This window comes from Lonchura striata, chromosome 16 (assembly GCF_046129695.1).
Source record: "Lonchura striata isolate bLonStr1 chromosome 16, bLonStr1.mat, whole genome shotgun sequence".
Taxonomy (NCBI): Eukaryota; Metazoa; Chordata; class Aves; order Passeriformes; family Estrildidae; genus Lonchura; species Lonchura striata.
The window spans coordinates 2,665,204-2,732,421 of NC_134618.1; the positions used below are offsets into that span (position 1 = coordinate 2,665,204).

Sequence of the window (67,218 nt, forward strand, 5' to 3'; positions counted from 1 at the left end):
CTGTGTTTCACATCACCAACCTGTGTTTCACATCAGGGCTGCAGTGGGAAGGAAGTCACCTTCAGCTGGGGCTACTGGTGACATTTAAAACAAACACTGTGTCACTGTGTGGGAGCACTTTGCTCCTGCTGAACGCCTGGTGGCTCACGTGAGGGACGGAGAAATGCACAGTAGGTTTTAACTTCCTTGCCAAACCTCACTCACAAACACTCACACTCTTTTAATGAAACTCTCAATGAGTCAGTGCTCTTTTATAATACTTTACTCAAAACCAGAAAACACTGTGAGGAGGATTGATTACAAGAACTGTCACGTTCTCACGAACTTCCCCAGTTCCAGATGTTAAATAACAGTGGATGGCAGAGGAGCTGCAGTCTGTCCCTGCCCTGAGCTGGGTCTGGGTTCTGCAGCTTCCCCCAAACACCTCCACTGCTCCCAGCCCCACTACCTGCCTGGGAATGCAGGGGCATCAGTGTAGGAACATTCCTCATATTAACTTGCTGAGATGGTAAAGGGGGACTCTGAGCATTCCTGGTTTGAGGCCCAGGCGTGGATAAGGGCTGGAGCCAAAGGCGACAGACTCTTGCAGCAACTCCCAATGCAAAATGGTGAGCCAGAGGCAAAGGTGGTGAGCACTCTGTTCTCATCCAGAAGGCAGATCAGCTGCTCACATGGGGCTTGGGTTGCTCTGAACAAGTTTATCCTGCACCCAAAACTCCCAATCCAGCTGGGAAGCCCTGTGGCCTCCTGTCATGTGGAAGATCAGCTGAGATCCAGACCTGTCCCCTGTGTATGCACAGCACACTCACCCTGCAGAGCCCCAGGGTTCCACACTCTAGGCTGTTCCAAACACTGCCAGGTTTGGGGTTCTGCTGCTCAAGCTCCCAGAGCTCCCACTGTGAGCTCAGCACAGACAGCAATGTGACTGGAGAGAAAGGGCTCTCTGCTACCAAGTCCAGAAAAGGACCAAGGAGCAGATAAGGGATCCGAGTCAATGCACAGGCACCCCCCTAAGCAAGGCTTTAGCCCCCAAAAGGCAAAGGGGCTGCTGAGCAGTGCCTGAAGAGGAGGAACAGGAGCAGAGATGACATGGACTGCTAATGTTCACATTCACTGAGGCAATCTGAGTTAGGGCGTTGCTGAGCTCTGCACAACACAAGGACAAGAGACATGAACTGAAACACATCAAACCCTGCCTGAGAGCAGGGAACACCTTTTTACTGTGGGAGTGATCAACCACTGGTACAGGTTGTCCAGGGAGGGGTTGGAGTTGCCATCCTTGGAGATATCCCAAAGCCATCTGGACACAGTCCTGGGCAACCAGCCTTGGGTGACCCTGCAGGAGCAGGAGCTGGACCAGACGATCACAACCTCCACCAGTTTCCTGTGATGGTGTCACCAGCAGGTCTAAGCATAAAGGGTAAATCACTGAGGGCTAGAGTTAAGGAAGAAGATGGTGTTGGAGCAGCAGGAAGAGGCAGCATGGGCCAGAAGGAAAGCAGCTCGTTCTCTGCAGGGTGAAATGCAGATTTCCCTGCCTTTCACTACTGTACATTTCGGCAAGAGTCTTTGTGTGAGCCTGAACAGGGCACAGGTCAGCTGCAGCATCAGGGAAAACTCCCAAACCCATAACCAATGCCTTCAGTGCAGTGTAAGTACTGAGGTTTCCTTTCAGCATTGTCACATGTTGTCCTGCTTAGGGGAAGAAAGTATTTCTCCAAGGCAGAATTTCTCTCTAGCATAGAGTTTTTCACACAGTGAATCACATTTTCCTTCACAAACCCCCTGCCCAAATAAAGAGGGGGTTTGTGGCAGCACTGGGAACCAAAAGGTGGGTGGAAATAATAATAAGGAAATGCAGTATTTAAAAGAGTCTGTAAGACTAAAGTCTTTGACTGATGGCTGGCAAAGCCTGTGTGCTGCCTGCTATAAGGGGTGTGTGGTAGGAATGGGTGATCTGGAATTTTTAACTACTTCTCATCCAAGGGCTGCTCTGGATAATATGGATCTGAGGTTAAATCAGAGCCAGAGCCTTACTAGCAGCCTCTTCCCTGAGGAAATGCCAGCACTGGGCCAGTCTGTGCTGCTGTGGAAGATGAGGCTGATCCTAACTTCTAATTAGAGAGATGACATAAGGTCAAGTGCTCTTGAGCAGGATGTCTGCTACACTGTTGTAATGTCTCTGCACAGAGTCGGAAAAGGGTGGGGGAAGACTCTTTCACAGCAGGGACTGGAAAGGAAGAGGAGAGACATGGCAAACATCCAGCAGAAGCAACTCAGATGCTCAGATACCATTGCAGGCCAGGAGAACACCCAGTGCAAGGAGCAGAGAGGCAGCTCAGGCACCAGCTCTGGGTGACACAGGAGAACTGCAACCACAAGGAGCTGACACTGCCCAGCTGGGCTGCTCAAGGTTCTCTGTTGCAGAAGACTCACGATCTCAGGTTTGAGGAGGAGCTTTTTCTCGGTTTGGTATTTCCCCACCCCAGAGTCAGTATCAGCCCTTAGTAAACAAACCCAACACTGGAACATCTGATAAATCTGGCAGGTTCCCAATAGGTCAGAGCTGCTGGTTTTCATGGCTCTGTGCTGTCGCTGGGGCTCTCATGGCATTTGAACCCAAAGTACCACGATTAGGACCGTCATGAACTGTCTGGTCCCACAGAAAGATTTTAAACGCCAGGATATTAGAATCATTACTTTCACAAGACCAAAAACAACAAAGTTTCTCACAGCAGTCAGCAAACTGAACTGTGCAGGTGTGGGAGGAACCAGGGGATATCATTTAGGAGCTCCACGGGAAAGATGAGAGGGAGGTAAAGTATAAACCTGCTCTGCTCAGTGCCAGGTGAGGATGGGGCTTATGACTCTGACTTCAGCTGAAGTGAAAATGTTATTTAGACCATTCATCCACTAAATGCATCACAGCCTGCAGTTATTCCCACCTGGAGTGCAGAGATTTCCTCAGGTAGTGATTGTTCCAAGACAAGAAAATGCTGCACAGGAGTTTTAAGCATGGATCATCAATGAACAAGCTCTCTGCAGTTTCTGCAGGCAGGGATGTCCCAGCCAGATGGGCTGGGTGAGGGGAGATGGTGAGGGGAGCTTTGCCACACTGGCTTTCCCCAGTGATTTGCCCTGGCTCAAGGTGACAGGGCATAATGTAGTGCCCAGTTAGTCCTGCTTCCCTCACATGTCCCTAAGAAATTCAAAGACCTTAGAGCTTTGCCTGCTAAGGAATGTCTGGACTATGCACCTGCCTGCAGAGCTTCTTCTTCTCCTGCTCAGGCTATGTCTGTAGGGGCAGTGACTGCACAATGAGGGGCTTTTAGCAGCTCCAGACCACCCAAATACATCTGGCCAGGGATGTCCTAAAGCAGCGGGGGCTTAATCCTTCTCTCCTGTGACAGCTGCCAGCACATGGATGAGACACAGGGTTGAGGTAGGAAACCCTGACCCTCTTGCTGGGAGTGCTGACTGAAGGCTCCTAAAGCCCCAGAGCACCTTGCCCTGCCAATGCCCACTGGAATACAGAGGCAGCCATTCAGAGAAGGGCTGGGCATTGCAGCCACTGCACCTTCTCCTCTTCCTCCTCCATCCTTGGTTCCTTGGCCAGCCAGGGGAAAAGGGAATGGATCCACCACAGCCCTCACCTGCCAGTACAAAAAGCAGGATACAATGACACTGACTCCTTGATTGAGCTGGGGCAGAGGAATGAGCAGAGCTGGAAGAAGTGTACTTTGGGTAAGGCCTGTATTTAAATTTGACACAACCACTGCACGCCTAGTGGGACATCCTCCAGTGCACAGGCACCCGTTCCAAAAGAGAGAATAGGAGACACATCAAAATGAGACCAGGACATGGAAAGCCAAGCACTCATGCACTTTGGAAATGTATACAAAGCAAACGACTCTCCTAAGAGAAATCACAGAATCGTGATAAAACAGTCTGTGCTTCTGTGCCTCCAGCCTTGCTCCTACAACACCTCCTCTGGTGCTGCAGTGAGGGTAAGTGCAAGCTCTTCTCAAAAGAAATTAGACAGCCCATGAACTCAGACACCCAGCTGTTCAGTTTTCGGTGTAGGACTCCACGAGCTGATTCTCCACATGGTTTTGATCAGCTGGCTTGAAGGATGAAGCATAAAAGGTCCAAAACATGCTCTGGCTGAAGGCACCACAGCACTGTGGCTCTGAACCACCTGAGGGGCTGATTTGCTATGGCTCTGTGAGCTGGGAGGAGAAATTCATCACCATTCATCCTTCCTGTGACACGGAAGGAGAAATTAATCACCAACCCATTTGGGAGATGCTCCCTCCACGACACTGAGCGCTGGTTTCATGAGGCACTGACTTGGTTTAACTTCTTGCTTCCAAAATAATCATTAGCATAATATACAAATACAGTGTAGGGGAAGAGAAAGTTGAAAAAATAATGTTTAAAAATACTTGCCTTTAAAAATTCAGCCCTTCCTATGTTACCAAAATCTATTTAAAGGGATGGAGCGGTTGCTGGCTCTGAGCAGCCTTTGGTCCCAAAGCATTAGGAGCCAGTATGTTTTTCAGGTCCAGTTCCTAGATTCTTTCACTGTCTTTAGTTCTGCTTGTCTCCTTTGTGTTTCCAAGGGTAGATGAGCTCTCCAAGGAACAGTTTCTTGCAGAGAGATGCCCAGGAGTCCCTGGGATAGCAGCTGTAGGTGGGCAGTCTGTACGTCTGAACCACAGCTCCGTAGGAGAGGGGGTTGATCTGTGTGGAGAAAGAGGGACAGCAGCAAGGAAAGCATCAGTCCTGCTCCTCACACAGCATCAGAATCCCCCCTGGCTTGCTAAGGCTGCTAATCCTTCTTCAACATCCCCCAACGTGAACAAATTAAGCTTGGCAAGGGGTGCTATTAGAATCATTCCCAAGCAGAGGGGCAGACAAGAACCAGCAGGAGAGCTGGGGGAATGAGAGGGGAGTGTGTTACACACCAGAGTGGAGGACACAGCAGCTGAAGACACCAGACAGCAGCAGAATCACAGAGTCATGGAATTTTTTAGTTTGGAGAAGACCTTTAAGATCATTGAGTCCAACCCTTGACCCAGCACTGCCAAAGCCACCACTAACCCATGCCCCAAATTCCACATCCACACTGCTTGTGAACATCTCCAGGGATGGTGATTCCACCACCGCTCGGGGCAGCAGTGCCAGCATCTCATCACCCTTCCTGTGAAGAAATGTTTCCTAATACCCAATTTAAATCTACATCTAGTGCTGCACTGGGAATCTACTGGGACTCCAGGAACTCCTCTGGAATAGACCAGTTTAGCTGTACCTGCTACGAGCCCTCAGCCCACAGCTGTGTGTTAAGTTAAACCTGAAACCACCCAGTGGAACCAAGTCCTAGCATGACAAGATCACACCACAGAGCTCCTCATTACCATTTTCAATTAAGTCTCCTTGGCTGAGTTAATAATTTTAATTTGATTTCAATCACTACCCCAAGTCTGTGCCTACAAAAGTTCTGCTCATGGTCCCCAGCTGCTGCATTGACCTTTTTAAGACAGGGATGTGAACAGACACATTTACTGTACAAGGGGTGACAGAAGCATGTCAGACCTTGGAAATGCTCATCCCAGTGAAGCATTCAGGGTAGGGAGACAGGTGAAGTCCACAAGATGGATCCAGTGTGGCCAAGACCTGATGCATGAAAAGGATGCACAGCCTCCAAAGGACCAAAAAAGATGGCACAGAAATGGTGGGGCTCAGAGCACAGACCATGAGGGATGCCAGGGGTGGGGACTTACAGAGGCAGGGAAAGGTTGGTCAGTGGAGAGAAATGGAAGGACATCCTTCTCTGTAAAAGGGTTCAGCTCTGCTGGAACCAACCAGGCAGCTCTGGGAAAGGAGACTGTAATTCACAGCACAGAATCCAGCCACAAAAGGAAAGAGAGACAGCAAACCTACGCACATAGTCACTTCTTGGTTAAAGCTGAATATTTTTTTTTGTCCACTAACTGCTTGGAGCTCATGGAGTGGTGAGGGATGAACCCCTAATGTCTACAGAAATTGAGCTCTTGGAAAGCAGGGTTGAGCTAAGAGTTCATTAGAACTAATCCTAGAGACCTTTGTCAAATTAGTTTCAAAGTACAAGATTGCTCAAACAGAAGGGGGAAATGCCTATACACAGAAGCATCCATAGGAAGTTCAGGAAAAAGGCCAAGGCAGCTGATTGCAGGGAAAATTATAAAATAGAATAAATGGGGTGGGGGAAGGCCAAAGAAACCTATCCCCAGCACTAACAACTGTAAAACCTGTGTAACTAATTTCTGCCCATTTCATCAGCTGTAGGCAAAGCAGAGTGTCTGAAGTGCAAACATGCTGGGGGAGGAGGACAGGAACTGCTGCTCTACAAGGGAGAGACACAGTGTGTGCTCCTTTGGCTACTAGCTGTGTGGGCTGGAAGGTCTGCACAAAACATTTCTTGTTGAGAAGCATCTCTGGGTAGAGTGGTGATACCCAGGGGCAGCACTGGCCACTGCAATAACCAGAGCTTCTTATATCCAGAGCAATTCACGTCCCTGCCTCTTCTGGTATAAATGGAAGCAAACAGGCAAAACTCATTATTAGGGAAGAGGCAATATTTGTTCCCCTTATGAAAGTTCTGTAGGTCAAAGATATAATAAACCCTGCTAGAATATCCATCCTAATGGAGCTGTTCCCTTTTCCCTTCCTCTGCTGTTTAACCCTTTCCAAAGCAATTGCTGCAGAAGATAAGACTTTCAGCAGAAGGTACATGAATGGATCAAACTCATTGTGACCTAGAATCCCAAAATCTCAGACTGTTTGGGTCAGAAGGAACCTTAAAGCCCATCTTGTTCCACCCCTGCCATGGGCAGGGACACCTCCCACTGTCCCAGGCTGCTCCAAGCCCTGTCCAGCCTGGCCTTGGGCACTGCCAGGGATCCAGGGGCTGCCACAGCTTCTCTGGGCACCCTGTGCCAGGGCCTCAGCACCCTCACAGGGAAGAATTTTTTCCTCATATCTACTCCAGACCTGCTGTCCTTCAGTTTAATGCCAGTTTTCTCCATGGGCTATCAGTTCTATTGAGCCACACTGCCAGAAAGATTTCTTCTTGTGCAGCTAAAGAAATTACTTTAAACACTAATGAAAATACTGACCTATGTAAGACTTCCTGAAGAATAATAAGTAGCATTTGAAATGGAAATATCATCCCCCACCTTCTTCCCCCCTCCAGGGTCTGGACTTTGCATTCCAGAGGCACTATCTTAAAAATCAAAAATAATCCCTTGGCTGAACCAGAAGCTGCTTGGGAATGCTCAAAGCCAGCATTATTGATTTATAATCCATTCCCAGTGCCTCAAAGGACAGCTCAGACTATCACCTACAGCTGCAATTGTGGCTTTTCCCCTTCTGTGTGGAAGCCCTCTTCCACAGAAGGGGAAAAGCCACTGCAGATTCTCAAGAAAGGCACATCACTGTGTACAATAAATAAGAATTTCACTTAAAAATAGTTTTTTTAGATTACCTTCTCCAAAAGCCTATCAGAAAGTGGGATATTCAGCAGGATTTCTGACACAAGCCCATTTTTCATTTCCACCAGCATAAAGAGAGCAAAAAAGTGCCTTTTCTGACTGTCTGCTCATTATTATTGGAACAGAAGGCTGGGACAGACATCTACAGCAGCACTTCCAACTCTTGAGGTGATGACTTGTGCTATATTCCAGATAGAAAATGGATCTTCCTGCAGTGGTCCAAGGAAAATTCATCACAGTCATATGACTCACTGCCTTTGCTCTTTAAGTCATGGTCTTTTTTCTCTGAAGACTCCATCCACCTCACCTCTCACACATACTGATGCCAAAGGCTCTGCTCAGCAGCTCCTATGCCTCATCTCTGGTGTCTGGTTTCCTTTTTCTGGAATCTCCTGGTCACGGAGGATGGCAGACTTTGGTTCTTACACCACTATCCTACTGAAAGGCAGGAGCTGGGAAGACAGCTTGCTTAGAGAATGCTACTTTTGCCCTAGAAGACATCTGTAGAAGGGATTCCCTCTAGAATTGCTACGAGCTGGTTTGCTGGTTCCCTGCTAGCCTGACCTTTGCTGAAATAGAGTGGGACTGGTGGTGAAAAAAGCAAAAGGACTGGGAAGCTGCAGTTAAATCCTTCCCACACACTCCCCCAGTATCCAAGTGCTTTCATAAGTATTATACACTACTGACAGCCTCTCCTCTTTAGGCTGCAGAGTGCAAGAAAAGCCTCCCTGGGACCTGGCTGTGTTTCTGCTGGGTCAGGAGATGGAAATTTCACTCCTGAAAGTGTAAGGAGAACTTCCCTGCTGCCAACACTTCATTTCTTTTCAGAAGATAATTTCCTTTAGTATCTTTGATGCCAGAGCGTGGGAATGGGGGGTTACAAAAGCACTTTACCTATACCCCTCACCAGGGCAATCCTGGAGAAAAGCAGGAGGCTCTTTCCTCTCTCATCTTGCCCAGGCTCTTGTCCTTGGCCTCATGGAGCAGCCAAGGCTTTCCAGCACCACTGGAGGGGAAGAGTTTTTCCTGCTGCTTCATTCTGGATGGTTTAAATGCCTTCTTTTGCTTCTCCTAGTGTTCAGCAATTATCACATGAAGCTGCACAGAGCCAGGAGGTGATAATGGCATGAGGTCTTAATCCCAGAAGTAACACAGCTCTGTGTTTTTCCTACTCCACTTCTACATTTCTCTTCACACCATCCAGGGCACTGCACTTCCTCCAAACACAGGACACAAGCAGGGCACCAAAAAGCACAGATAGCAGCAGCCAGCCACAGCAACACGAGATTATTTCCCTTGTTTCAGCATTTTACAGCTATTAATGTTGAAGTGGAGCCTTTCAGCAGGAGCAGCACAGATGGACTGGGGTCACTCTGGGGGAAGGCACGGGGGCCTTACCTGCATAAGGAGACGCAAAGGTTTTCCATCCTGCTGCTCAAGGACTCTGAACTTTACCCCAGCTGCAAAGACACAAAACAAGGAAAGCAAACACATGGTGGGATTGTTGGGGTGTCCTGTGCAGGGCCAGGAGTTGGACTCGATGATCCTTGTGGTCCTTTCCCACTCAGGAGGTTCCATGGTTCAATGCCTGGAGCACAGACCATGAATTTGCTGCCCAGTGCTGTTAGCTGAGCACTGATTCCCTAGAAACTCTCTTCAACCTTTCTGGATTTGAGAACATTCCTCGTTTTCAACAGGAAGTATGTATTGTCTCTAAAATGCTTTAAGCCTAATGACACAGCTCCATTAAAAGTAATCACTCCCACCTTCAGCTTGTAAACTCAGTTCTAGAGCAAGTACAAAGCCTAGAAATCAGCCAGCCAGACCTGAAGATGATAGAGGGACTGGAAAAACCTTCCAAATTTCCCAAATTTCTATCAGAATGGGAACTCCATGTTAGCAGTAGACAGAGAGCCTGTCTTTAATTTGTGCTCGTGTGGACAGAGCACATGTGCAAATCTGTCCCTCTTTCAGGCTGAGGGAGGGAAGTGGCTGACCTGAAAGCATTAAAACATTTCAAAGCAATCCCTGACCATTAATTCCAGCATCCACATGTTTTTAAGAGGCTAACCCCATCAAACCTACCACTTTCCTATTTCCTCTTGGATTTGCCTCATTGCCAATACTGTAAAGATAAATAGGAAAGATTTTGGATGCCAAGGGTGACACAGTGCACACACAGATTTAATACAATGTTTCAAAGGTAACAGCTTGGACCAGAGAGGCATTTTTCTTGCAAAGATGTTAAATTACTTCACAGAAATAAAATCACCAATCCAGCTCTGCAAACCTGTTCCAGCCAAGCATGGCCTGCTATTCTTTCCTGCAGGTAAGAAGATGAGAGAAGACTAAGGCACAGATCAAACACTGACAGAAGCACAAACAGAATAAAACTCCTCACCATTGTAAGTGCCATTGCTGCAGTATCTCTATGACTCTTGAACACTGAAAAACAAAAATGTTTTCTCTTTTTCCTCAAGCTTTGAATTAATTAAAATCATACAGTTCACTCCTGGGACAAAATGCTCTTCTCTAGCACACAGCTCTGCTTTAAACTCTCTCCCCAAATCATAAAACTTTTTCTGTCCAGGACAGGAGGGATTTATCTGCATTTTGCTGGATTATATTGATAGAGGGACTTTCCCAGTGGCTTGAAATAGATGTTTGAGTACCCTGGGCCTCAACAATCAAATATGCTGGATGACCAAAGTGCTCAATGTGATTCACAGAGCTTTGGCTATGAGGAAGTGTCTAAGCCATTCCAGGAACTACTTTTCTGGCAGACTTTGTCAGAGAGAGACAGAAACAAGCAGGCACTGAGGGTTCAGATATGTGGCTGGGCACTCTGGAGTCTTACCCCAGGAACAAATGCTGCTTCTGTAGGTCCTGGCCACACACCTCCCTTCTAAAGCTGCAAGCTAACACTTTCTTAGTTTGATTATTTAATTGCTCAAGAGCCTTAAACTCCTAAGAAAATATGAGCACAAAAAGGCTATAAATTCATTTTAGAATGTCCTGCAGATGACTGCAGTGCTCAGGACTCTGAGCAGTTCCCTCCTCATGGGAAGAGCAGGAAGGCTCAGGCTCCTGCAGATCACTTCAGCACAGAAGAACCCCAAACTATTCTGTGACTTCCAGCCAGCTCCAGAGCTCAGGGGTCTGCTTTTCCTGTACAAAGGCATCAGCAATGGCACAGGGGAGGTCAAGACATGAATTCATTTGCTTTGTTTCACATGATAGCACACTCAAGTGAGGGTTTGTACTCCAGCAATTGTGGCAGGTCCTACAGGACTATGACAAAACCTGTTCCAACATTTCCACTGTGAATGTTGGGAAAGGGAAGTACAGGAAAAACGAGCTGGCCTGTTCACAATCCAACAATGCTGGTAACTTGTGTGTGAGCAGTCTGAAACCTCTGAAACCCCTGCTGTTCCTTTCTTCATGCTGTGAATCCACATCCCAACCAGGGTGGCACCCCTTGAGCTGGTGCACAGAACTGTTACACAGAGGACATCAACTGTGATCTAGATAAAAAAGGTTTTTAGAAGTCATAAATATTTCACTTTGGATGTGTGAAAAGAAAAAATGCATTTAGTTTCTGGTGTGTGGATGGATCACTCACCTACCCCTGGCCTGGGCTTCATCAGTGGAGTATTTTGTCAATTCAGATACTGAGTCAAAGAACTTGGAGGCCACATGCCACAACTGAACTGAGTTGAACTCAACCCCCTTCCTACCAGCAAAAACTATCCATTCATGTTAGTAGAACCATCTTGGTGCCTGTAAAATCAGTTGCCCTAACACCTGCCAGAGGATGTCTTCTCCAAGTTCTGAGTCTGACAAGGGAGGCAGCACCTCAGCAGTGAGGACATCATGTGATTTGTACTCTCTCAAATCCTTTGAGTTGGATTCAACTGCTCCATCTGTTCCTGTTGCCATGCCATGGTTTTGTGCTGGGGCAGGAACAAAGGCTGCAGAAAGCTCAGAGATGCCTCTTCCTCTCTCAGGCACCAGGGCACTGCAGTGCCAGTTAAGGAACATAGCTGAGAAGTTAATCCCCTGCTTGGGTGGGGGCTTGTTTCCTGCAGCAGACACCTGGCTGAACAGGAATGAGAAGTAACCCTTACATAACCTAAAGGAAATCATGGTCTTAAACTTCCCAGTGCCACCAAGATTTCCTTCTGCCCTACATCTCCTGTTCCCAAAGACAGCCCTGAAGGGTTTAAGGTGCTTCTGCCAGGAAATTCACAGGAACCTGCTGAAGGCTCCCATGGAAAAGCAGGAGTTGGTAACACAGCTCAGCCCTACCTTCCCAAAGCTGAGCCTGGCAGTGCTCCAGCAGACAAAGCTGCTGAGGTTGCCTCCAGCTTCCTCTGCCTTTGCTGACTGGCCTTGGTTTACTGATGATCAAGCTCTTTCTTCTATGCTAAATTCCTGCTGCATGCTCTTTAAAAGGATGGGAGATAATAATTTAGATGTGCTTGACTGTAACTAGATCAACCATAGCTGTGGACAGTCAAAGGCATTCCAAAATGAGTCCTGACTCTGGTGCCAGCCATGGTTTATGGTTACCCAAAGTGAAAAAACAATGACTGGTTTCAAAATGGTGACAGATTAGTCTCAAAAAGGGAATGATTATCTGAACTCTGCCCAGAGCTTTGAAATTCATCCAAACACCAGGGCTTCAGTCAGTAAAAGTCAGCATAGAATTGAAAGAGCTCCATTGATTTGCAACCACTGCAGATCCAACCCTTTGGAACAGCTGATATTTCAAGTATTTTTGTGATTTAGCTTGTTTAAGAGCCCAAATACCCAAAGTTCTGTTTCACAGAATCATGGAATATCCTGAGTGGGAAAGGTCCCACAAGAATAACCCAGTCCAGCTCCTGGCCCTGCACAGACCCCCAACAATCCCACCCTGTCCCTGAGAGCATTGTCCAAGCACTCCTGGAGCTCTGGCAGCCTTGGGGCAGTGCACAGCATCCTCTAGGGGAAGAACCTTTCCTGATATCCAACGTAAACCTCCCTTGGCACAGCTCCATGCCAGGTCTGACTCACAGAAATTTTACCTGAGCTGGTAGTCTGGAACTGGAATAATAGATGACCTTGTTTAAATGGTGCTTGTTTGGATGTAATTTTTAGTGGCTGAGGCTTTCTAAAGGTGCTCCTGATTCTGCTTCAGGTCCAGATTTCTTTCCATTGACATCCTCATCCTGCTCCTTGCAGGAACTGGTTCACAGCAGGGACACCTGCACAACTCAAGACTTGGGGCATTTCTTACCCCCACTGCATCCTCAATTCAGGAGTGACCCAGTGCACCAAAATCAAGCACATAATGCAAAATGCTTGAAGTGCTGCAGGGGCAGAGCTGAGGGACTCACCTGCAAGCCTGTAGGATCTGCAGAGGCGAAGGATGAGGGAATAAAGAGGCAGGGAGTCAATCAGGTCCACCACCAAGTGTATGAGGCCCTGCACAATCACCACCAGCAACCGGAGCTACAAAAACCAGTTTAACAGAACATCTCAGGAAACAGGAGATTAAACACTTGTAAATTCCTGAACTGAGCTTGGATCTAGCACTCTGTCTGCTAAGCTAAGACCTCCCAAAGTGGGTGTGATGTCTGGAAGTGCTGAGCATGCACACCCTGCATAATGGTCCTCAGCAATCTGGGTTTAAGGGGTAACTTGAATGAAGCTCCTACAGCTGGCGATGTTGTGACCAGCAAGGACATGAGAACTATTCCACTTTCAACAGCCACAGTTGAAAAGGAAGCCTAAGTTCTCCCACTTCGAGTCAATTCCATCACTGTGTACCAATGAATGTAAATTTTCCTCTCTCCAACAGTGAGCTGCAACAGCTCATTTCAGCCTGAAGAAACCCCTTGTAGAGTTTAAGCAAGAGCAGAGCAGGCAGAAATTAGCTTTCTGCTCTGTGCTTCCTGTCCCTAAGACACCTCCTTTTGTCACACTGCAGTTATTTTCTGCTGCCAAGCTCATCTGAAAAGAGAGAGCTCAAAAAAGATGCTGAAAGCATGTGATGGCCACTGTCTGTGGAAAATTCAGCCCCAGGCAGACCATGGAGAGGATTGGTCATACTGGGGCAAGAAAAGAAAAATAAAGAAGTCCAAACCTCTGAGGAAAACCTTGCTGAAAACATGAAATACAGCAAGTTAATTCCCTGAAAAGTTCTGGATCAGACTAGAGAGGCCATAGCTGTGGATGTGGATGGAAACATACAAACTTCTGAGACAAAGAAAGGGGAACAGTTTGTCCTGCTGGCCAGGATTTGCTGGGAATTCCCTTTGGAAAACCACAAACATGAGCTGTGTGAGAATCCTTCCTAAGACACCAACATTTTTATTTTCTTTATGGATGACCATAAATGTCTAGGAAACCATTTTTTACTACCTCAGAAGTGTTTGAGAGTGTTTGACTTGTTTCAAGGGTTAAATCTTACCAGGGTAAACACCAAATAATACAGTGCAGTTGTAGGCAGGAGGAACAGCAGGATTGTGAACAGCAAAGTGCCAATAAATAACTAGGGAAAAAAGAAACACAATCATGAGCAGAGCAATGGCAAAATAAAATACATTACAAATAAAAAACAGGAGACTCTGAGGCAATGGAAGTTTGCAGGACTCCTTAATGTGTTTTTATCTTGCCTATGTGAATAATGCTGTTACCTTGGATATTTTCAGCATTTCTCCTCTCACTGGGCCTTCTTCAAAAATCCTTATTATGGGAGTATATTTGGAAAGACAAATAAAAACTGGATCCTGACAGCACTTTTCTTTACAGACAACATTTAAGATTTCCTGTCTCAGGCCAGCTTCCTTAGGAAACTAGATTTATGTGATCTGGCAATTTTTCCACTTTCAGTCCCCAAAAGTTTTACAGCCTTTGATCAGATTTTACCAGAAAAATGTTGAAAATAACAAAGAAGTGGTAATTTGAATGGTAATTCTGGAAAGACTTGAGAACAACTTTTGTTTCTCCTTGTTTTAGCAGTGCAAGCACCTGGTGCAAACCTGACAGAATCTGGGTGATAATCATTCCCCAAGACAGCAAATGGCTGAGCTGTCCAGCCACAGGAATTCTGCCTCTTGCTCAGTGGGAAGGTGGGAGATACAAAGAAGCTGGAGGAGGAGCAATATCGAGAGGATGAAGGAGGAAAATCCCTAAGGAAGCAGGTGTCATTAGCTTCACTGCCCACAGAAAAAGTTATTTTTATTCTGGGCCAGCCCGGTTGGTGTAGGTCTAAATAATTCCAAGTGGGAGAATACAGATTTATACCAAACAGGGACCTGACGCTTCTATTTCCAGTCACCACTTCCAGATCAGAGAGACCACAGGAGCACAGGCCACTGCAACCTCTGCAAAAAGGGACCACAGCTACGGGATATCATGAAAGAAAACAACCCAGCAGCCATGGCATGGAGGATCAGCATCACAGCTTTAGGGATGTAACCAGGAATAGATCACAATCCAATCCATGCTCCTTGCAGCAGTTGTTTCTCTCTTCTCTCTTCTCCTGTCACACTACTGCAGTTGTTTAAACCTCCAAAAGTCTTTTACGGTCTGCTTTGAATGTCTCTTCCTACCCAGCCAGTGACACAATTCCCACTGGTCTCCAGAGAAGCAGGATGAAGCCTCAAGTGCCAAACCAATTCTCCTCAAAGCACACAGGGAGTAAGCCCTGATGCAAACCTGGCACAGAGGCTTTTAATCACCAAAGAAACAGAAAACCATCTTTCAGTTGTGGTGCAAGAAGCTCAAGGTTATCTGTTGTAATAGAGGCGCTGACCCTGCAAGTTTCCAAATATTATTGTATTATTTCAGCGATGTTTGCAGCTGCTGGCCTGCAGCACTCCCGGCTCTGCTGGACTTTTGCATGGCGTTTCAGAAAATAAAAAGAGCTTACAGCACTTCACAAAAAATTGCCTCTGCCTGAGTGAGAGTGTGTGGGCCAGGCTCCAGCACAACGTGAATGAAATGGGGGCCTTTTAATAGAAACGCTGCCACGGCTGTTACTGTGGCAACACTGCTGGGCACCACATTTCCAACTGCCTCCATCCCTCCCCCATTCCCACTCCAGGCTTGGGAGCTCTCAGCATCTGCAGCACCCATTGCAGCTCGCCGGGTGCCTGGCACGCGCTCAGGGCAGCTCTGCACTTGTCACAGTTTGGCCCTCTGAGCAGGGAAGGGGTGCTGGAGGGCACGGGAGGGCAAAGGGAAAGGAAGGGCTGGGACGGGATGCTGCAGAGCACGGATAGACTGCAGGGTAGGGAAGGGGTGCAAGGAAGGGGGGCAGGGAAGAGGTGCTGCAGGGAAGGGGAGGGGTGCAGGGAATGGAAGTGGTATAGGCAAGGGAAAAACTGCTGCAGGTAAGGAAGGGGTGTTGGAGGGCAGGGAAGGAGTGCAGGGCAATGAAGGGGTGCTGCAGGGCAGTCAAGGAGTGCTGTCAGAAGAGCCATGGGCTCAGAGTGTCTGGGCACCACAAAGGCTCCTGTGTCTGTGTCCCAGTATCAGTCAGAGCAGGATGGGAGAGCATCATCAAGGGCAGTGCCCTGGGGTGTCCCCAGGGCTGTGGCACTACCTGGTCCAGATCATAGGAGCAGGAATCCACACGCTGCCGCAGCACGTTCCACTTCTTGCCCCGGAACAGGCGCCACAGAGAGGACAGGCCATAGATCTTCAGGCAGTAGAGCCTGAGCAAAGAGAAGACTCTGCAGCACAGCACAGCTGGCAGCTCCCAGCTCCAGCTCCACCCAGCTGTCACCAGCACAGCCCCACAGCTACTCACCCCCCTGCAGAGCCAGGAGTGGCAAAAGAAATACACTGGGAATGATGCAGCTAAATACTCATGGTTCAGTCAACCCTACCTGGGCTGCTCCCTGGCATGTGGGCTACTGCAGCCAACTTTGGGCCACTGAAGGGCAATGGCCAGGCCATGCCCTGGAGCTGCAGCAATCACCAGCCTCATGGCAACACCTTCCCTCCAGAAAAAGGGTGTTGAGTCCCTGGCACAGGGTGCCCAGAGAAGCTCTGGCTGCCCCTGTATCCCTGGAAGTGGCCCAGACCAGGATGGATGGGACTTGAAGCTACCTGAGATAGTGGAAGGTGTCCCTGCCCCTGGCAGGAGCTGGAATGAGATGAGCTTTAAGGCTTCTTCCAACCCAAACCATTCAATGATTCTATGAAAAGAACCAGCAATCCTACTTCCCCAAGCTCACTTTGTCTCCCCAGGTCAGATCTGTACCTTCCCCTGCCTTCACACCCTTCCAGAAAGGGCTGGCCAAGGTCTTACCCCCACACCTGAGTCAATGCAATGCAATTGTGCCTCTCCAGCAGAGAGGCAAGGGAGAGGAGTGGAGCCCCTGAAGCTTCTCTAGTAACCCACAGCTCTAAAAATCCTTAAGAGTGGGAAGAGACCAGTGAAATATATGGTGGCCCCTACTGCATCCCTTCCTTAGGCTTTCAGAACTTGGTGCTATGAGATTTGGGGTGACAAGGGGCAGGAAACAGACACCTCTTTATGGAATAAGATAAAGGAAGAAAGAACCCTTGGGATGGAGAGAAGGCACAAAAAGCCCTGGGCAGCAGTGCCAACATACAGGGATGTAAAGAAAGGGTACATGGCCAATGTCTGGGGTAGAACAGAGTCTGAGAAAACCTGAGCTACAAAAGCCAGACTGGCAAACCAGGCCAGCTGAGGTGTGGAGGCTGCTCAGATTTCACAGCAGCAATGTGAAAGCAGAGGCAAGGAGTCTCATCCAATAGAAGAATCTGGTTTGAGGAACACCAACTGCTTCAAGGAATTGGCAGGGTGCCTCCAGACTGGCAGGCACAGCTTGGTGCACTAATCCCTAGGCAGGAGGGAGCCCAGGACAACTCCTCCAGGTTCTGGCACACACCTGCCCATGACTCTAAGGCCACGCCCCTTGGTGCAGCACACGTTAGAGGAGAGCAGGAACAGAGCACAGTGATGGACACCTCTTGCACAGGAAGCCCAACATGCCCCAAAGCCCCCCAACTCCCCCTCCTCACTCAGAGCCTCTGCCCAGCTTTCAGGCCACAGACCCTCCAGACAATGACACCAGGATAGTGTCACAGACCCCTGTAACCCCAAATCTGCCACCTGTGCTCCACAGTGCAGGCAAGGACCCCTGAAGCGGGGCAGAGACAGGGATTTTGGGGCTTCTTCAAAACTACAGGGGTACCCCTCTCCTCCTCCTCTTCTCCAGTTCCCCTCCAAATCTCTAGCAGGGTGCAGTGGAGGAGAGTACTATGAGGCTGAATCAAAGGTATGGCGTGAGCTGCTTTCTTGTCCTCTGCCTGTCATGTAGTTTCATTTTTCTAGGTCACTACCACGACAGATAAATATCTAAATGAAGGAGAAATGAAAGATGGGTTGCTTGTACTGCCGTGGCCATCATTTCTACAGGCTTAAAGAACTGCAAGAAATTATTGTGGATTAAACTGTGAATTCAGGAGAACTACACCAGGACTGAATGCTTCACCACAGCCTGAGGTCTTTCCAAAGAAAGCCCAGAGAGGGAGGGGGACTCACCTGGCCCCGTAGACATAGAAGCAGTATATGTGGAAGGTCAGGAGTGCAATGATGTCAGAGAGGATGCAGAGAGCCACGGTCAGGCCCAGACAAGCCGACAGCCCCACGTACCACAGGATCATCTCAATGAAGGGGGACAGCAGGTGGATGTAGCCTGGTGGACATGGCAGAGGGTCAGTGTTTGATTGGGTCATCTCCCTCTCGACCCTCTCAAAAGGCTGATTCCCCTCACCCTAGAACACTGCTCCAGAAATCAGAGCCATGGAAACATGGAAGTGAAGCTGGAAAATTCCTTTAGATGCCATCTTCTCTTTAGGAGGGCCAAAAAAAACCCCTCTCCTTCTGCCCCAAGGTGGGGCAGCACTGGGAGAATGGGGAGGAATGTGCACAGCTTGGACACAGCAGTCACCTTTCCCATGGGATTTCATGGAGTTAGCATGGCATGGTTTGGGTTGCAAGGCACCTTAAAGATAATTTAGTGCCACCCCCCTGCCATGGCAGGGACACTTTCCACCAGACCAGGTTGTTTCAATCCCTACCCAATCTGGCCTTGAACACTTCCAGGGATGTAACATTTGATTTTCTGCATTTGTGTCCAGGTTCTTAAGTACATTTTTAACTGCACACATCAACACTGCAACCATTCCTGTTTTTCTGCTCTTCCCACAAAAGCCACCTCATATGGCTTTTGTAAAATACAGCAGTATGGACAAACAGTCTCTTTCATTACCAAAGTAGGCAAAGTCACAAGAAACAAGACCATACTTGACTAGTGAGCAAAGTAAATCAGTAAAAAAACTATGGAGTTCATGTCCATCATGCCTGTACCCCTCATCAAGGATAACAAGTGTGCATTATTTCAAGGAAGAAACTGAAATAATAAAATTGCACTAACTGAAATAATAAAATTGCACTAAGCTGAAGTTGGTGATAGCACAGGACAGACACTTGCATCCTTGCACATTTCTCATCCCTATCCCAAGAGCTGCCTCTCACATGGCAAAGACCACAAAACCCTACAAAAGACCTCACAGCAGTACCTTCCCTTGGACACTCATCACCAGTGACACCAAGGAAATAAGTCCCAGCAGCATCCACACTTCTTGCAGAGCATCAAAACCAGCACTTTATTTAATATGCATGAATTCCTTGTGTGGGAATCCAACTTTGGCTTCAGTTCCCACAGCAGGAAGACTCCCAGACAAGTCTGTACTTGCAGAACTGCATTTTGACTCATTACTCACCTCTAGGCAAACATTAAACACTCAGAGGGAAGAGATGAAAAGAGAGGCTGGAAAATTAAACAATTTCACTTACTGATCCAAAGATGGATGTGATAAAGGAAGAAGCGGCCCAAAACTTGATCCAAGGCTCGGTTCATTTTCAGTCCAGCTGGTGCTCCCATCAGCCACTGGAGCAGGTCCTGCAGCTCTTCAGCCACATGCTGCAAGCACAAGGAAGCCAGGCCATGGAGAGAAAAGACTGCAATCACACTGAACAGGACCAGTGAACTGTAACTGCTGCTCCTCAAGTATTCCACCACAACCTTCAAACCAGTGCGAAAAAATCCAAACGACTGCTTGACAGACAACTACCTAAATCAGAAATGCACTTTTAATAACTCCTTACTGAATCAACCACAACAGCTGAGAGGAACCTGAATTGCTTCAGTGGTCTCTGTGCTGGGACCATGGAACTATGTCACCTCTGGCCACCTCTGGAAGGCTTGCACAGTGGGATTTCTTGGGGTAATGAGGGTTCTGGAAATAGATAGCAAATGCTGGTGCACATATTCACTTCTGGGGACACTCAGGTGAAAAGTCAGAGCTGAGTTTGGGGAAGGCTATTAGGATTTTAAAAGGGGGGGGAAGATGGCAGTGCACTAATGGACAAAAGAGAGTTAATTTTTATAAACAATCTATGTTTGTTTGGAGCAGAGTGAAAAACACAATTACATAAATGTCTTTCATGCACAAACTCTCCTGATACTTTGTGGTGTACTAGGCAATAACCCTGATCTTGCTTATCACTCTCTGCAGGCTTCATGGACAGGTACTCATGGCATCCCAGCAACAGAGCAGTCTTGGAATCACTGAGGAAAAACACTAATGGAAGTCTTCCCCACATCACTGAATGAGAAAATCATTATGATTGGAAAAGGCCTCCAACAACAAGTCCTGTGAACCTAATACTGCCAGGTGCACCACTAACCTACATCCCCAAGTGCCACATCCACATAGCTTTTTGAACACTTCCAGTGACTCCACCACTGTCCTGGGCAACCTGTTCCAATGCCTGACCACCCTCTTCATAAAGGAATTTTCCCAATATCCAATTTAAACCTCCCCTGATGCAACTTGAAGCTGTTTTCTCTTGTCTTGTCCCTTGTTACCTGGCTGTCCTCTCCTGTCAGGGAGTTGTGCAGAGCCACAAGGTCCCCCCTGAGCCTCCTCTTCTCCAGGCTGAGCCCCTTTCTCAGCCCCTCCTGGTGCTCCAGCCCCTTCCCAGCTCTGTTCCCTTCTCTGGACCTGGTCCAAGACCATGTGCTGTCACTTCACTGCTGCAGAACAAACCAAATCCCAGCTCTGGGCTTGTTCTTCCCTACCTCAAATGTGTGCTTCAGACCCTTCACTGAGAGCTGCTATTCACTGCTTCTGGTGATTTTAGCCCAGGCTGGTATTATTTTTTGATTTTCTCTCTCCATTCCACTACTCCACACTCCCCTTGCAGTTGGGTGATTTTTCTTCTCAGAACTTCACACCTACTCTGGCTCCCCTGACCTGAAACCATTGCTGAGCTCCAGTTACCAAGCTGTGAGCTGAGGGAGCTGATAACCTTCAGCAAACAGGTGGGGAAAATGTCAGGAAGAAGTGACCTCTTACACTGTCCCACGTGGACAGGGATTGTGAGGAAAAGCCCTCTTTCTCCATAAATCCCACTTACAGCCCATGCAAGTAAAGGGCACTGAAAACTGCCCACATGCAGAACCACCAAGCCTCACTCTAAAGCTGATGTAGTGTAGCCTATTTTCCTTATCATTCACATGTATAACTTCCCTATGAAAAAATATTTCCAAGGAATGGTTCCATTTTCTTTATTAACCAACAGACCCTGGCAAAATGAGTTTGTAAACATTTACTTTTAGTGCAGTGGCAAAATTAATGGTTCCATTTTCAACTTCTCCAAAAGGCTTCTCTTTCTATTCCCTTACTTTTCTTTCTGTCTCACTGCAAGTCAGCACTGATTGGATCCCATGGAGCTCACCTCTGTGGCTGAAAAGCGTTTGCTGCTTTATAAATAGACTGGTTTTAATATTTAAAGTGTTGGATTGGTAACTTAGAAAAAGCATTTGGGGATTTTAATGAAATATTTAAATGCTTGAAAGCAGTCCTTCAGCAAGGCTGAGTTTTAGCATGGAGTATTTCTGGAGGCTTCCAGTCCCAGAGGTGCTGCTAAACCCTGACAGGGGCACGTAGCCCTGGGAAGGTGCCCTACCTTGCTGTTATTTAGCTGGGCAAGACATCTCAAAACAGAGTCCTGAGGCATAACCTTGCAGGTTGTTTTCCAGATAGATATTTTAGGACTGATCAATAGCAAGTAAAATCAGGAAAGGTGATGGTGAGTCTGATTCTCCTCCTTCAGTCATGAATACTGAATGTGGGCATATTAATAAATCAGATACAGCGGTTTGGAAGTGTTTCATAACAGGGTACTGGGACATGACCCAGCTGGAGAGAGACTGGTGCTAATGAGGGTTAGATGATCTCGTTGTGGAAATACTCTCTTTCCTGTCATGCTCTGCTTCCTAGTTTCCATCTGCAGAGGACTAATGCTGATGTGACATGGCTGGAGAAGGACTCACAGGGCACTGTGATGCTCCAGGGAATGGAGCTGGGGAAGGGGCTGGAGCACCAGGAGGGCCTGAGGGAGCTGGGAAGGGGCTCAGCCTGGAGAAAAGGAGGCTCAGGGGGACCTTGTGGCTCTGCACAACTCCCTGACAGGAGGGGACAGCCAGGAGGGGTCGAACTCTCGGTTCCCTGGTGGTGGATGAGAGAAAATAGCTCAAGTTGCACTAGCAGAGGTTTATACTGGATATTGAGAAAACTCCTTCACTGAAAGGGTGGTCAGGCACTGGCACAGCTGCCTGGGGCAGTGGTGGAGTCCCCACCCCTGGGGGCCCTTGTGGACAGGGGTTAGTGGTGAACACAGTGGTGCTGGGCTGATGGTTGGACTTGGTGATCCCAAAGATCTTTTCCAGCTTTAAGGGTTCTATCTGGTGCAAGTCAGAGCGTGCAGAGCCAAAGCTCTCCCTATCAGACACACCTGCCTTGTGTCTGTTGCAGCTGGCTGGGGCTCTAAGATACACTATTTTGTATATTTTTCAGGAAGTACTCTCTCTGCTTGCTTTGTTTTCAGATCAGTGGAACAAGACTGACTAGGAGCATACATCCAATTACCTCCAAGCCCCAGGAAAGAATTTGCAGGCACAGTCTATGATAAATATGTAACTGTTTCAAACAGATTGCAACTTAGGAAAAAGAGACATTGCCAAGGATAAAAGAGATAAAGGGAGAAAAAAAGGAGATAATTTATAAGCAGTTCTGTTTAAAACCAGTGCACAGCTTTGAGTCAGGTATTTCTGAAAGAAGGCTGAATTGTGGAAGGCAAAAGTAAGGACAACCATTGGGAAGCCTGGTGGGATCAAGAGAAGGAGGAAGGTAGGAGTTGTGAGGGCACCTACAGAGAGAAGATTATTCAAGTTTTCCATTTTGGATTTGAAAGTCTGCTTCAAAAATCAGTCTTTCCTAAGAGTTCCTTGCCAGTTACTCCCTGGGTGTCTCTGAATCACATCTGCCTCACTGAATGACAAAAGCAGCTTGTTATTACAGCCAGCACAGTACAGCTCACCACACTGGGAAAGTGGGAGTTGCACTCAGGGATGTCTTGTACAGCATCAACAATTGCCACCCAAGTGCTGATTTGAGATCCATTTTATCAGAGGATGACAGAGGATGGCCAGGTAACACAACTTGAACTCCTGGCAGCAGGTTGAGCTTGTGACCCTGGCAGTGCTGAGAGTCAAAACAAACCACCTGCACTGCTTCCTTCCAGAAAGATGTTGGTTGGAAAAATCCTGAGCACTGTATCCAGGCCCCACACAGCTGGGATTTTGTCAATGTTAAAATCAATCAATCAAACCAGTAAGGTTATGTGTTATATAAAGCTAGCCTGTCAATATTAAAATCAGTAAGGTTAAAGTGAGGTTATGTATATAGCCTCATTATACATAACAATCTTGTTATAATAGAAACATAGAATATCCTGAGTTGGAATCAGGGATCATCCAGCCCAGCTCCTGGCCCTGCACAGACACCCCAACAATCTCACCCTGGGCATCCCTGAGATCATTGTCCAAACTCTCCTGGAGCTCTGGCAGTCTTGGGGCCATGCTCATTCCCTGGGGAGCCTGGGCAGTGCCCAGCACTCCCTGGGGCAAATGAGATATCCAATGTTCTACTTACCAACAGACACAGAGGTGTAGGGTCAATGCTATCAGCATATCTGGGCACAACTCAAAGCAGAAGAGTGCTGGGGAAGGAACGGGGGCTCTCTGCACACAGGGAATGCTGAGTTACTGAACTTGGCAACACACAAGCACTTGAGAAAGCCCAGTGATGGGAATAATGCAGACCAGATGGACACTCAGCAGCAGAGAGGAAACCTACTGCTGAATGGCTGAGGGGAGATTTTGCTGTCATACTGGAAAAGAAGTGGTGCTGGCTTGCACACCACATGCTAAAGTCATTGGTATATTTTGGGATCACTCAGATCTGCGGTTTTAAAGTCCTGCACATAATGCATATAAATGAATGCCCAGCAACGGGAGTAAAAAGACTCCAAATGATTTTATGTCCACAATCTCATATGCCTGAAAGAAGAAAGTAAGACTGGAAAAAAGAAGAATTGTGAGTGGCCTGAACTGATAAGCCTAGAAAAACAGGGAAGAAAGGCACTGTCTGGCTATCAGTCCCCCCAGACATGGAGGAATCAGCACATCCAAGAAAGAAAGCAAACAGCTCCTGGTGATAGCCAGGTAACAGAGTCCAGCATGGAGGAGACTTGGTGAAGACAGCTGTCACTGTGATGGCAAAGTTGAGTGAAAGATGAGCTAAATTACTGAAAGAGGAAAAAACAAGCAACCATACTTGACTGGTGAGCAAAGTAAATCAGTAAAATAACTATGGAGTTCATGTCCATTGTGCCTGTGCTTCTCCATCAAGAATAACAAGAATGTGTTATTTCAAAGAAGAAACTGAAATAATAAAATTGCACTAAGCTGAGGTTGGTGACAGCACAGGGCTCACAAGAAAGCCTGTCCAGGACAGGTGCTGGGGTTGAACACACCTTGAGCACAGAGAGCGTCCATCTGCCAAAGACACTGGGCAGATGGAATCCCTCCCGGAGCCACCTGTGCAACCAGGAATGGAGCCAAAGCCACTTCCCTGCAGACTTGTTAAGAAATCAGATTTCTGAGAGCTGGGTACTTCCAGTAGTCCCAAAGGGAAAGCTCTAGAGAACTTAAAACTTCTCCAGGTGAAATATCTGTAAGGGGAAAGATGTAGGAATAAGGCTTAGAAGAATATTTGCAGTGTATAGCTCAAACACAAGACCAAGTGTCCTGCAATAAATGTGGTTTTCCCTACCCACCACCACTGCTGAGTAGTCTACAGCATACATGCTGTCATTAAAAGTTTGACTATGAAAGATAAGAAAACCAGCAATAATCCTGATCCATAGCTATGCTGGACAATCCATACATGCTTTCTGAAAGTCCAGCATGTACAAGAATGATCAGAGACCTTGCAATACTTAAGGAGTTAGACATGGACCAAAAAAGATCATCGTCAAGGGAAATGGTCTTCCCAGGAAATGCAGCATAAGTAGGAAAAACAAACCACTGCTGGGATTCTCTGATCAAAATCAACTTCTTCCCAACCAAGAAGCTGGAGAAAGAGCAGAGAGAAGACATTCTCCAGCTGCTAGAAAGAAACCAATGGAAAGACCCATTCAGAAATGAAAGAAAAGTGGGCAGAGAAAGGATTAGGCTGTGCAGCTGCATGGTAGGGCTCAAAATTGATTGCACATGTAATCCCACGACACAGAAGCTCTTAAAAGAGAGCTGACCCTGACCTCAGATTAGTGGTGTGGTCTCCAGCCTGTGAAGTATGTTTCTTACTGCCACTAAACAGATACACTGGAGCTCTGCATCTAAAATGAACCACCAGAAAAGCAGGACCATGTGAATCATACACACTATCTGTGAATTTCTGATGACGTTGAGGGATTTCAGTGGGCAAGAGGAGTTATGTTTAAGAAAATCACAACACATGACAGGTTTTCCTAGTTTAGCCATATCCCAGAACTCTTAGGCAGGACTTCAGGTGTTTGTACCCTGACCAGCAAATCCTTTGGACTTCCCCATGAAATTCCTTCCACAAGCACAGCTGCACTGCTTGTAATATTTGACTTTCCAGCAGTTTATCAGACTCAACCCAGGTTACAGCTTTTTTTTTCACCATGAACAACCCATATAGTAACAACTTGAGGACACTTTCTGTTGACTCCAGAAAAAAATAAAAGCACACAACCACCCAACCTGCAGCTGCAGAGCTTTGTCCAAGCCATAATTGGTCCTTTAGAAGCTGGAGGAGCCCTCCCATAAACATCTAATTACTATTCACAGCACATGCAAAGCAGAGCTGAGTTTCTTTTGAGCAGCTCCAACAGGCTTGATTTGAAGATTTCACTGCTCTTGAGGAGATCTAATTTGCATGACTTCAGACAGGTCTCTCTGAAAGCTTGTGTGTGAGGCATTGCTCCTTAACAACCAACCCAGAGCAGGTGAAAGGGGATGAGATTTGGCCAGACTTACGTCAGCCACAGGGATGAGAGTGTCAGCAAGGTGCCCAATGCGGTTCTTCCTGTACAGCCACGACATCAGCAGTATCCCCAGGGCCACATCAATCAGCAGAGACACAAAGATGTTGGCTTTCCTGCAGGCAGGGTAGAGAGAAACAGAGTTAGAGAAAAAGGAAGGACAGTGTTTAATGTTTCAATGACAGTTGTTTGCTTTGCTTATGTAGCACCTTTAATGTCCCAGGGACACCAGGACAACTCACTGAAGAGGAACAATTCTGGAATCTTTTCACTTCCACTGGTGTGCTGCTCTTTATGTAGCCAAGCACAGGAGTGGTTTGTTCAGCCTGGAGAAGGGAAGACTGAAGGGAGACCTCACAGCTGTTTACAGCTCTCTCCTGAGGAGCAGCTCTAATCTGTGACCAGGAACCTGACCCAAGGGAATGGCTGGAGCTGTGACAGGGGAGGTTTACGTTGGATTTTAGGAAAAGCTTCTTCCTCCAGAAGGTGCTGGGCACTGCCCAGGCTCCCCAGAGAATGGGTATGGCTCTGAGGCTGCCAGAGCTCCAGTAGTGCTTGGACAACATTCTCAGGCATGGCCAGGGTAGGATTATTGGGGTGTCTGTGCAAGGCCACGAGCTGGACTGGAGGACCCCTGTGGGTCCCTTCCCACTCAGGATATTCTGTGATTTCATGATTCTAAACCCAGAGTCACTCAGAGCCTGCCACACCACAAAACCTTTCTTAGTAGGGAGCAAAGAGGGGATTGAAGCTACAAAGAGGAATTTTAGACAGAAAGGTATATACACACTCAGGGGGGCTTTACCAATTAACAATACCAAGGGCAGCAGCACTTGGCACATCCACATTGAGATCAGATGGCTTTCCCAGACAAGGCAATAAATAGTGGGTTTGGATTCATACACAAACCCAGAAGGGCTGCTGAGCTGCTCCTTCCTTGCTAGAGCTTCTGAATGGAATTCCATGACATGAGCTGTTCAAGAATCGGACTGAACACCCACAGTTACTTATGGACTTCGAATCTGTTAATCTATTTTAAGTGTTCCCTGGGAGTCTATTCCTGAAGGATCAGAGAACCACGCAGAACAAGACTGGCTGTGGAAGAGCCGTAGGGCAGCCAATATCTGTCTCAGATCTCTGCTCTGCTCCTCTCACTGTGCTGCATGTTTGCTTTTTCTCTTACACTTTGTTACTGTTCTACCAGTGTAAGTGGTGTCTCTGGTCTGCAGTTTCTGCACAAAAAGCTTCCCCAAAAGAATGGGAGGGATTTAGGGGAGCATTTAAAGGGGAGCATTTAAACCTTTCTGCTCTTATGGAAAGTGCCAGCTGAACACTGATGGATGGCCGTGGTTGACAGCAGCACATGTGAAAGCAATGAGCCTGTGGGAGTAGTGACAGCAAAGCACTCACACATGGGTGCAGTACAACCTTTTTGGGGTGCAATATCCCAGTTGCCTTTCCTGGGCTAGGGAAAAAGGAAGGTATCTGGCAAAAGGCATGATTAACACAAAAAAATACAAATATATATGCATATAAATACAGTGCAGAGTAAAGATATCCAAACTAGCAGGGAATGGAGCAACTTGATAGGGTGCAGTGAGGACCTAGTACTGTCCAGGCATGGGATCCATGGTTTGGGTTTCCCACAGGAGACAGGACTAGAGCCAAGATACACCCAACTTTACATATACTTCATACCTCATCAGCTGATTTTGGTTTTGAGCCTTCTTGTTGCTGCTGATGACCTGGAGGTGCTGCAGGCGATGTCCCAGCTGCTCACAAGTCGAGAGTTTGCTCCACAAGAAAGACAAAGGCCAAAACTTCAGCACCCTGCAGAAACACATGGGAATGTCTCTCTTGCCTTTGCCATGCAGCAGGCAGGCCAGCATCCATGCAAAACAGTCAATGTGAAGCTAAGGTTGTGCAACCAGAGCTGGTGATTAGATGTTAATGACTCTGAAATGTTAACAGAATTAAGGCAGTCTTGCCAGACCAAGACATGCAACAAACCAAGCTCTCATTTGCACTCTGTCAAACTATGTCTCACTCACTCTTCCAAGGAAGCGACAAGGCAATCCTGATTCCAACCTCTCCTTTTGGATGCATCTCTGGGCTTGCACAATGCTCCAGTCTCCAGGAGAACAGAGTCAAGCTGTGTTCAGTGCAACAATACAACACAGTGTAACTGCTGCACAAACCCAGTGTTACTCATCATGGATCATGGAATGGTTTGGGTTGGAAGGGACCTTAAGGCTCATCTCATTCCACCCCCCTGCCACAGGCAGGGACACCTTCCACTATCCCAGGTAGCTCCAAGCCCTGTCCAACCTGGCTTTGGACATTTCCAGGGATCCAGGGGCAGCCACAGCTTCTCTGGGCACCCTGTGTCAGGGCCTCCCCACCCTCACAAGGTCCCTTCCCAATATCCCATCCATCCCTGCCCTCTGGCAGTGGGAAGCCATTCCCCCTTGTCCTCTCCCTCCATCCCTTGTTTAAAGTCCCTCTCCAGCTCTCCTGGAGCCCCTTTAGGCCCTGGAAGGGACTCTAAGATCCCTCAAGAACCTTCAGCTCTCAGGTGAACCCCTCCAGCTCTCCCAGCCTGGCTCCAGAGTAAAGGTGATCACAAGTCTCTGTGTGGTGTGAGCCTCATATAACAAACAGCTGTGCCCTACATGCAGCATATGTCCCTTCCCCCACCTCTTTTCTTTTTTCTTCCACTTGACCCTTCTCTTCTTTTTTTTCTTTATTACTTCCAAATACTTTTTTCAGGGTCTTCACTTCTACCTTCTCTTCATTGCCTTGCAGTGACCAGCATTATGTAGATAGCACAACATTTAGCATTTAATTAGGTTTCAAAGTTAACATCCACATTAGGCCTGTAGGGGAGGAAACAGTCACAAGGTTCTTTTCTTATGACTCAGAAGAAAAGTACAAAATGATGCTCAATTATTTTAGGGAGTTACTTTTATTACCACACAACCTATAAAGCAAGGACACTTGGTGATTTGTGCAGGCTGAAGTGACACAATAGTGGGAGCAAGCTGGTCACAGAAACCACAGCAACACATGGCATCAGGTTTGGTTTGGGGGATAAACTCTAATGTGGATGTAATTTGGTTCACTTCTCTCCTGTACACAGGAGTACACTCCACCAGCCAGTGCAGTTGTTGCACTACTTTCACAGTGATGTACTGGCTTTTGTTACAGGTCCAGGAATCCATGGTCACTTTTAGTCACTTCATCTACTCTCCTGCGCTGCTTTGGCACAGTTTTTCAGGTTACATTCATTTCACACAATACCATTATTCCTTATATCCCGCTTCACCCTGGAAATTGCACAGCTGCTTGGATCATTGCTGAGCACGGCCTGGAGATGGATGTTCCTGCAAACTGTGCGTGCCCTCCACGGATTTCACCCAGAGCATGCCAGCCCAGGCCCAGCAGCAGATGCCTCCGTGACTGGCCAGGATGAGCACACTAGGGTGTCCACTGCTATTTGTACAATTCACACCAATCAAAGGGTATGGTTCCTCCAAGCCTTGCTCAGTGCCCTGAGGCTGCTGTCCCTTTCCTCCCCGCACCCTCCTGAGCCCTTTGAACCCCACTTTGTGCATCCTTTGTCAGCTTAAGGACCAAAGTGTTGAAGTCCCCCTCTTCCCCCTCCCTCCCCATTCAAATTTCAGACACATTGGGTTTGAAACACACGCAGTGTACTGTGAATCATTCTTAATTTGAGGTCTCCAAGTTACTCAGCTCTGCGCTACAGCCTCCCACCTTGGAGACAAATGAATGCACTGTTCCTCAGCTGACTTGTCAGGAGGAGGGAGCTGAGGCGGTGGAGAAAAGAGCACCGTGCAGGGGAGGGAGAGGGGGTGACTGCTCTGGCCACCGATCACACACACCTGCGCTCACAGATTCACCAAGGCACGAGAGCAGACGTGTTTTCCCTTCCAATTAGGCCCCAGCTCAGTGGTTACAAACTCTGGTGTGGCAAAACTTGACTAGAGCAGAGATTGCACTTGAAATGTAAAGAAGGGGAAGGAGGAACGCTCTACCTGTGGAATTATGTACAGATGGCTGAAGGTGAAGAATTATGGGTCAAACACCAGCTGCCAGATCCTGTCAGCTCAGGCAGAAAGCAGCAGCTCTGGGGCCCTGTGCTACACTACACACTCACTGGGTGATAATCTCATCCTCTCTCAGCAGTGGGTGTCTCTCGCCATCCATGGCTGCTCCTCAAGCTGGAGGCAGCCAGTCTCTGGGTCACCCCAAGTTTGCCACTCCTGGCCAAGAAAAGGACAGGCTGCTGTTTTCTGCCTGAGGAATGTCTTGCACAAGTGGGAATGATTCCCAAAGCAGCCTCATCCCCAGAGCACCACACAATTGTGCAGCTTGCAATGGTTCAGCTCCTCAACTGGACACCATGGGGCCAAAAACATATCACATGGATGTCCTTGTCTGTGCTTCTCTTTTCAGTCACCACCACAAGCACAGCCTCTATTCCACTCACATACTTTCTTTGGAAATACATACACATACTTGTTGAAATAAAAATACAAACATACTGCAAGAAGCTCAATAGAGCAGCTGCAAGATGTGCTATGGGAACTCTCCTCTCTGTGAGGACTGAGGAAGAAAGCAAAAAAATATTCCTTGCGTGGTCTCCTACCCCTTTGCACATTGACTGTGCATTGCTAGAAATACTCCCACTTGTTTACAACACAGTATATAGAACCATTTTCAGAACTTCAATGGAAAACCAACCAGATAAAAAAACTCAACAAAAATCCAGTGACATTGTGTCATTGCATTATTTAAGTAGCAGGAGATCTTTGGGGTATTTCCAAATATATGGAATTTTAGCAATAAATTAACATAGCCTCCATGAGTAAGTCTTGATTTTCCAATTCAGTTTTTTCCCAAGGGTGAGAGGGGAATTTTCAGATACCAGATGAAAAGCAATCTTTCCGAATCTGGATCACATGCAAATATTAAGGTCCATTAACCAAAACTCCTCCGTGTGCTAGAAACTGCAGGAGCAGTGCCTCCTTTTGGATGAGGAATTGGAGGTGCTTACAAACAGATTTTTTTTTAAACAAGCACATGGAATTTTTTGCCTTAAAACTAAAACATCCGAATGTCCTCAATTGCAGAGATCTTCAGGGATAATGGAATGCTGCCCCCATGTTCCTCTGAAGCAGAATCGCAATGGCCATCCCTTAGCACACGGTGGTGCTGAAGAAATGCCTTAATTCAGGATGTGCAGGACTTGGGAACACGGGATGAGCTTGGAGGGATGGCAGCGACTCCCTGAGATTTCCAACACTGCTGCCCTGCTTCTCTCATGCAAATACACAAACACAACAGGGGCATATCCAAAAATGCCCAAGCCTCCCCAGCCTGAGAAGACATTGCTGATTTCTTTCTTTAGCCTTCCAAAGCTGACTATCCCTTAACATCACAAAAAACAGAAAGAAAGAAGTCCTGTGACCTGAAGGAGAAATAAAACCCCTGTGAATCTTATTTTATGGAATGTCCTGTCCCAACATGGGAAGGAAGGGACTGGAAGGACACCTGCACATGACGTCTTGAACCCTCCCTGCCTCGAACATGTTGACATCAAGGAGGTTGTACTAAACATCATGTGGTACAAAATGGAACCAAATTCCTTGAAAGAACTTAGAAGGTCAAGAAGGAGACTTGTAATAAAGCCAGGTACTCTGTTATCCAAGACTGATGTTTTAAAACACATATGAGACAAGTAAATATAAAGTTGATACTGTGGGTGAGTAAAACAAAGGAGAGAGAAAGCTCTGCCTCCCAAGGCTAAGGACAGGCTCAGTGTAGGTTTATGCACAGCAAGCCTTGCATTCTGCCTGCTGCCAGGTACACCTGGCTGCTGCTCTACCTCAAAACATGTATCCTGGCCCTAGGAAAAGCTGAAGTCAGAATTCCTGAGAAGCTTGGTAGCAACTATCTGGGCCCAACCCACCAGCTGAGCTTGAGCTCCCAACTTATGTTTAGACTGCAGACTGTGACTGGATGCCAGCAAGGCCTGGGCTTAACCTAACTCCAAGCCTGGCCTGAATCCTGGCACCAATTGAGGTGGGACCAAGTGAGACCAAGTGCCTGTGCAGAAAAGGATCATCCTGTCTGATGGTGGTGGCACACAGACAGAAAAAGGACCCTTGGAGCTGATTCCAAATCTTCTGCCCAACCACAAAGTTGTGACTTAACTACCATTCATTAAGAACCACTAATACACAGTACCTACAGAGCAGTCCCAGGACACAGGGGTCCTTGATGATATCAGGTTTGAATCTCAATCTCTTCCAATAATCCAAAACTGGACATTTTTTCCTTTGTGTACCACACTGTGTAACCAAACTGCTCAGAAAATCTTTGCATGGGAAGAGTTTCACTGTAATTCTTTTACAACTGTATCACACAATTGGAAATCTGTTAAATACCTCCATTCCTTTAGGTTGTACTTAAAAAGATTTATCCATTAATACAGTAACAGCTGTTATCAAAATTTCATCAATTACAGTGTCCCCTTGCAGCTTAGAACCAGAACTCCACTCTCTGTCACAACCTCTCCAGGCAGCTGCAGTGGTGGAATCACCATCCCTGCAAGTATTCAAAAAACATGTGGCACTTGGAAACATGGGTTAGTGGTGGTATTGGCAGTGCTGGGTTAATGGTTGGACTCGATGATCTTAGAGGGCCTTTTCAAGGTAAATGATTCCATGATTATAAGTTTCTTCCCAGCAAATCTGCTCAGAACTAGCTTTCAGTCCAAGCATTTGCCACGTGTTACATTTGGAGCATCTATCCAGGCTCACAGTTGTGAGAACAGGATTTCACCATAGATTCAGGCTGAGCAGCAATACCTCTAAACTTCTGTAAAGTGCCAAGGCTGCAGCACCACAGTCTCTTGGAGAGAGGATGGATTTAGAAACAGTATTTGCTGATGTTCCACAGTTGCAAAGGGACTTACAGCAAATGGGGAGGAGGGAGTCCCCAGCTATGGAGCCATTAAAGAGAGCCTCATGTCAGCCACAGAAAAGCTGGAAATCCACTGTTTCAGCTGTGATGAAACTGAAGCAGAGCTGAACTATCCCTGCTGCAAATGAGGAGGACATGAATGCCTCCCCAGAAAACCTCCCAGCTCCATGAAGAGTTCTGAGGGAGCCTTTGGCCTTGTGATTTCCTGCTGGAGTGGAGCTCTAACAGAACCTCTTGCAGCAGCCTGTTTCCAATAGAACAATTTTGTATCACATTTCTCACTGGGGTTGAGCAGTAGTCCTGCAATGCCTAAACGGGAATTACATTTCCAGACAAAACAAGCTGGGTGATGTCATATCACCTACCTGCTCCTGCAGATCCCAGAGAGCAGTGAAAGCAGGAATGTCAGCAGCATGCAGGCAGGCACCGAGGCCTGCTTCAGCAGCTCCACAATGATACTGGCCTCCACCCCATCCGACTGCCAGTGGGTCAGCTTGATGGGTCCCTCGTCGTACCTGTCTGTCATGAAGAGGACCTGGCTCCTGGCCACCGTGTCAAAGATGGCCGAGAGCTTTGAGGCATCTTCTGCCCTCTGGCCAGCTGTGTCCAAAGGGGGGTGCAGATGGGAAAGCATCACCTTGCGCTGGTCATAGTATACCAAGATGATTTCTTCCTCCTGAGGGTTCTTAGAGTGTTTCTGAAGGATAGAACAGCTCCAGAATTTGCTGTCTCCCTCTTTGCTTATCTGGATCCATGGCTCATGGCAGAATATGGTCCCAAGGTCTTCCAAGAACTCACTGAGACTCTCTTCTTTCTCCTGTTTGCTATTGCTCCATGAGCCAAGCACAGAAACACTGACTTTAGTCATGCGCTGAACTTCCCCAAGGTACTGCTTCACCTGGACAGGAATAAAGGGGAAGTGTACCACAGCAAGGATGACAGCAGAGTTCTGCTCGGAGATCCAGCGGCCGATCAAAATGCCGCTGTCTGCTGAGGAGCAGCACGATGGAAAGAACACCTTCAGTACCATGGCAGTGACCCTGCAGGGACATACACCTGCCAATAAACACAAAAATTAAACTTGAGGATGGTGAGTAAACATAAGGAAAATCTGAGCCGGCCAAAGCCACCAGAGAGGAGAACTAAGCGTGTTTGAAAACACAAAGCCCAACCACTTGAGTAATGACATTAGTGACAGCCAACACACATACACACATTCAGGAAGCTCCTAATGATCTGCAGTCTTTGAAGTGAGGGAAGGTGAGCCTGGAGTTTCCCAGTAAAGCCCTTCTTCCAGTCCCGGAAAGGTCTTTCATGGTGGTATCCAGATAAGCACAGCCCATCAGACCAGCCAAGATCTGGCATTCACCTAGCCTAAGATCTTGAATCCCATGCTGGATGTGCTGGAGCACCTCCTAGAGAAGGGACTACATCATAGCTCACTGTGGTGCCTCTGGGGAGTATTTCCTGCTGCTATCAACAATCAAACACCAGTTCATGCTATTCGGTCTCCTTTACCACCTTACAACCCAGATCTCTGCAGCAAACTCACAGAGCCACCTTGATCCCATCACTCAGCTCCTCCTGCCTCACTCCTCTTATCAGGAAACTGAGACAAAAATTTTGTCAGAAGAGACTATAGTGATTAATTGAAGTAGTTTTAATTCATTAGATTCAACAGCCTAAAAGATGAGAACTTTATCAGCGCTCTTTATCCTTAGTGCTTTTCTCCCCATCATTAAGAACACATCTCAGTGGCCTTGGGAGACTTTTCCAGAAAGGAGCTTTGAGGCAGTTGACAGTGTCTCTTTAAATAAGGTGGAGGTTTCTAACAGGAATATAATTGCAGTAAGGAGGGCGCTGGCGCAGAACAGGCAGCATCCGGCGCCCGCTGTCCTTTCCTGTCCTTTCCCGTCCTTCAGCGCTTTGTTAGGGATGTGAAACTCCACAGGGCCCCGAGGCTGCTCCTCTGCAAGGGACCAGTCAGTTGGAAAGGGAACACAGAGGGTATTTACAACACAGAGAGACCATGCGCAGAGGGAAGGGCCTGGTGGCTTTTTCCTCTCCCTTAGGAGAGGACAGCTGAGCCAGTAAAGCTCAGCGCCTGGGAACTTCCTACTCGGAGGGATGGAGGAGCAGTTATAGGGAGTGATTAACCTCTGGGGTTAATCACCCACAGTGGGGTAATCTGGGGAGTTGTGGACTCCCCATCCCTGGCAGTGTCCAAGGCCAGGTTGGATGGGGCTTGGAGCAACCTGGGACAGTGGAAGGTCCCTGCCCATGGCAGGAATGGGACTAAATGGTCTGTAAGGTCCTTTCTATGTCAAACCATTCTATGATCTATGGCTCTTCTGAGATCCTGCTTCCTCACAGACTCCAGGTCTCTGAGGTTATCCCTCTGGTCACAGAGGGAAAATTAAGTCCCTCTGTGGCCTCTAGATCTTGCTGGGGGTTGGAGGATCTCTGGAGCAGTGAGGGCCAATGCTGGGTGCATTCAGAACCTGTAAACACTGTGCTTCCAGCACCATACTGCCAACAAATTCCTCAGGAGAGGGAAGTCTTGGGATGTACTTTGCAGTTTTGCAGTAAAAGGGAAAATTCAGTCCAAGGAAAAATATCAAAGACAGTCCCATGATGTTTTTCCCATCGAAACAAAGAGAGTTGTTGTGAGTATTGCTACAAGAGACTCTCAGTGTCTATGCATGACTGTCCTTAAAGGTCTGTCCATCCACTGGACATTTTAGAAAGGAACTGTCAACTGACTCTTCATACACACACTTATTTTTCACTGAGATTGTTTTTAAAGATAGCCACAATCCTCTGGGAAAACTTCTCATGGAGCAGAAACACTTGACATCCTTATCTTCTCTAGTTTGTGCGTTTTTCCTCTTACACCTTCCCCAGCTTCTAAAATTAACATAGTTTTGTGCACCCAACTACTCTGGCTATAGCTTGGGTCAAATGATCTGCCCTTTGGCTGCTTGAGGCATGGCAGAGAAGATTCTGATATGACTTTCAGGCTGCACAAAATATCTTGATAGTTGAAAACCTGGCTGATCAACTATTGTTATGTTAATGTTCTCATATTCCCAAATCCATGACTTGTCATGCATCTACCTCATTCATTTCAATAGACTGAAATGTCAAATGTCATCACAGTCTGCTTCACTGCTGCTAATTTTAACAGAAAAATCTTACCAATGCTCATGCAGTCCCTCTTCATCAAGTGCCTAAAATCTTTGAGATCCACCTATTTCTTGTGAAAACATCCACCTTTCCTTGAGAGCACCAATGCAATGACCTCAGGTAACCAAAACAAACAAAATAAACACCACCTAAAATGTGTTAATACAACCAACAAATGAATACAGGGCCCTAAGACTGATGGATTCCAGAGTTTTTGTTAGAAAAGCGAAGGTGAATGGTGGGATGTGTCCATGGTTTCACCCCAGAGAGTGTCCTGTGGCCAAGGGGTGCCAAGGGGGACAGATCCCATAGCAGACCCACACCTGAGCATCCCATGATCCTTGCAGGGGGGTTAGGGCCAGGATATAAAGAATCATAGAACCGTGGAATTGTAAAGGTTGAAAAGCCCTCTATGACCACCAAGTCCAGTCAGTCATTCCCCAGCACCACCACCACCACTAAACCATGCCCTCAAGTGCCACATGCACACGGCTTTTTGAACACTTCCAGGCCAGGCATTCCATGAGCCTGTGACAGTGCCTGAGCATGCTTTACGCGAAGAAATTTCCCCATCTATTCTATCTATATATAAATTAAACCTCTCCTGGCACAACTTAAAGCCATTTCCCCTGGGAGCAGAGACCATAGCATGGCCTCAGAGATGGCAGCAGGGAGTTGTGCAGAGCCACAGGGTCCCCCTGAGCCTCCTTTTCCCCAGGCTGAGACCCCCAGCTCCCTCAGCCCCTCCTGGTGCTCCAGCCCCTTCCTCAGCTCTGTTCCCTTCCCTGGACACGCTCCAGCCGCTCAGTATCGTGAGGGGCCCGGTGCTGACCCGGCCCGGCGGGGGCTCCCGGTGCCCGCGCAGGCTCCGCGCGCGGCCCAGCCCGGCCCGCCCGCTCCTGCCACCCGCTCCTACCGCCCGCCCGTTCCTGCCGCCCGCTCCCGCCGCCCGCCCGCTCCCACCGCCCGCCCCGCTCCCGCCGCCCGCCCCTGCCGCCCGCCCGCTCCTACCGCCGCCCGCCCGCTCCCGCCGCCCGTTCCTACCGCCCGCCCCTGCCGCCCGCTCCCGCCGCCCGCCCCGCTCCCGCCGCCCGTTCCTACCGCCCGCTCCTACCGCCGCCCCGCTCCTACCGCCGCCCCGCTCCTCCCGCCGCCCGCCCCGCTCCCGCCGCCCGTTCCTGCCGCCCGCTCCCGCCGCCCGCTCCTACCGCCCGCCCGCTCCTACCGCCGCCCCGCTCCCGCCGCCCGCTCCGCTCCGCCGCTTCCGCCCGCGGTTGCCCGGAGACGCCGCTGCCGCCGGGTCGTGCAGCCGGACGGGCCCGGCCGGCACCGCCACCCGCCGCCCGCGTTCCGTGGTGCCGCGGCTCCCCGCTCCCGGCCTGTCGGGCCCCGCCGGCCCCGCTCCCGCCGGCGCCGCTCCCCGGGCTCCACCCGGCGCCTTCCCGCGGGCCCGAGGGCGGCGGGGCCGCCTGAGCCGCGCGATAAGGAGCGGTAGTGCCCCCCTGCCCTGCCACCGCCCCAGCTGGAGCGGGGCCAGGGCCCCGCTGTGCTCACGGGATGCTGCTGGCCCCATCCCCACAGGCCAGGGGCTCACCTGTGCTCACAGGACTCCGCTGTCCTCTGTTCCCAAAATCGAGCGGCCCCGCTGTTCTCACAGGACCCTGCTGTCGCTCATCCCACAGGCCAGGCACCTTTCCATGTGGGACCCCGTTGTTCCTCATCCCCAAAGTCCAAGGACTCACTGTTCCTCAGGGAACCCCGTTGTCCCCCATCCCACTGGTGAGGGACTCGGCTGTGCTGATGGGACCCTCTTGACCCCCATCTTGACTGCCTCAGTGGATGTCTGGCCCAGCAGAGACCCATGGGTGCCCACGGGTGCCCAAGAACTTTGTCCTGTGATCCGGCCGTGGGCTTGGGCCAGTGAGCCTGGGAAGATGCTAGGCAGCATGAAGAGGTCCCACATGGAAAGAGAGAGCAGGTGCAGAAGTCGGGGTGGGCTACATAAAAGATTTTGGGGTTTAGTTTTATTGTTGGATGCCACAGAATTGGAAATAAGATAGGGGAGATTAAGTCTTGTGGGAGGGAGCTCAGCTTCCTGCAATGGGAGAGGCTGATCCCCCTGTTTCTGCAGACCATGCAGCCCCAGTCCCTGCTGCTTGCCTCACGCTGCGGGGAGAGGGGTTCTGGAGAACCTCACAGGGTGTCTGTTGTGTCCAGTGCCTGTTCCAGAGCCAGGAGGGAGCAAGGCCCTCTCCAGGGATCATTTGGGATCAGAGACGGTGACTTGGGTGTGGGACACCATTAGAGACAGAGAAGTCATTAAGCTCCGTGCCCACACCGAGGGCTGGAGCAGGGAGAGGAAAACGCCCATCCCTGTGCCGGCACACCCTGCCCACCTTCCCCTGGCCCTTGCTGATAAAGGCAGCAAGACGTGCTGAGCCCTCCTCTCCAGAGGACAACAGGATGGTGTCTGCCCCAGGATGTGAGGTAGTCTGAGGAGTTCCACGATTCCATATGGAATTTACTCCGTGTAGTGGTTGTTGCTTCCCTGTAGAGGTCAGGAATGCAGCACAGAAGGAGTTACCTTCATCTTACCCTTTTCCTGACGTCTGCTGCAGACCCAGTGTGCTGTTCTCTGATTGCAAAACCCACCCTAATAGCCTGGGAATGAATTAGGACAGACCAGTTGGCTCAATCATGCCAGGCTGGACAGGGCTTGGAGAAGCATGATCTAGTGAAAGGTGTCCCTAGTCATGGCAGGGTGTAGATCTAGGTGATCTTTAAGGACGCAATCCCAACCATTGTGTGATTCCATGATTCTGTGAGCGAGCATGGACTTCTAGCATGGCCTTGCCTCTCTGGTCATGGTCTGGCATCAGGAAGATGGGACCATGGCACATCAAAATCACATGGAGAGAGGAGAAATATTTATATCAGCTTTGGAAAACACTCAAGGAACCAAGGATGTTGTGATAACAAGTTTGCCAAGGCACCAGTGCAAGGCCAACTCTTGAGTTGCTGGGTCATCCTTTACACACTCTGGTGGGTCCAGAGCTGGTCTAGTCCTAGAGAAGCTGGGGGCCTTTAGGCAGTCAGGTCTGGGGCAATGTCCCATCCCTAGAAATGTCCAAGGCCAGGTTGGATAGGGTTTGAAGCAACCTGGTATAGTGGAAGGTGTCCCTGCCATGAAATGGTCTTTACAGTCCCTCCCAACCCAAACCATTCCATGATTCCATTACAGGAATCTTTGAGAGCAGTGGAGCTCTCAGCACCCCAGCAGATGCACAGCTCAGTGGGGCTGCAGGGAAACCATCCCCCCTCCCCACCTGTGTGTTTGGTTGGGGTCAGCACGTGATGTCCCAGCATTGGTGGGTCTGTACCGGGGTCTCACACAGTACTTAAAGACTTTGACACAGTTCTCCACTGTGTCTGCCACAAAGAGGTGCCCAGAGGAGGAGCAAGCCATGCCAGCAGGCCTCCGCAGCCCCGTGGACACCAGGCAGATGGGAGCTCCATGCTCTGGGAATAAGTGGACTGTACGGCGCTGCTCGTCTGCCACCAGGATGCTGCCATCCGTATCCACGCAGACCCCAGCAGGGTTGCCAAACTGGTGTCCATATTTGCTGCTGAGAGAGCAGAGGAGCTTACAGCTGCTCATGAAGACCTTGACATCTCCACACTCTTCACTCACCACAAAGCCTCCACCGGGCACTGGACTGATGTAGCGAGGTCCCTGCAGATTTGGGACAGAGTGCACATTGAGTGTCCTGAAGGTATGGTCCAGAGCAAAGCTGTGCACTTGACCTTGTGCATAATCTGCTATCAGGATCTTGCCCATGGAATCTACTCCAATACCCCTGGGGGAGCCAACCTTCCTGACCTTTATCCATTCCCTCTTGGAGAGGTTGGTGTAAGGGTTGAAGACCCAGATGGCTTCATTCACCATGTCAGCTACAGCCACCATTCCCATCCTAGTCACAGTCACATCTTCCGGCAAGAAAATGCTGCCTCCCTTGCCTGATTGTTGGCAGGGCAAGGACTGCAGTGTGTGGCCTGTGCTGCTGAGCACGTGGACCCAGGGAGCACTCTCAGCTGTCACGTAGATGGAGCCATCCAGGGAGCAATGGATTCCACTGACACCCCCGTAGCGGCTGCCGGTGGGGTTGGGAATCTGCCGGACCAAGTCATCCTGGCAATAGTGGAGGAGGTTCTTGATGTTGTCCAGATCTCTGCACAGGCTTTTGGCCTTATCTGCCAGCTGGTGGACCTGGTGCTGGGTCACCATGCCCATGCCACTCTGGCTGTGCAGCACTGGGCTGGCTGACTGCAGTGTGGTAAATGACTTCACCTGGAGGCTGTAGATTGTTTTCAGAAGCTTCTGCTTTAGCTGGCTGGTCTCCAGCGTGTAGTCCATGACAAATCTCTTGTCCCTGTTTGGGGGAAGCAGTTAGGACCATGACTGTCCCTGCCTGCTGCCATCTCTGAGGCCATGCTATGGTGCTTGCTATCTACCCAGGGTCAAGGTGTTGGTGCTATTCTGGATTCACTTCATGCCAGAGAGACCACGTCACTTTATTGCCAGCTAATTATAAAATAAAGACAAACAAGGACCATGGCATAGAAATTAAAGGGTCAGCAAACTGGACCTACACCTGGAGGAACAACCCAAAAAGGTCCAACAGCTCCAACAGCTCAACTGGTGTCAGATATGGCCTGAAGATTTATGTGTAAAGGTGAGCCCTGTGTGTGAACTTATTGAATGGGACCTCAGACTCCCCAGTTCCTGAGATAATGACTTCTTTCAGGTCTTTAACACTTGTTACCCCTATTTTGTGTGAGCCTCATCTCTCCAAACCAAGCTCAATCCATGATAACACTTGAGTCACTCAGGGTGATCATTCCCCGACTCCCACATGTCAGATGTCAAACGTGGCCAGGGCATGTCTTTGCTCCAGGCAGCCCCTTTCCCATCCAAATAGCTTCACAGAATCACAGAATATCCTCAGTGGGAAGGGACACGTCAGGATCATCCAGTCCAGCTCCTGGCCCTGCACAGACACACCAACAATCCCACCCTGGGCATCCCTGAGATCATTGTCCAAACTCTCCTGGAGCTCTGGCAGCCTTGGGGCGGTGCCCATTCCCTGGGGAGCCTGTGCAGTGCCCAGCATTCTGGAGGAAGAACCTGAAGGAAGAACCTCCTGCTTCTGGAGACACAAGGCGTAACCAGCGTGTTATGGAGGAAGAACCTTTCCTGATATCCAGCCTAAACCTCTCCTGACACAGCTCCAACCATTCCCTGGGTCCTGTCCCTGTCACAGAGAGCAGAGATTAGTACCTGCTGATCAAGTAATTTCTGAAGTAGCCAACAACTTTTCAGGAAGAAAAGGGGAGATTCTGCTCTGAAACATGCATTCAATCTTCACCATTTTTTTCAGACAAGAGAACCCAAATTTTTCTTTTGCACACTTTTCCTCAGTCTTAAAACTAGGCAGTGATGGAAGCCCAGCTTTGCTATGTTATCCCCAGGCATGGCTGGAGCATGGCTTACAGCACACAGCCAGGAGCTGACAAGTGAAATGTTAAGAGACATATGACCTCATTAAAGCTCCTGGAGAGGCATAGTTTTACTTTGCTTTAAATGTGATTATAATTAAAATTATAATGGCACACTTGACTGTTTTGAGTTGTTTGCAAGCCATCACTCCACTTTTATTACCCCACGTCCTATGATTGCCGGGATCATGTGCCTTATGCTGCTTACAAAAGTGGCATTTCCCCAGACCACAGCTGAAGAAAGCTAGGGCGTACGGTGACCAATGGTCCTTCTCATGTGCAAATACTTCAACTATCTAAAAGCCATCCCTGAATAATTGCAGAGTTACCAAATGCAAATACGCAATGGCAGGGATGAGAGAATACAGATGGAAATCCAATTCTGCTGTCTTGGAGCCTGGGAACAGCTTTTTCTACCCTGTGCTGGTTATGCCAGCAGCAGAGATCTGCTTGGTGGAAACAAGCCCTCCATATCACAGGACTGCTTGTCAGGGTCCTCCTTCAGAGCTGGACAAAGTCCTCAATCCAAGAAGCTGGATTTTACAGATGGGGAAACTGAGTCACTGCTGGGGAGATGATGTGCCATCTGCCACACACCCCTCCTCAGGAGCATCCACCTCTCTTCCTGGGCACTGGACACCCAAAGCTGCCATCAGACCCTTGATGGTGTGTCCTGAGCCTAGTTTGAGCTACTTTGGGGTCCAAACCCAAGAAGAGGGCTCTGACACTGTCCCCTATACAGCTCAGGCCAACCACCTGTGGATACAAGCTTAGCAGCACAGATCCTGTACCTTAGTCCTGCTGTCCTGGGGGCTGCCTGTCCTTCCCTGGCAGTGCTGGCCTCCCACCAGCTCTGTCCTGCTCCCTCGCTGGGCTCAGGGCAGCGGGACCAAGGGATTTTGTGTTGTTAGTGACGGGCAATTGCCCTGAAGTCTGGGTAAACACAAGAACTCCTTGTGCTGACAACCAGAAGCAGCAAGACAAGGGCTGTTCCACGTGGCTTTTCTGCCTGCTGGTCTCCTGCCCAGAGACAAGGTGCCTTTCTCCCAGGATCAGTCTGTGTCCCACCTGCCTGCTCCTGCCAGAGGGAGGTACCCAGCTGCCCGGGGGATTTGGGGCTTTTATGTAGAGGCAAAAGGGCTGATTTGCTGCTCCTCACCCTTGGCAGCTGCTGGGGTGGGATAGGGATGCTCACAAGGTGAATCAGGGCTCCTCATGGCTTCACCACTGCCTCCATGGGGACAGTGCCGCTGTGTGCCTCAGTTTCCCAAATTACAAAAAAGAGACTGGTGAATTTTGCCATCTCAGGCTTTGAGGGGCAGTGATGGAGAAGCATCTCTAGAAGAGGCAGATCAGCCAGGACTGCTGGAACAGCCCCCTTTTCCCATCTCCACACTGCTCAACCCAGGCTTTCCACAACTGCACACAACCATGCTTGGAGTTGATGGTGGTATTAGTTCTGCCCCAACAAAGAGGGTCAGGAGTAAAAGCAGAGTTAGCAAGGAGCAGCCTACAAGGGGCTGCTCAGAGCCTGCCCTCCCTCCCTGGCAGTGATTCCTGAGAGTGCTTTCTGAGAGTCCCCTCCCCACCTTTGCCCACAGTGAGATCAAACACCCACCTTAAACTCGGCCAAGTCGTGAAGAAGTTTGTGTCTGTTCATTATTCAGACGGGCTAAACGTGAGTGAAGTTTTGGTCAGACTCAGCCACGTTTTGGGATGCTTGGAGGAGCTGCATGGGCCTCCCTGAGGACTAAGGAAGCAGGTTGGGTCTGTCTGGTTGCAGGAGTTGTGAGATGGGGATCTGCCTCCAAAGTCTCAGGGCTGGGTGCTCTTCTCAGCAGGTGTTTAGGGCCCTTCTGGTCCTGGATCAATTTACCCCTGAAGCTCACACTGCCTGCCTCAGACCTATTACCAGCCAAAATTACAAAACTAACTTGACATGACAAGCGCTGGGGCCGCTCCATCTGAGCCCCAGCAGGACGGGAGGCAGCTTCAAAAACCATCTCCCAGGGCAACAGGGTCTGACCTTTTGTTTTGCTGTTGTGTGCTCCATCACCAGGATAAACAAACACAGCCTGGCCCTGGGGCTCCCGTTCACCTTTCCAGGACCGGGTTCTGTCACAACTAGTTCAGAAGCCACCCCGGACCCCAGGAGAGGTCTGTGTCATGGCAGAGCCCTGGCACAGCCCTTGCCCATGCCAGCACTGGGAGCTGCAGGAGTCAAGGACATGGGCATGGTCAGCCTGCTGCTGCCAGAGACGGACCAAGGGAAAGAGAGGTCGTGTTCAGTTCAGGTTTTCCTGGAGCACATTCCTTGCAGGTATAAGTGCCAAACTTCACCTCTCGTGGCTTTTCCTCCCCTGGTGCAGGGGCAGCAGCTCTTGGTTGTGTGTCCACAAGGAACACACAAGCCCTGGCTCCCTGCCAGTCCCTGTGCCCAGGGAGACAGGCACGGTGCCTGTTTGGCACACTACAAGTGTGCAGGGAGCCAACGGGATATCCCACAGGACTAGTCAAGGTCATTGCTACCAAGTCACAGATTTGTGGGAAAATAACCCAAACCCATCCACTGAGAATATTTCCCCACCTAGAGCACAGCCCTGTGACTGGTGAGAGTGTGGGGGGACTTGAAAGTCCACAGTGTCAGTCCAGTGTCACTTGTGGAGAAAGCAAAACCTCCCTGCTGGACACCAGAGCCCTCCAGCCCTGAGGATGCCAGCAGTCCCCAGCCTGCTCCACACCCTGTCAGCACAGGAAGGTTGCGGCCGGGGGCTGTGGAGGTTTGCTGGGACTGAAGTTTTGAAGGGACGATGAGGGAGCGGGCTGGACACGGGCTGGACACGGGCTGGTCATTGCTTTGTGCGGACACCAGGCGGCCCCGGCTGTCCGAACAGCCGGACTGATGGCACGGCTCATCCAGCAGCGGGAGCGCACCCTCTGTGTCCGTGTGTGTGCAAGGCAAAGCCGGATCCCAGCACTGTGCAAGGCAAAGCCGGATCCCAGCACTGTGCAAGAGGTTCCCGTGGGAAGCTGGAGCATCTGCTGCACATCTAGACACAGAAAACACGATCCCCAGCCTGAGCAGAGCCTCTGTCCTGGCTGCACGCCCCGCACTGTTCACGGAATGCTTGCAGTGTCCAGATGGGAACATGCAGGGACTTGGGGACGCTGCGGGATACATCTCTTGGAATCTGATCCCTCACGTAGACTGAGACTGGGCTGGGGCTTCCTAAACTTGGTTCCATGGAGGTGAGAGCAAGAATTCAGCTCCTCTTCAGGCATCACAGAAATCCCTCCAAAAAAACAAAGAGCTGTAACTACTCTGGCCCCTAAAACTGACCTGGCCCTATCCTCTGACCAGCATGGACACCCCAGAATTGCTGCTGCTGGTTAGCTAACCAATGGAAAAGATTCCTCAGAGTCTGATAAAGGCTCAGCTGACACCTCAGCTTCTCCTTTCTCCCTCCTCCTCTGCAACCTCCCTTGCTCACAAGGCTCACAAAGAGGATTAGGGAGTTAATCCTCTTTGGGACATCAAGCTCCCTGTTAAGACTGCTGGGAAGGGCCAAAAGCTGTGAAGCACAGTGGGGCACTGCCACAAAACCCCGCTCATGCCAGGAGCAGCCCTGTGGATGAATCCCTGTCCTGGTGGCAGCCTCTGCATTGCTGCCACCCCCTTCTCCACCCAGCCAGAGCACAAGTCTGTCCCAGGGCCATGGGAGCTGGGTAGGTCCCAGGATGTCTCCCTCCACCCCATCCTGGCCTCTCCACCTGGTCTGAAAGGGTGGTGGGAGGAAAGAGAAACATCCTCCTGTACTGGCAAAGAATGGCATCCCAAAGCCATGCAGGAGATGGGAACCAAACAAAAGCTTTCTGCAAACACAGCTCCATGTTCAGCCCACTGAAGAGGGCTCTGGATGTCCAGGAGCCCTGTAGAATCCCAGGGACATGGTTATTACTGAAGCAAAGCGATGTGCTGGAAGCATTTCCTTATGGATGATACCGAGCCAATTGGTCTTCCATGAGGGATTGCTCCGGCTCTTCCTCTGGAGAGGAAGGCTGCAGGCTGGCATTGCTGGTGTGTCACAGGCTTGTGGCCATTGTCAACAGGTGAGCAAGGAAGCACTTGCACTTCCACTTTCTGTTCCCACTTTCCACCCAAACCACAAACCATAAACATCCTTGGGTACCCTGCACCTAGAATCAGGGAGGAAATAACAGTGGCTGAGTGCTTTTACTCCCTGAGCCCTGGATGTGGGAAAATGATGTGTGTGTTTTGGTTTTGCAGCAGCCGCTGCCTGGGATGGGGAATCCAGGGCTGCCCAGACACAGCACCCAGCTGTGCAGGTGCTCCTGGGTCTTCAGGAAGCTTCTGCCTTGCAGGAATGTTTGCTCCTTCTCTCTCAACCATTTGACCCTCAGCATCTTCTCCTGCATTGCAGCAGCTGTGGGGAACATTGGCACCACTTGGCATCTCCTGTGCTGCCCCAGTCGCAGCAGGCACGGGCCCCTTCCAGGCAGGGAAGTGGGTAGGGAGGCAGGAGCTGATCAAACAGCAGCAGCAGCAGCCAGGATCTCACCCTGCCTTAGCCTGCAAAGCCTGAGGGAAACCTTCTCTCTGCTCAGCTTGACTGCCTTTGGAAGCATTGGCCCTGGTGAGAGCCAGAGCACTGCTCTCACCCACCCCAGCTCTTTTAAGTACTTAAACCCTCACTGCTTCCCCCCATGGGCCTTTGATCCAGCTCCAAAGCTAGAAAGGTTCTGCCCTGGGCAAATACCCAGGGAAACAATCCATTCCCATTTGGAAGCATCTAGAGCAGAGAAAGGAAACCTCCAATTACAACAACAGATGGGAAAACCAAGCAGGGAAATTTTGTAGCCTTTTCTGCTGTTTTTCCTCATGTAAAGCTGAGGAGGTGGGATAGCTACTCCCCCATACTGGTTACATGCTATGGGGGCATGGAGAACAGGGCTGCTGCCAGAGCAGATCTGGAGCTGCACTCTCAGGGACTGCTCTGTACTTCACTTTGTGGCTGATGGGGGTTGAAGAGTTCATGTGGGTCCTTAAATACACCAGCAGTGCAGCAGTGCTCCCGTGAGAGCCAGAGGACAGTCACCAGGGCACAGCAAGGTGGCTTGAGGCACAGATGCCACCACAGTGGTTATGGTGGGGAGAGTGGTGAGGAACAGTAGTGCTGCTTCCACAAACAGCTGGGAGCAGAGGATCCAAGATAAGCCACAGGCAATGTATAGAGTGATGCTTCTGGCTGCCTCTGCTCCTCTTCCTCCCACAGAGAAGCTCCCAGGAGGATCAGGAGGACTTGCTGTTCTTCCCCAAGAGCTGCAGTCTGGGTGAGAGCAGGCGGAGGCTGGGGCTGGGCTGTCCCTCTGATCTGCATTGCTCTGGCAGATCAGCCCCTGCCAGGTCTCAGCACATCTGTGCTGCTTCCCTGGTGTGCTACCAGCCCTGGGGGCAACATTTGTGCCTCGAGGGGAGTCACAGCCTCCCCTGCTTGTTCCTACTGTGCTAAAGCTTCCAAGGAGGAACAGCGCTGAGAAGAAATGTGGGGAAGAGACAAAGGGAATGGTGTTCTCCTGGCACCTTCCAGGACACTTGGAGCTCCCAAGAACAACACCAGTCCTTACTTAAGTTCATGGGGAAACTACCCCACAACGTGCAGTCATTTGGCAGAAAGAAAACCTTCCCAGCCTTTGCCACAGTAGGAAGTGCAAGATGGGTTGGGACAGGCCCTCTGGAGTGATGAGGCCCCTTTGGGGTCAATTCCTGATTTGTCTTCCCAGCTCCAGAGTCCTCTCAGCCTGATATCTTTCCCTGCCCTCGGCTCACAGATAAAGTTGCCCTGTCACTGCTGCAAGGCCAGGTCATTGCCTCCCTCCTGCCTGAGATGGAGCAATTCTGCTCCAGGTTGTCTTTGCAGCTTCACATGTCTGCTCAGAAATCTCCTGGCCGACCTTGGCCCTTCTTGTTACCATGTTTGGTAACTTTCCACTGCTCCGAGCTCTGGCCTGCCCATGCTGGGGTAAGAGAGAACTGGTTGTGCTGGGCAGGAACCACTTCTTGTCCCCAGCTGGTTCCACCCGGTAGCCCACATTTCCGAGTGAGCACCCAGCTCCCTCGCCTGTCACAGGTGGGTCCTGGGTGCCCTGGCACAGCAGGGTGGGCACTCAGCACTCACCCTCCCAGTCATCTCAGCCACGGCCTCTGGATCCAAATCACTTGGATCTCCCCCACCCAGCTGCACATTGCTCTGTGCAAGGGATGAACTCCACCTGGCAACAAGCGTGTCCCCATTTCTTGGTGTCACACCCAGCACCCTGCTGATGCTTGGCAGCATCCAGCTCTGGAGATGGCATTGGGTCTACCACATCTTTTATTTGTGGGCAAACCCAAGAGAGTTTGCAGCTCCACCCCTTGGACTGTGTTTTCCCTGCCAGGATGGAGTGCAGTGGGAAGAGGTGATGCCCTCCACAACCCCAGCCATCCTCCATGCAGGTGGATGACTCCTGGGATTCTTGCTGACTGTACTTCCTGCATGTGATCCCCATCCCAAATTTTGTCACCAGCCCTTTGTCACCAAGCCAGGGAAATCTGGAGACACAGCATTTTCAGGGGTCTCTGGGATGCTCCCACCTCATGCTTGGGGCTGTCCTGCTCACAATAAGCAGCCTGATGTGATATCCTGCCACCCATGCCCAGGAGCTCTGGTCCCATCCCTGTGTCCCTGGGTGGCTGGTTTGCCCCTGCACTCTCTCCCCTTGCTCTTGACCCTGGTAGGGCATCCAGCCAGAGCTCACAGTCACACCAGTGTGGCTGGAAATCTGGCTGGGGATGCAGCAAACCCACCCTCCGTGTCCTCCACTCCCAACTTCCCTGGGACCACGTCCTTGTGCCAGTGGGATGGGGAGCATAACAACCCCCTCTTTTACAAGGAACCTTGGAATCTGGTTCCTTCCACTGCCTTGCCTGAGATAAGCCTTCCCTCAGGGTTTGTTTATTAGGAAACTTCCCTCCCTCCCAATCCCTGAGCTCTCCCTTGCTCTTGAAGCTGGAGGAGAAGGAATACTTGAGCAGGATCAGCTGTACCCACCTGGGGTTAGAAACTCATAAAAGTTGTGCAGCTCCATTGACCAGGAGCTGCTGGGCTCTGAGCTGTGCCAGGGACCTGCTGTGACCCCATATCCCCCCAGCCCAAGGAGCAGGGGGGCTGCTGCCTCAGCAGGGCAGGGGAGAATTTTGGCTGGGTCCTCCATCTGTTGGTTGGGAGTGGGCTTGGATGGTAGGGAAATAGGGGGGACATGCAAATAGGGGGAGTTTGGCCAACCATGGAAAGATGGCTATCGGGTGGGCCTCCATGTAAAGGGTGGGTGATGGCTCCTATCAGATGCCTTTAGGGTGACCAAATAGCGTGTAATGGGTCCTGTGCTGGAGTGGGCCGAGGGCCCTGGGGGTGCAGATTGCAACCTGGATAAGCCACCCTTGTAGTTCAACTCCCATCCATTATTTAAATGCAAGGGTAAATGCTTTCATCTTTTCAACTGGAATGGTGCCACCAGCTCAGCCACCTCCCTGGTGGCCTGCAGGCAAGAGTCCCTGGGGAGGGGACTGCCTTGGACAGCCACGGCAGGGCAGGAAGGGGAGCCATCCCCTCTGTGGGGGTGCTACCAGCACCCCTGGGCTGCAAAGGTGGATGGACAGGGTGGAACAGGGGACACGGGATATGACCGTGCACCCTCTCTCTGCTCTTCCCTGCACCAGAACTCAGAGTCTGGTTTTGTGGTCCCAAAGTCCAGCCATGGTGGGTTGTGAAGAAGATGGAAAGAAAAGGCCATGTGTGTGTGCAGAGACTTCTGCAGGAGCAAGTACTGTTGTGATAGGACAAGGGGAATGACCTCAAACTGAAAGAGGGCAGGTTTAAATTACAGGTTAGAAACAAATCCTTCCCAGTGAGGGTGGTGAAGGCTTGGCACAAGCTGCCTAGAGAACTGGGAACAGGCTGCCCCATCCCTGGAAGTGTCCAAGGCCAGGTTGGACAGGGCTCGGAGCAACCTGGAATAGTGGAAGATGTCCCTGTTCACGGCAAGGGGTGGAAAGAGATGAGGTTTGGTGTTCCTTCTGACTCCAACCATTCTGCAATTCTGGGATCCTATGAATTAGGACACTCATGGCTGCTGTGAGGACGTATCTCAGCCTGATTTCTGCTGTCAGACATAGTGGGCAGCCCCTCTCCCTAGCACAGGACAAGCCAGTGGGATCTTGGTGTTGATCCAGCAGACTGAAAGAGTCAAAGCCCACCCACATAAACACAGACCACACTCAGCCAGTGTCAACATCTGGCCACATCCTGCTGGTGGCTCACCTGGCACCTCAAAAACAGAGGTTCTGTGGTAGGAACTGTGGCATGAGACTGCTGCAGGATCCAGCCAGAGCAGGCAGAACTCCCAGGAAAGAACAAAGCAGCCAGCAGCAACTCCCACTCGGAGGTTTTCCCTTTAATGGTTTGGTTTTTGTTTTGTACATTCGTAAAACTGTGAACAATAAATACTGTGTGATCGGCCCCCAGTTTCCACTTGCCCCCTCCAGCTTTCTGCAGAGGTGAGGGACACAGTGAGTGACACAGGGAGGGCTGCTCTACTCATGGGAGATGCCCAGCTCACACCATGGGCACCACAGAGCAAGGCAGAATCCCAGCTCTGACAGCAGGATGGAGTCAGGGTCTGGGGACAGAGAGGTGACAGTGTGCAGGCAACATCTCAGCTAAAAAGGGGTGAAAGGCAGCACGGCCTGGTGATCTGGACATGGATCTCCTGCTGAAGCTCAGGGCTGATGGTCCCAGAGCTCAGCTACCTCTCTGGTGTCCTGGACCTCCAAGGAACCCACGTTCAGATGTGGATCTGCTAAAAAATACTGCATGATGCTTGGAACTGGGAGGAAATGTGGTTTCCAGGTAGGCAGAGAAACCTACATGACTTGTTCCTCAGAGGAGGTAAAGGCCAGGAAAGGCTGTCATGGGAAAAATGGGATTCCAACTTCCTGGCTGTGCCTGTGGGTTTCCTGCTGTGATTGGGGTGAAGTCCAGGCATGGAAGAAGAGAAGGTGAGTGGAGAGAGTAGGGGCTCCTGAGATATGGGAACAGGGAGGGGCTGGCAAGGAGAGTATGGACTGCCAGGGTAGTGAGGGAGCTGGGGTAAGGAGGTGACAGCAGGGCATGGGGTGACAGAGGGGCACAGGGTGGCAGAAGAGGCTGGAGAGAGACTGGGAGGCTGTTGGGGGAGGGTAACGTGAGCAAGGTGCTTGATGTGGAGGGTCTGCTGTGCTGATGTTGTTGTGGCATCCAGAGATGATAGCACAGTTCACACCCAGAAAGGCTGGCAGTGCCACCTCCCTGGGCTCTGGGATTGAGGAACTTCCACCCAGGTTCTGGGGTCTGTTCTGGTGGGGTCTTCTCACCTTCTCTTGTGGGACCAAGGCCATGCTGGCAAGCAGCAGGACATGGCCCATCAGGAAGATCTGGAGCTGGCTCAAAAGGGCTACACTGCTGAGCTGAGCATCTCTCCTTCTGAATGTCCCCCTCCTCCCACCCCACACTTTCCTCCAGGGAGAAAAGACCAATAACCCCACAAGGGCCCTGTGCCCTAAGCAAATTCTTGCAGTGAGAAATAAACCCCTTTGGTGATGTGGAAGCTTTATCCAGAGAGCAATCAGATGGTAAGAGCCAACTCTTCATGTTGTCTGGGTCCATCAAAGCACCTGGGAGTCCCAGGTCCCACATGGGGCCTTGCCTTCTTCAGCCACCACAGTGGAATCATCCTCTTTGGGCCCAGAGTGTGTAAAGCTCCTGGGATGTGCTGTGTACATCCCTTATTTGTGGCTTTCCCACTGTCCTCTTTGTCCTGCCTTCCTGGCCCCCATCCCAGCACTTCCCATTTCAAGGAACAAGCCACCAAGCTGGTGAAGGCCTGGGTGCTAATAGAACAGCCCACCATGTCCTGAATACAAAGAGTGGATGGGAGAGGAAATGCTTTTCCAGGAGAGCACTGCAGGGAGGGACTCCAAGAGTTCCTGGCCCAGGGCATCCTGAGCCTGGGTTGTTTCTCACAAGGGTGGTGGGGACAGGGACGTGTGACTGTCCTGCAGTGGGTCCCAGTCTGCCCAACAGAGTCAGGAGCCCCCAGTGCACACAGTGAACATAGTGCTGATCCCACCAGCAGTAGGCACCTGCCTGAGTGGTTTGATCTCCAGTGCTCTGACTCAGGGGTGTTTGCTCAGAATTGTTCCAGCTTGGGACAGGCCAAGTTTGTCCCTTCACAGTTGTTTTGGGGGTTTTTGTCCCTTGAGCTCTGTGGTTCACAGCAGCATCCTTCTCACCCATTTCACTGTTTCAGCATTTGGGGGATTAGGACTAGTGGGCAGGAGCTCCTGGGAGCTGAACTCTGCAGGGTCAGGGTCTTGGTGAGGAACATGCATCACATCTGCATGGGGAGAGAGGGAGGGAAGGTCCTTTCTGTGTGAAGGCAAAAGGAGGGCCAGGACCCTGGATGGTCAGTAGCAGGAGCAAGTCCCTGCAGCCCAGCAGCAGCAAATGTCCTGGAGAACAGAGCTCAGGAGCCAGGTGTGGAGCTGGCAAGGTGGCTCCTGTATTGCACTTGTTATTGTGACTGGCAGGACGTTCCTGTCTCCACAGTGCAGAAAACTGTTGGCGTCTGGGCCAATCCAGCTGACCATCTGGTTCCTGGCTGTGATCCTCCAGCCTCTGTGGGACAAAGCCACTGTGTCTTTGCTCTGTACAAGGTGACAGCCACAGTCTGCTTGAGCACAGCCTGGACCAAGGCTTGGCCCTCGGTAGTCCTTCCCCTGTCTACAGATTGTGGGAACTGGGTTGCAAATGTCCCTGAGTGTCCCTGATGAGAGGGCTGGGTGAGCCTTTTGATGAAAGCTTGCTGCTTTTGGCAGTTTTCGCTTGGTGCTTTTAGCAGTTTTCTCTTGGTGCCTGCTGGTGACTCCCCTTTCCAAGGGAGTTCCAGGACTGGGGTGCTGAGGCTGGGAGCATGCAGAGCCCAGCAGCACTGTCCGTGACACACTGGGGAGCACAGGGACTGGATTTTTACACCTGGTGGATTCATCCAGGGGAGCTGCTGGAGCCCCACACAACGTGGTCCCGGCCAGGCAATGGTGGAGCTTTCATCCATGGCGAAGAGGAGGAGTGGAGAGGTGGGACACTGGGAAAGTGAAGCATGAGGTGGTCAGTGAGATCCAGGAGCTTTTGAGCGAGGTGAACTTAGGGGTCAGCATGCAGAGGGCTGTGGACACACACGGCGTCGGTGTCGCCGGGGAGGCTGCAGGACAGGGAGCGCTGCAAGGCCCGGCAGCCCAGGGGCCCGTCCTCGGCGCTGGCCGGGAGCTGCGGGCCCTGCGTGCTGCTGGACCTGCCGTCGGAGCAGAGCAGCACGCTGGAGTCTGCCTCGCACTTGGTGGTGCGGCTGTAGTAGGGCTCCATGACGTGGTGCAGCTCCAGGGGCACGGTGAGGGGCAGCACCTCTGCCTTGATCACAGCACCCAGAGGGGCCTCCGAGGAGGCTGCCCGCAGGCTCTCGGAGCGGCTCATCTTGATCAACAGGTCAATGGTTTTGTTCTCAGCCTCGAGAAGGCAGTTGGGCAGCCCCTCCTCATCTCCAGCCTCCCCAGTGGCCGGACATTTGCTGAGGGGCCCTTGGTCTTTGCCGTGAAGCTTCTCACTTCCCAGGCTCATGTTGCAGGGCTCCTTCTTGGCCTGCTGGACCTTCTCCAGACCTTCGGAGGATCTCTTCACTGACAGGTCCAGTGGCCCCTCGTGGGGTTTAGCGGCTTTCTCCAGTGCCTGGTGGATGTGGTAGAGTTCTCTTCGGATTTTGACCAGCTGGTCCCTCAGCTCTTTTTGCCCAGGGTTGTCCTCCTTTGCCAGATCAGACAGTTTCTTCTCCACCTCTTGGTACTCCTCCAAGGTTTTGGACAGGTCTCCGATAAGCATGGTTGTGGCCTCAGGGCCTGTCACAGCAGAAGTCTCTTGGGGTCGGCTCTGCTTGCAGAGGCCATGGTCCACAGAGGGAAGGACTTCAGTGTCAATGCCCCCCGCTGGTTCCTCAGGCTGGCCTGTGAGGACATCTGAGTGCCAGTGGTCCAGGGCCTTGGGGACGTGGCCAGGGTTGGCCCTTGGACCACTGCAGAGAAGAAGTGGATACAATCAGTAGGGGAAAAGACAGGAAAATCCTCACGCTTATGTCCAGGGCCAGCATTACCAGGTTAGGCAGGTTTCCTCCACTGGCTGCTGCCAGCGTGAGACCCTTCCAGGAAGGGCTTTGGTCAGAGCAGGCAGAGCCCTGGCTAGACCTGCTCCTGGAGCTGTTTTCCCAGAGGAAGTTGGATCCTGACACACACAGTTTCATGGTGCCAACAAAGGGAGAGGCCAGCCTGGGGAGATGGTGCTGATCCCACCTCAGCTAGCCCAGCCAGGATTCCCCCTCTTCTTGGAGCACTGGAGAATGTTGATGGAAATGACTGTCCCACAACCCTGAAGGCCCAATTGCAGGGAATCTGTCCAGCCAGCCTGAGGGCATGGAAGGGGCAAGTGGAGATAGAAAACCACAGAGATCTCCACAGAAAGCTCCTCTGGGTGTCAAAGCAGCAGGTTTACTGTGACATTTTTCTTGGAGCCACAGCTGGACTTGCACAACCAGGGGAGGAACAGAAATTCTGTTTAAAGGAGCTGTGCACATTTCTAGCCCCAGGTAAAAGGAAGTGTTTGGAAACGTGGCCCTCCTTCTGGGCTTTGAAACCAGAAGGTGAATCAAAGGAATGCAAATGTGTATATTTAAAAATAGACGATTGCTCCAGCAAACCTGGGATATCTGGGGACACAAGAGGTGCTTTCCTGGTGCCTAGGAAGCACAGGTCCACCCACACAGACACCACATCACCTCTGGCTCCATATGAATCAGGGCAAGGCAAGGCACAGCAAGTGTGACATAGCCCAGGTGCTCGGCTGCACTTGGGGACTTTGGAGGCCCTGGAGGGCAGGGAACTCTGCTTGGGTGGGCACTGGTGTGGACCACCAGCCTGAGGAGTGCCCAGCTCCCTGGGACTCATCCCATGGATTAGTGGGGGGAACAGAGAAACAACAGGATATGGAGCTAAACAGTAACAACCTGAAGTGAGGAAAAGGCAGAGAGATCTCACACCTTACCTGCTCTGGTAGCTGAGCTTCCCAGGCATCATCCTTTCGGGTCCTATGAAATCCAGCCCATTGGCAGGGAACTTCCTCTTCAGCGGGTTTCTTGGAGGGCTGCTGGTCTCCAGACAGGTCACCATTGGCAGCTCTGTCTTCCTGACACTGCTGTGAGTGAAAGCTCCATCTTTCATCCCCACCACAGTTTGGTAGACATCAGTGGCTGACTTCTTGCGTAGGTTGCTGAGGCCCAAAGCTGGGTTGCTCTCCTTCTCCTGGGACAGCCATTTCTCTTCTTCTTCCTGCCCAACCATGGCAGAGTGGCCGAGCTCGGAGCCTGGCTCCTCCCGGACACCTTTAGACCAAGGAAAGCCTGTCTTCAGCACGGGAACTTTCAGCAGCCCGGGTTTGTTTGGCTCACTGGAGGGTTTGTTTTGGGGTGGCGTGGGCATGACCGAGCCCACCAGCTGCTGGGGGTCTGGCTTGCTGGAGGACATCTTGCTCTCCGTGGAGCCAAAGGTGTGCTCAAAGAGCAGGGGGTAGTAGAAGCGAGGGAGGAAGGCTGAGCGCTCGGGGCTCTGCAGAGGCTGGAAGTGGGAGGCATGGGGGTGCATCAGCTGGGCTGTGGAGGCCAGGAAGGGCAGCTGAGCCAAGTGAGGGTGTGTTGTCGTGCTGTTGGCCATGGTGGGGCTCAGGTAGGAGAAGAGACTGGGGTTCAAAGGGTAGTTAATACCCAGCAGTGAGAGGTTCAGGCCCTGAGGTTCGTGGTAGTCACTGTAGGCCGGAGGGGGGTAGCACGGGATAATGTTGCTGTCGGTACAAGGTGGGGAGACCTCAGGTGTGTTCCTCCTTTGCCCATTTGCCACCAGTTTCCACTGCTCCATCAAGATCCCACCGCTGGCCAGGCATTTCTTTGGCACTTTGCAATGCTTTGGCTTTGCATCTAGGTCAGGGGAGGCCATTTCCCTGCTCTTCATGACATGGTTCTTGAGGGAGAAGACGTCTGTGATTATGAAGTCGGGCTCCACCTCCTTGCAAGGCTTGTTGTCCCTCTTGTTCTTGAAGCCGAAGACCAAAGTGTTCACTTCTGGTTCACCTGGGTCACCTTGGCAACCTGGCTCTTCATTTCTCTCTTTCTTCTCCCCTGCATCCATCTCCCTCAGCAGACCAGCGACATCCTCCTCCTCCTCCTGGAACTGGCCACCTTCCTCACCAGCCCCTTCAGCAGGCAGGATCTCCACCCCTGTCACGGGCTTCTCCTCGTGGCCATCCCTGCTGGGGACCTGCTTGGCCCGGACGGAGCCTCCCGGGGCGGGGTCGCAGGAGTCCTGCTCGTCCCGCCGCCCGCGCAGGCGGGAGCTCTCCGCGTGCAGCAGCCGCAGCTCCGGGTGCAGCAGGTTGCCCTTTTTGTAGGGCCAGTCGGACTCGATGAGGAGGGACAGGGAGTTCTTGCACAGGCTGTACTTCATGTGGTTGTAGAGGTGGGACTTCTCCATGCAGGTGAAGGGACACTGGAAGCATTTGTAATTGTAGGGTTTGCCCCATGGCCTCGGGATATAGTGAGGCTTCTTCGGCTTCCTCTCCTTGTGCTTGTAGACTGAGGTCAGTTTGCAGCCCCCGTCGTCCTTGGACATGGTGGAGGCTGCCTGGAGATGGCTCTTGGTGGGAATGGAGGGGCACGGCAGGTGAATCTTCCCACACCTCTCTGGGAAGCACAATGTGCCCTGGAAGAGGGACAGCATGGAGGTGGTGAGCTGTGCCTGCAGCTCCCAGGGAGATGGCTCTGCTCTGTGGGCACCTCCTGGCCCCAGAGAGTGGAGCCTCAGAGGGTGGAGCTTCTGGGAGATCAGTATGGAGCTCCCAGGTCTGAGATTTAAACCCAGGCTGGATGGAATTTTTGCCCAAACCCTGCAGGTATGCCTGTATACACTGATCCCATTATCAACCCTCTACTTTCAAACCACCCCAGAGGAAAAGGAAAACAAACACTATTAAAGGCGTTGGAGCTAAACCACCTCAAACTGACATTGAGGTGCCCAGGTGACCTGCCTGGCCAGCCAGAGCCTCTCTGGGGCAGCCCCAGCCCAGGTCAGGGACCATTTCCCTGCTGAGGGCAGGGGATAAAAGAGAAAAGATTCAGCAGCCCTGATACCATGCGGGTCACGGACTCATTTGGCTTTGCCATCTCCTGGGGTACAGCAGTGCCAGAGCCTACCAAGGTGCTCAAAGCTCTGGCACCAAACTGATACATTTGATACCTGCAACCCTGTATGTGAATGTGTGATCCAGGAGCAAAGAGGGCAGTGGGATGGATGGACTGGTCAGGACAGGCTGCAGACTGACCTGGTGTTACTGCTGGAAAAGCAGTCCAGCCTCCCAGTCCCCATGCGACTGACACTGTCCTGTGACAGAACAGGGATAATGTGGCTTGGAAATCAGTCCAGGCTAAACTGCACGTCCCCCACTTCCAGGTGGTGCCAAGAGCAAGATGTCCAGGCAATATCCCCTGCAGGACACTGACACTGGGCTGCCCCCTCTGTGCTTCCCACCACAACCTCCCTGGGGACTGCAGTCTCATGCCTCTCCCACAACCTGGCTCCCACCAGCTCTGAGATGGGCAGGGGGCACAGCTCCCCCACTCCTCATCTCACAGAGGAGCCAGACTGCAGAGACACCACAGTTATGAAATTGGGCTCCTTCACAGATGGCCAAGCAGTCACAAGGCACCCAACACTGATGCAAATGCCTGTGTCACCCCCCCAGATACTTCTTTGCTCTGGAGGGATTTGTCAGCTTCTCCTGGGGAGAGCAGCAAATTTGAGGGCTCATTCTGTGTGTCTGGGGCTCATTTCTCAGGGGCCAAAACCTTCCTCCATGTATCAGGTCCCAGGGCAGAGCTCTGCCCCAGAGACTCTGCAGCCAGGCTGGTGTAGGAATGCAGCACTCAGAAAGGAAAAGGCCAGAAGCAGCTCCATCTTGGCACCAATGTGGCAGCCGGAGCCATTTGGGGAAAAAATCTGCTCCCTGGCTTCTGGGAAGAAGGAGACAAGATTTGGAGGATGAGAAGAGAAACAGCATGTGTCTCTGCAGCTTTGGACAGCTGGGACAGGGAGTTGCCTGGCAGTGGCTCAGGAACCTGACAGCCCCTTCAATGGGCCCTGCTCCCCAGTGGCCTGGAGTGTGCCCAGCCAGCCATAGCCCACATCCTTCTGCACATGGTCTGTGGGGCTGGGGGGGACCACTGCAGTTCCCAGGGCAGGGGGATCGGCACAGCAGTGCCAAGGGGCTGGGATCCGGGTGGGATGGGCAGGGAAGGAGATCCTGCAGCAGCACCGCACCAGAGAATGGATTGCCACGTGGCCCTGTGGTAGTGCCCACCTCCCACGGCTGGATGGCATTCCTGCTGGTCCCCTTGGTGAGCCCACTTTTTGGGGCTGGCCTCTTGCCCTGCAGCCCCACGACCCCGTGCTTTTTTCTCTAATCATCTTGCTCAAGGTACACAGGGATGCTCTGGCTGCAGCCTGCAATACCAGTGGCCCTGGGGGGGGACAGTCCTGTGGGGCAGTCCCACCAGCCCCATGCCCAGACAGTGGCTCTGCTGGGCTGAAGGATGTTCCCATGCTCTGGTACCCACTCTCCCCACCAGGGGCACCCAGGGGCGTCCCCTTCCCCTGGGAGCATGGTGAGAACATTTGTGTGATAGAATTACCAGCATAGAACCCTTTCAAATTTTTTCTGAGGTTTGACATCAAACAGCAGAGTGTCTCCCACTTGCCATGCAAACAGGGAGTGAGCCATACTATGGCTTTCCCAGGGGCAGGCTGAGCTGTAGGCAGAGCTGGGGGACTACCCCTGTATGCCCATGTTGTGGGCTGAGCTGGCACTTGACTCTGACACTAAGATCTGCTCATGCAGAAAATAGGCAAAAACGTCCCTGTGTAACGAACCCGCGTCCCCTGGGATGTGGAGGGGAGCCCCGGGGGTGCCTGCCTGACCTGCAGCAGCCCAGGCTGATTTCTCCCATCACAGTGGGATGTGCAGGCAGAGCTTGGGGCCTCCCGCCTGCAGGTTCACCTCAGCACTCACAGCCTGCCCGCGGGGACACGCTTGTCCTTCAGCCCTGGGCCACGCTGTGTGTGGGTCACGCCTGTGAGCAGCGAGAGCTGCACACACGCTGCGCTGCCCGGGGGAGCAGCAGGGATGCAGCAGCAGCTGGGCAGGATGGGGCCCCTCTGAGCATCACTCCCTGGCTCCAGCCACTGAGCCTGGGCTGCCCTGAGCGTCCTGATCTGCTTGTCCCTGGTCCCCTGCCCCTTGTCACCCTGCTAGAGGGCAAGAAACCAAGGGTGGTTCAGTGGGGAGTTGGGCGTCTCGGCCCTGCTGCGATGCACGTCGCCTGCTTGCAGGTCAGTTGAACAAACATTTGCTGTTTATACGCCAGAGGCAGATTAAATCTTTGCTGGAAGACTGGAACTGGTTGTTCCATTCCTGCACACCTGATTCTCCTCCTCCAAGGCTGCTGCGCGTTTGCTCCCCTCCTGTGCCCGGTGGTGCAGAGGATGGCAGAGAGATGTCCCATGTAGGGACAGACACCTTGGCTGCTTCCACATCCTTAACGCTACGGAGAGGAACAGCAAGGGAGGAGAAGGGGAAAGAGCAAAAAGAAAGAATGGGAGAGAGTGGGGAAGTGCCCTGCGTGTGAGCCAGGCAGGCTCCGGCAGAGCAGAGGCATCCCCAGAGCCGGCTCAGGCCCTGCGGAGCTGGGAGACAGGCGTCGTGGCTCCTGGTTGCTGAGCAGTTCCCGCACCAGCAGATCTTCGTGGTCTGCTGAGTCTCTCTCTGCCACAACACATTATTTCCAGTGGGCTGTCAGCTGCGGCGGCGGGGGCCGTGCCTGGGGGCAGCGCGTGGCGGGGACCGCGCACCTGTGCCTGGGAATTGCAGCATCCCCGCTCTCCTCCCCGGGCCTGCCGAGGGCAGAGGGGCACGCTCCGATGGAGGGAGCCAAGCGGCAAGGGGAGAAGAAAGAGAAGGGAGACAAAGGGAAGGAAGGAGAGAGAGATGCCCACGAAAGAGATCTGCAGTCTCTGGTGCTCCAGTACTGAAAAAATGCCAGCCTGATCTCCAGGGATAGGGATGCAGGAAAGGGCACACAGCCATTGGGGCAGCTGAGCCACAGCACCTCGGTTGTCCATCCAGCTCACATCTCGAATAACTGCCAAAACTCAATTTCCAGGATGCAGGAGAAGCATCTATGGTACTGTTCCAATTTTCCTAATCCATCAGCCATCCCAGCAGACCAGGTGCCACTGGATGAAGCACAAAGAATGCACATCCCCATTCTGAATCTGCAGGAGCTTCTCTGGAAGCTGTGGAAATGTTTGAAGCATTCTGCAGCAGGGAGTTCTTGGCACACCACCTAGAACTTCATCTTCCAGCTTGTTGCCACAGGTCTCATTTAATGCCCCCCAATTCTTTCCCTGGTAGAAGCAGCAACCACAGTCCCACCCTCCAGACACATGGTTCACCACCACACCCCTGCTTCACCATCTCCTTTCCAGCTGAAGCTGGACACAGGGCCAAGCCCTTCCAGATCTCATCCCCTTCCCTGAGCCTGCTTCTGGTGTGTGGCAGCCACTTGTAGGAAGGGGCTCAGTCCAGTGGGTTTCCTGCACCAATACAAACCCTCTCCACCCGTAGGTGGGCATGGGAACTTGCCCTGATCTACTTTTGCAGACTCCTAAGAGCTTTTCTGACTGGAACAAAGACCCCGTCTCTCAAACTGATGTCCTTTCTTTGCTGCTGACCTCCAAGTGCTCCAGTGCTGACTGGGAGGCTGCCAGGGAACTGCAACGCTCCCATGGAAATTGGCTGCCCTCAACCTTCCCCAGATGGCTGTAGGACATAGCATGGAGCACTGAAGTTCTTCTCCAGTCAGTGTTGTTGTGATGAACCTCCTCCCTTGCACCTCGTCCTGCAGCTGAAGATTCCTGTTGTCTCCTACAAGCTGGTCCTACCCTCCACAGGTGGTATTCATTGGTGGTGCCCTGCACACCCAGTACCAACCACAGGACAACTCTTCCCTGCTCCTACATCCTTTCAGGCTGCCCAGGCCACTCATTTCCCAGGGCTCAGCATCACTCCAGTCTGTGTGGCCTTGGCATTGCTGTTTGTCATCCAGGGATGCATTGCCCTGGTGGCTATGCCAGGACGGGACAGTGTGGATCAGAAAGATTGCCCTTTGATGGGATCTCGCACCAACCCCACACACCTTCCTGCTCCTGCCATTAGCTGGACTCTGCCTTTCTGGAAATTCCCGTGGGGTTTTATCCCGTTTTCCCCGGCGCCGTGGCCGGAGCAGCCATGCAGCACCGCGGGAGCCGCCGATCAATGCGAGCCACTTTCCCTACACTGCACGCTTCTGCCGCGGGGGCTGCTCCGCTATTAGCGGCCATCGGGTCCCTTTTGGTTTTCATAGCCTGGAGTGGTGTGATTTGAGCTTTTAAGCGTTTATCGGAGCTGGGATGAAGGCAATTGGCCATGGCAAAGCAGCGGGCACTGGGCAAGAGGAGGGAAGGGTGGCTGGGAGCTCTGCCCTCCCCAGCCTCACCCTGTGCAGCCGCTGTGTGAGTGACTGAGGCCATCCCACCACTTCTGCCTCTGGCTCCCTACTTCAGCAGCTTTGAAACTATTCCCACCTCGAGCTGTGCCTTTCTCCATCTTGATCTCGATTATTGCACCAAAATCTCTTCCCAAAACCACGTCTTCAGAAAGGCTGAGGTTTCCTGTCTCCTCCAAACAGTCAATCTTTCCATGTCGGCCCACCCACCACATCTTTGTGTCCAAGGCTAGAGGCTGTGGCCCGCATCCTGTAGCTCAGCGTGGCTCTGCTGCTCAGAGGGTTCTTCATCACCACTGCTGTGTCTCCATATGTGGGCTGACCCAGACATGGGGTGGGTCCATCTTTGTAAGCATTGCTGGCTTTGGATGTGCAAGATGTCTGGCATCTCCTGGCCTTAGCCGGGTGATGCACATACTTCCTGTAGTCACAGCACCTCCACATGTAGTTTTCCCTCATTTTGTGTCAAATCTTCTCCCAGTTATGCACTTCCTCAAGAAGTGTTGCTATGTCTCTGACCTCTCCTCCCACAAAAAGTTGGCCTGAAGTCTCCCTGTGGCAACCCCAACACCCCGTGAAAAGCATTCAACCAAGTGGCAATGGGCTGGAGTCATCATTGTCTGCCTGCGACACTCACAGCACAACTCACAGACTCCTTGAGAGATGAGATCAGGGCATCGCAGCCTCCAGGCTACTCTCCGGAGACCTGAGGGTCCCCCATCGCAAAAGGCTTTCCTCCCACAGCCTCTCCTGCTGCGAGCCCTTCGGGGGAAGAGGCAGGTCCTGGTGAGGAGATATCAGACTGTCTCTCCACATTATATCAACCACCCACAAAGCCTCTGCCTCAGCCCCACTGTGGGAGCTTCCTGCATCTTCCTCCACCTCCACTCTGCCTGCTAATGGAGCCTCAGGAGACCACAGGCTTCCAGCCATGGACTCAGCAGCTCATTGGCAAAATGATCTCCAAACTTGTGAAGACAACATCAGTGTCCGAATGAAATTGTGCAGCTGGATAGCGGGAAAGGTGTCTGTGCAACTCAGGAGGATCAACAGTGTGGTTGGCATGCAGGGATGTGCAGAGGAGGTGGTGTCCAGGTTGCCATGGTGAGCATGGGAAAATGATGGACAGCTGGAGAGAACCTGGGGGGCTTATGAAGTGTGTGCAGCTAGAAGAGGAATGTAGGTCCAGCCATCCTTTGTGCTAAACTCTCTGTCATGCATGTAATGCATGGGGTTTTCCTGTTTCCAGAAAAAAAATCCCATAGCTTCTTCCAGTTTCTATGACCTCTGAAATTCCTTTACCCACTTACAAGTTTCTCCTTCTCCAGCTGGAGAAGGAGATGGAGCCAAGGATGGATCCCACTGCCTATGACCACCTGCACAGGGAGATTCCCTTTCAGCCCTCTATCTGAAGGACCTCTGGGGATGGTGACAACCTCCAGAAGCCCTTTTTGGTCACTGGCACCTGTCCGAGAGGGGACAGGTATGGGCTGTGGCACACCAGCAGCAGTCTAAGATGGGCAATGTGGGGCTCAACTCTGCTCTGATTACCAAAATCCACTTCTCCCACCCAGCACAGCCCAAACCACATGAGTGTCCTCAGTGTGGACACAGAGGTTAGATCAGCTCTCTGCCCACATGAGCACGGATCCCCAGTCTGGCTATGGACAAGAATCCACCTCCTCTGCCGCCTCCCCTGCAAAGTAATGAGCTCTGTCATACACTGAGGTGCATTTAGTCACCCCTTGACCAACTCGAAGGCTCCTGAGGCTCCCCAAAATACTACAGCCCAGTTCCTCATACTAGAAATGTTCTCATCCACTTTATATTTATCCTTGGAGAGTTCACATTCCATAAATGCCCTGAGGATGGGATTTATAAAAAAGGAAGGAGTTGTCCTCTGCTTTTCTTTTCCTGGCTTGGCAGAGCCCAGCTCTTTTTGTGTCTCCTAAGACACACCAAAGATGGCCAAAGGTTCCAATATTGATACAGCCTTGCTCACACCTCAAGCTCTCTGCCACCTGCTGCTCTTGTATTTGCTGCTCAGGTGTCCTGCTCCACCAAATCACTCTCCATCTTCCCACCAGAAGATGCAGTTCTTGCAGCTGCAAGACGATGCACCTTCTTGCAGTTCAAATCAAATCCTCTGGGGACAGGGAGTCTTCAACCCTCCTCTGCCTGTCCCCCTCCTGCCTTGCAGCCCAGCCCTCTCCTGCTCCTGGATGTGTCCATTGCTGTGTCCTCACTTATCCTTTGCTGCAGGAGAGGAGCTTCACACAAGGACTTCCCAGGCATTTCCCTCACCCTTCCCTGTCCCTGTTCTTCCTGCTATCTTCAGAGCCTTTCCCATCCTCTCCTCTTTTGGTCCAGCTCCTGGCAGTCTAGATTCTGACTCTTCTCATGTCTTGGATGTGGCTCCTTTCCTCCAAAGCTGCTTTTTAGCTCATTTCCCAGGGCATGCCCTGCTGCAGGGGGCTACTGCATCCCAAATGCAGGACTTTGCCATTCCCTTTCTCCAGCTGGGAGCTGCACCTTGACCAGCTCATTGAGCCTGGCAATCTAGCCAGTTTTTGACCCACCTTGTCTTTACATTTCCAGTCTGGCCATGAGGACACTGCAGGAGACCACGTCAGGGGCCATGCTAAGGTTAAACAGGATCTTTCTCTCTCCCTCCCGTTTTGGCAGCCAGTCCTCTCCTCACAGTGGGCCGTTGTGCTGCTCTGGCAAGATTTGCCCCCAGTAAATTCACCCTGGCACCTTCTTGCCATCTTTAAAGATGGAAATGACTTCAAGGAGAGCTCAAAGCTGTCCCAGAGACCAAGATTACTTCTGGCTCACTCTGGGTGCTCCCTGATGGGTCTGAGCTGTGTGTGCTGCAGGACCAGGGGCCGTTGTGTCCCTGCAGGAACCTCTGCACACCTCAGCAGAGGATGGGATGGAGCTAGCAGTGCCCACAGCTGGTCCTCTTAGGGCTTTCTCACTTGGGTCAGTGTCCCCAGGGCATTGCTGGTGGCAGCCACCCAGCCCTCATTTGGGGTCACCCCACAGAGCCAAAGAGCTTTGCTCAGTGCACCCTCAGTACAGACCTGCCAGCTCTCCTCCGTCACTCAGTCCCTGCCTCCCTCCTGAGGGACTCTCCTGCCAGCCCAGGTGGGCAGGGGAGGGCACGAAAGGGGACCACAGGTCACAGACCTTGCACAGCACACCCCTTGGTTCTCTTGGCTGGGATATTGTTCTCCCAGGGTAATCCCCAAAAGTCTTCCTTCCCCTAAGTCATAGGACAGGTGTGTTTTTAGCCAAAGCATGGCCGAGACGGGGCTGTGATTCCAACCCCCCGAGGAAAGGGGGGCTGCAGCTCTCTTGCAATGCTGGGGCCTCTCCCAGGAGGACGTGGGCTCATCCCTGCTCCTCCTGCCAGCTCCTAGCACTGGCTCCAGCCAGCTGCTTTGGGATGGAGGCATTTAAATCATGGCAAGGTCCAATGAGCTACCAAGGAACTGCCACCTGGGAAAGGCTTGTTATGTTTAAAATTAAAGCAAATAAAATAAACTGGGAAGGGGGGCTTGATGTGCTGTGTGCAGTTTTGTGACTACATCCATGAAATCCAGCCCACTGTAAAATCCATTTCAAAATGGTCCTAAATAGGAACATCCCCTGCTTCTCCCTCCCCATCCTTAGGTGAGCATAAACAATTCCACCTGCTAAATAAAAATCTAAAGGGGAAAGGGTTCAACACTGTTTGGGAGAGCTTGGGAACAGCAGGGAAACTGCAGAGCAGGAAAGCTGGTTGGGATGGGCTCCAGGGAATGTAGGGGAGCTCTGCCAGGCAGAAGCCTTGTCACAGGGATGGGACACCCTGGCACAGGGCCAGCACACAAGGACTCCCATAAGCCCTTCAGGAGAGGAACTGAGATTGTTCCTGGGGGATACCCTGGCCCAGCAGAGAGGAGGGAGGAGGATGTTCCATAGGGAGGCAGGGCCCATCAGGCAGCACATCGCACCCTGAGCACATCATATCTCTTTGCAGCCACTTTGCAGGCAGATTTCTCTCCAAAACGTGTCTTTATTCATGTTATTTTTATTGTTATATACTTATATTGTATATAATTACATACTATTATTATTGTATTTATTCTTGGTCAGGAACCCCTGCAGTGCTGTGGGCTGACCCGTGGGCAGCAGGCACCTCTCTGCCTTCTGCCTGGTACTTGGTGGTGGTGTTTAGTTGGGCTTTTAATGCAGATTAAGGGTGGTGCTGCCTGCTGGGTCCTCCCTGTGTTTCCAGCTCCGTTGCACCCCAAAATTGGGCTGAGCTGCTCAGCCCCTGGCCCCGCAGCGTAGGCAGTGCTGGGCTGCGGCGTGGGGACGGGAGCCGAGGGATGCTGCTGCACCTGGAGGCAGCGGCGCCGAGCGGGCCGGCGGCACTCGGCCACCAAATTGCCCAGCGAGGTCTGCACTGGCCGAGGGATGACCAGGAGGAGTAACGAGGGCCCGAGGCGAAGCCACCGGGAGGAGGCAGGGATGTTATTAGCTGGCGGAGGAGCTCGTTAAGCTGCGCTGTGCCGCAGAGCAGGGGCGGTGGGCGAGCAGCCGCGTTCCTGCGGGTCCCGCTGCCCGCACGGCGCCGGGAGCAGCGCTGTGACAGCCCCGGGATGCCTGCGCAGGAAGGGGCTCTGTCTTCAGCCCCCTTCCAGACAGGGCTGGGTAGGGCAGCGCTCTGAAATGCCTTGCGATCTCCAGGAAAGGGTGAGAAGAACTAAGGGAATGGGGGGGTGACACATCCACAACCTCCTGTCCCAGATCTTCACGGAGGGGAACCTAAATCCTCGTCATGGAGGAGGAGTGAGAGCAGGACAGCAGCATCCAGTGGGCACCAGCAACTTTTTCCCGTGCCAGTCCCAGGGTTTCCCACCACCTTGATGTACAGCTGGAGCTCACTGACCTGATTTCCTTACCTTTTTTTCAAGAAGCCCCTGACTGCTGTGGTCTGTTCCTTGTTATGTGACCTTTTGATTTAATTGCCAAAATTCCTACAAACACCCATTGCCTGCCGTGAGGAAGTACAGTCCTAGCTGACACCATTAAGCATCTCAGTAACTCACCTCCTCTGGCAATTCAACAGCTCAGTTTAGTTTTCATTTCCTTTAAGAAGGATTTAGAGGGGAAAAAATATGGATAACAAGTATAATACTGTCTTACTGTTAATTTTCCCCCTTTCCCTGGTTTGTATTTTTTTCATAATTGCAAATCCACATCATATCTCCAAACCTGCAGAAAAGCATTGATCTTTTTGATTATTACCCAAACTTGGAGAGGTAAATATGTTAAAATTAACCTACCCTCCGTGCCCTCCCAATCTGCCCTCCGACTGTTCCCTTTTCCTGATGTATCCTTTCATTTTTCAGAGGGGAGACCAGTCAGACCTCCGCAGTCAGCACACGGTCACGGGGAAAGCATCCAAAATCCTCCACAAACTTTCTATTGTCAGGGACTCGCGTGAGCAGATCCCCGGTGAAGGCAGTCGGACGTGTCATTAGGAGAGCAACCCAAGCAGAAAGGCCCCATATGACCTCCCCGGTGCCAAGTGCC

The 67,218-nt window shown here is 51.2% G+C and overlaps 1 protein-coding gene across 2 annotated transcripts; it reads right to left on the bottom strand.

The window, feature by feature from the left end:
- Positions 1-247: 247 nt before the first annotated feature.
- PIGQ (phosphatidylinositol glycan anchor biosynthesis class Q) lies at positions 248-37,548 on the bottom strand. 2 transcript variants are annotated; one of them, XM_021529652.2, is made up of 11 exons: positions 37,460-37,548; positions 33,414-34,104; positions 27,739-27,870; positions 26,036-26,156; positions 19,420-19,546; positions 18,103-18,256; positions 16,129-16,240; positions 13,990-14,070; positions 12,914-13,028; positions 8,931-8,992; positions 248-4,743 (listed from the first exon to the last, which is right to left on the bottom strand). In XM_021529652.2, exons 2-11 carry the CDS (start codon positions 34,076-34,078, stop codon positions 4,591-4,593), a joined length of 1,722 nt encoding a protein of 573 aa, XP_021385327.2. In that variant the 5' UTR covers positions 34,079-34,104; positions 37,460-37,548; the 3' UTR covers positions 248-4,590. The 2 variants fall into 2 exon arrangements, with proteins under 2 accessions (XP_021385327.2, XP_077642907.1); XM_077786781.1 differs by lacking the exon at positions 37,460-37,548 and adding an exon at positions 37,349-37,353.
- Positions 37,549-67,218: the final 29,670 nt, after the last annotated feature.

Bases quoted from the DNA above. Each gene is read 5' to 3' on its own strand.
- PIGQ (XM_021529652.2), bottom strand. From the start codon at position 34,078: ATGGTACTGAAGGTGTTCTTTCCATCGTGCTGCTCCTCAGCAGACAGC. The intron at 27,871-33,413 runs GTAGGTGATATG...GTGTTTCTGCAG, and splicing joins TCTGGGATCTGCAGGAGCAG to GGTGCTGAAGTTTTGGCCTT. The intron at 13,029-13,989 runs GTAAGATTTAAC...TGGTTTTTGTAG, and splicing joins ATTATTTGGTGTTTACCCTG to CTCCGGTTGCTGGTGGTGAT.